The 67,700-nt window shown below is 44.5% G+C and overlaps 3 protein-coding genes across 4 annotated transcripts; 2 read left to right on the top strand and 1 right to left on the bottom strand.

Moving 5' to 3' along the window:
- Positions 1–7,271: 7,271 nt before the first annotated feature.
- On the top strand, positions 7,272–27,708 carry mast1b (microtubule associated serine/threonine kinase 1b). Its single transcript, XM_066673736.1, has 22 exons — positions 7,272–7,427; positions 7,530–7,605; positions 7,711–7,920; positions 8,475–8,576; positions 9,162–9,294; positions 10,233–10,300; positions 11,539–11,615; positions 11,883–12,091; positions 14,624–14,762; positions 15,482–15,614; positions 15,758–15,923; positions 16,092–16,193; positions 17,007–17,129; positions 17,232–17,341; positions 19,297–19,451; positions 19,594–19,841; positions 19,940–20,152; positions 20,253–20,482; positions 20,625–20,747; positions 21,802–21,938; positions 22,032–22,219; positions 22,520–27,708. The coding sequence occupies exons 1-22, from the start codon at positions 7,318–7,320 to the stop codon at positions 24,109–24,111; spliced, it is 4,644 nt and encodes a 1,547-aa protein (XP_066529833.1). The 5' UTR covers positions 7,272–7,317; the 3' UTR covers positions 24,112–27,708.
- Positions 27,709–30,087: 2,379 nt separating this feature from the next.
- Positions 30,088–43,668, top strand: LOC136699550 (cysteine protease atg4da-like). Of its 2 annotated transcripts, none has more exons than XM_066674344.1 (12): positions 30,088–30,224; positions 32,368–32,580; positions 34,751–34,834; positions 35,184–35,357; positions 36,588–36,858; positions 37,604–37,665; positions 38,259–38,386; positions 38,548–38,626; positions 39,553–39,629; positions 40,778–40,897; positions 41,925–42,082; positions 42,862–43,668. In XM_066674344.1, exons 2-12 carry the CDS (start codon positions 32,403–32,405, stop codon positions 42,950–42,952), a joined length of 1,422 nt encoding a protein of 473 aa, XP_066530441.1. In that variant the 5' UTR covers positions 30,088–30,224; positions 32,368–32,402; the 3' UTR covers positions 42,953–43,668. The 2 variants fall into 2 exon arrangements, with proteins under 2 accessions (XP_066530441.1, XP_066530440.1); XM_066674343.1 differs by having other exon boundaries at positions 36,588–36,891.
- Positions 43,669–44,780: 1,112 nt separating this feature from the next.
- Positions 44,781–51,702, bottom strand: LOC136700442 (galactose-3-O-sulfotransferase 2). The gene is made up of 3 exons (XM_066675804.1): positions 51,584–51,702; positions 49,336–49,650; positions 44,781–45,834 (listed from the first exon to the last, which is right to left on the bottom strand). The coding sequence occupies exons 1-3, from the start codon at positions 51,700–51,702 to the stop codon at positions 44,919–44,921; spliced, it is 1,350 nt and encodes a 449-aa protein (XP_066531901.1). The 3' UTR covers positions 44,781–44,918.
- Positions 51,703–67,700: the final 15,998 nt, after the last annotated feature.

The following is a 67,700-nucleotide window of genomic DNA, read 5'->3' as shown; positions in this document are numbered from 1 at the left end:
ACACTCTATCAGATTCATGATCAGTGCCGCTGATTTGGTCTATATATGACCAGTTACTTAAACTGACAAAGACTGCTCCCATGCTTTAAAAGGTCTGTCTAATTCTGTTTTTCACATAGAACGCAATTCCAGAGATATTCACAATGCAGACTAGTTTTTCGCTCATATTCAATATTTCTTTTTGAGGGGGCGCCAGTCCTTCACAGGGCAACACACACACTCACACATTCACTCACACCTATGGACACACCAACGTGTGTTTTTTGGACTGTGGGAGGAAACTGGAGCACCCGGAGGAAACCCACGCAGACACAGGGAGAACACACCACACTCCTCACAGACAGTCACCCGGAGGAAACCCACGCAGACACAGGGAGAACACACCACACTCCTCACAGACAGTCACCCGGAGGAAACCCACCCAGACACAGAGAGAACACACCACACTCCTCACAGACAGTCACCCGGAGGAAACCCACGCAGACACAGGGAGAACACACCACACTCCTCACAGACAGTCACCGGAGGAAACCCACGCAGACATAGGAGAACACACCACACTCCTCACAGACAGTCACCCGGAGGAAACCCACACAGACACAGAGAGAACACACTACACTCCTCACAGACAGTCACCCGGAGGAAACCCACACAGACACAGAGAGAACACACCACACTCCTCACAGACAGTCACCCGGAGGAAACCCACACAGACACAGAGAGAACACACCACACTCCTCACAGACAGTCACCTGGAGGAAACCCACACAGACACAGAGAGAACACACCACACTCCTCACAGACAGTCACCCGGAGGAAACCCACGCAGACACAGAGAGAACACACAACACTCCTCACAGACAGTCACCCGGAGGAAACCCACGCAGACACAGAGAGAACACACCACACTCCTCACAGACAGTCACCCGGAGGAAACCCACACAGACACAGAGAGAACACACACACTCCTCACAGACAGTCACCTGGAGGAAACCCACACAGACACAGAGAGAACACACCACACTCCTCACAGACAGTCACCCGGAGGAAACCCACGCAGACACAGAGAGAACACACACACTCCTCACAGACAGTCACCTGGAGGAAACCCACACAGACACAGAGAGAACACACCACACTCCTCACAGACAGTCACCCGGAGGAAACCCACACAGACACAGAGAGAACACACCACACTCCTCACAGACAGTCACCCGGAGGAAACCCACACAGACACAGAGAGAACACACCACACTCCTCACAGACAGTCACCCGGAGGAAACCCACACAGACACAGGGAGAACACACCACACTCCTCACAGACAGTCACCCGGAGGAAACCCACACAGACACAGAGAGAACACACACACTCCTCACAGACAGTCACCCGGAGGAAACCCACACAGACACAGAGAGAACACACCACACTCCTCACAGACAGTCACCTGGAGGAAACCCACACAGACACAGAGAGAACACACCACACTCCTCACAGACAGTTACCCGGAGGAAACCTACGCAGACACTGTTATTTATTTTGCTCAGCATACTGTTGTTATACTTAACCTCCGTACTTAGATGTTTCTCTGTGCTGCTTGTGATGTCCATTACATTGTGTTTTAGTGCTCTTTCCCCTGTCTATCAACTCCATGAACCTTATTGTGTCTCACTGTCTGAGTACATTACATAAGTCATATCTCTCATGCATTCTCTCTCCATCTCCATCCCTCTCTGTGTCTGCCTAGGGTGAAACAAAGTAGAAAGGATGAACGAAAGAGAAAGAAACTAAGCGATAATGTTGGAAAAGGAAAGGTTAGGAAAGGGGAACATGAGTAGAAAGTGTACACTGCTCTTGCCCCTGGCTGTGTGAGATAGATTGTTCTATTAGTGTTAAACTAAGAATTACAAAGCTCCTTCATTTTGTCTCATCACCGTAGTCAGAGTTGCAGAATGGAGAAAAATGTCCCGTAACGTGGGCGCAGAGAAATGCAGTTTTCTTTCTTCTCACACATCTACAGTCTTTGTGTTAAAAGGGAGGATGATGCAATGTGGTGAAAGAAGTACAGTAGCAGAATGTATTTTAGTGTCCAAGCTACTGAATCTGATTATAGCCTCTAAGAGAACACGGCTGATCTCTGCTCAAAGATACAGATACGAACAGTGTTGAGACCACCTTTCTTTTTTTTTTTTTTTTTTTTTTTACCCATTTATTCATAGAAATTTTGATTATTACAAAAATACAAAAGTTGAAACCAAACATGTCTTCCAATGAAAAAATAAGAATATATCCTACACAGTAATTTGAACCAGATCGAATGAAAAATAACAAATAACAACCCCTCTCCCCAAATTCCCTTAGAAACGTGCGTGTAGTTAAGCCATTGATCTCCTAACCAATCTTCCACACAAAACAATATACATACTGACATACAGATATATGCACACATGCTTCCAAATAACGAATATATAATGACAAAAATCCAATATGTGAATTGAGTATACACAATAGATACAAATAAAATATTATCAAAATGAAAACAATATGCACACATCCCACAGGACATACAGACAGAAGACACTCACACACAAAATAACAATGTTAGGTAATAGTAATAATAATGAATAAATGCAAATACCGGCAATCTTGGAAATATAAAAATATGCATAAATGTTAGTAAATGAGGGATGCGTTCCAATGATTGCGTGATAAAAAATGTGGAAACAAAAACAAAAACGAAAAATAAATTAATAATAATAATAAAAAATAAATAAAGGTAAAAAAACAACCAAGGAATAACAAAATAATAATAAATAAATAATAAACAAAATGATTAAATAAGGCAATTAACCTCTCTTGTCTTACTCTGGTGCTATATTGCACCCCCTCAACATAATTAATGACAGGTAGCCAAGTTTTTTTAAATTGCTGTAGGGAACCTAATCTGTAAGAACGGAGCCTTTCTAATCTAATGTTGTTTAGGATCTCCTGGAGCCAACGGTTATGAGTAGGAGGGGAAGGGAGCCTCCACTTTAGGAGAACTTCCCGCCTAGCAAGCAAAGTGCCAAAAGCAATCACCCGTTGCTTCTCTGATGGAGTGTGAGGGTCGAGAGGGATCCCAAACAAAGCTGTAATAGGGTTGGGATCTAACGAAAGCTTAAGTGCAAGGCTAAGTGATCTAAAAACCTCCAACCAGAAATGAGTCAACCTATGGCAAGACCAAAACATATGACCATGATCAGCTGGTGATTGTCCGCATCTGGCACAGGCATCAGATCTACCCGAAAACATTCTCGACAATCTAGCATTAGTAAGATGAAGCCTATGTAGCACTTTAAACTGTATTAGACTATGTCTAGCACAAATAGAGGACGTATGTACCCTGCCTAGAATGAGAGCCCACTGCAGATCAGAGATGGATATTGCCAGATCACGCTCCCAGGTGAGTTTGAGGTTATTAGTAGGGTCCATATCTGAAGAACAGACAATGGTGTAAATGGTAGAAATTAACTTACCCTGAGATGGGTTAAGAGCCAGTACTTTATCTATTTTTGTTTCGGGTGGACGGTTGGGGAAGTAGGGAAATAGTCGGGATACGAAGTGCCTAATTTGAAAAAAACGAAATAGGTGAGTGCTGGGTAGATCAAACTTCTCCCTCAATGCTGTAAAGGACAAAAAAACTCCATCAGCATATAAATCGGCCACAGTCGTAATACCTTTCTCTGCCCATACACGAAAAACAAAGTCAGTCATAGAAGGGAGAAATTGAGGATTATGAAGAATAGGAGTGTAAATTGCATTACTGCGTAGGCCATAGCACTTCCTAAACTGAAACCAAATCTTAATGGAGTCTCGGACAACTGGGTTAGCTGGAAACCATTTAGCAGAGACAGGGAGCTGGGAACAAATTATGGAGCTAAGACAATATTGGGATGAGGACAGCTCTAGCTTTGTCCACAGTGGACAGTCAGAGGAGGAAGTGTCCTTATTCCAGTAAATTAATTTGTGAATATTACAAGCCCAGTAATAATGACGGAAATTAGGTAAAGCCAGACCCCCATCAGACTTCCGAAGCTGAAGCGATGCCCTTTTTAAACGCGCAGGTTTATTACACCAAATGAAGGGGGTTAATGCACTATCAAGTTTATTAAAGAATGCTTTGTTAATTATAATAGGAATATGTTGAAATAAGTATAAGAATTTAGGTAGCACATTCATTTTAATTAGATTAATACGGCCAATAAGTGATAATGGTAATGCTGACCATCTATCCAGATCAGATAGGGTTTTATCAAGCAGATGGATAAAATTTTCTCCCAATAAATCCTTAAATGACTGTGTTAATGTAATGCCCAAATATCTGAATTTCCCATGAGCAACTCTGAAAGGGAAGGAGGATACAGGAAGCGACTGGGCGGCTGAATTGACCAAGAAGATTTCACTTTTCTGAAGATTCACTTTATAACCAGAGATATTGCTGAATTGCTGAAAAATGTCCAATATCGAGGAGAGAGAAGAACTAGGATTAGAAACGTATATGAGAAGATCATCTGCGTATAAGGAAAGTTTGTGAACAGAGTTGAAACGTGAAATTCCTTCAAAGTCCTGATGTTCACGCAACCATATGGCCAAGGGTTCCAAAGCCAAATTGAACAACAAGGGTGAGAGAGGGCATCCCTGTCGTGTGCCCCGCCGGAGAGGGAAGGAAGGTGAGATGATACCATTTGTGAGAACCGAAGCAGATGGAGCTGCATATAGGAGATGGATCCAAGAGATAAATCTAGGGCAGAAGCCAAACTTTCCCAAAATAAAAAACAAATAGTTCCATTCCACTCTATCAAAGGCCTTTTCAGCATCAAGAGAGATGATAACCTCCGGGGAATCTGAAGGATGAGAATATAAAATATTAGCTAGCCTTCTAGTATTAAAGAATGAATGTCTACCCTGCATAAAACCAGTTTGGTCCTGAGCTATCAAATCTGGTAGAACCCGTTGTAGGCGAAGGGCAAGAACCTTAGCCAGAATCTTAAAGTCCACATTTAGAAGCGATATTGGTCTGTAACTCTCGCAGAGGGTGGGATCTTTGTCCTTTTTGAGTAGAAGTGAGATATTGGCATTAAACATGGACGTAGGTAGAAGACCACTACGAAATGAGTCGTTATATACTCTGGCCAAAACTGGAGCAAGAAAAGAAGAAAATTCTTTATAAAATTCTGTTGTAAAACCATCAGGGCCAGGAGATTTACCAGAGTTCAAGGACTTTATAGCTTGTTGTATTTCACAAACAGTAATGGGGGAGCCCATTTCGTTAAGCTGGGGTGGCAACACCTGAGGGAATGGCAATGAATTAAAGATGGAAAGATCCTTCTGAGTAAAAGATCGAGACTCTGAGGTGTAAAGGTTAGAATAATATTCTGCAAATATTTTATTGACTAACTCAGGGTCAGTAACCACATCACCGGAGGGGGATCTCATTCTAGGAATTAATCTGGAAGCCCCATAGGATCGAGCCTGGCGGGCGAGAAATTTCCCAGCTTTATCGCCCTGTTCATAGGAGAGTAGTCTAGCCTGTCTTAACTGTATTTCTACTTTATGCGTCATTAAGACCTCATATTCTGAATGAAGTTGAAGACGGCGTTTATAAAGCAAAGGAGACACATCTTTTGCATAGTTAACCTCGACTTTTTGCAACTCCTCCAGAATTTCAGACAATCTCAGCCTCTCAGTCCTCCTTAAATATGAAACAAATGAAATTATTTGACCACGAATGTATGCTTTGAAAGCCTCCCAGAGAGAATGGGTGTTCACTTCCGGGGAGTCGTTACATGCAAAATAAAATTCTATTTTGGAGATAATAAACTTTTTGAAGTCGTTATCTGATAACATGTGTGAGCTGAATGTCCAGTGCCTTTGGCCGGGTCTATTAATGGGAAAACTCAAGTCAATGTATGTGGGAGCATGGTCAGATATTATAATCGGGTGATAGGAGGATGAGGAGACATGTGAAATCAATTTATTATCCAACAGAAAGAAATCAATCCTGGAGACCACCTTTCAATTATTTAATTTTCAGTGATTAGCAGCAAGTAATTTCTCAAAGTAAGAATCAAGAACTAAGCTAGTTTTTACTATTCATTAATTATCTGTAAGCGCTTATCCAGTTCAGGGTCGCGGTGGGTCCAGAGTCTACCTGGAATCATTGGGCGATCACCAGGGGAATACACCCTGGAGGGGGCGCCAGTCCTTCACAGGGCAACACACAAACTCACACATTCACTCACACCTACGGACACTTTTGAGTAGCCAATCCACCTACCAACATGTGTTTTTGGACTGTGGGAGTAAACCGGAGCACCCAGAGGAAACCCACATAGACACAGGGAGAACACACCACAATCCTCACAGGCAGTCACCCGGAGGAAACCCACGCAGACACAGAGAGAACACACCGCACTCCTCACAGACAGTCACCCGGAGGAAACCCACGCAGACACCGAGAGAACACACCGCACTCCTCACAGACAGTCACCCGGAGGAAACCCACGCAGACACAGGGAGAACACACCACACTCCTCACAGACAGTCACCCAGAGGAAACCCACGCAGACACAGGGAGAACACACCACACTCCTCACAGATAGTCACCTGGAGGAAACCCACGCAGACACAGGGAGAACACACCACACTCCTCACAGACAGTCACCCGGAGGAAACCCACGCAGACACAGGGAGAACACACCACACTCCTTACAGACAGTCACCCGGAGGAAACCCACGCAGACACAGGGAGAACACACCACACTCCTCACAGACAGTCACCCGGAGGAAACCCACGCAGACACAGGGAGAACACACCACACTCCTCACAGACAGTCACCCGGAGCGGGAATCGAACCCACAACCTCCTGGACCCTGGAGCTGTATGACTGCGACACTACCTGCTGCACCACCTAGTTTTTACTATTGAAAAGCAATATTAGAAATAACATAAATGAGTTGTGTGTTTTGCTGTCTGGTTTCTGCATGCTGCACTGAAGACCCTGCATGATTAAGCAGTTCGCTTCAGACAGCTTATGAGCCCGTCTAGCACATCAAGTGGCTCATCTTCGGATTAAGTGGCTCATCTGCATCCGTTATGCCTTGTTATCAATCAAGTGGGAGTGAATTAATGAAGGGCTTGATGAGTGGAGTGCTTTCATTTATTTTTCTGTCGGAGCTCTGAATGAATACGTATAGTTTTTAATGCCTCATATATCTCTCTCTCTCAGTCTTCCAGTTCCTCTCAGGAGCGTCTACACCAGCTGCCCTTTCAGCCCACCATGGATGAGCTACATTTCCTGTCCAAACACTTTGGCAGCACAGAGAGTATCACGGATGATGACGGAGGGCGCTGCTCTCCACATGTACGCCCCCGCTCACGTAGCCTTAGGTGCGGATGCAGTATGTTTATGTACTTTTTGGGACAGGGGTGTAGGATATCTGTATTAGCTCTGTGTTTTCGTTGATCAATCTCCCCTTTCTTGCGTTGCAGTCCGGGCCGTTCTCCATCCTGCTATGACAACGAGATAGTGATGATGAACCATGTGTACAAAGAGCGCTTCCCAAAGGTAAGAAACACTGTAGTTGGACACGTGCACCCATTATTATCAGTATGTATAATATAAATACCTTTCCATCAGTGTTAATGTTAAATATGTATTCATGCCCATCAGGCCACTGCTCAGATGGAGGGGAGGTTGGCAGAGTTCATTCATTCCTACAATCCAGAGAGCGTGCTGCCACTGGCAGATGGGGTCCTAAGCTTCATTCATCACCAAATAATAGAACTGTCCCGGGACTGCCTGACCAAATCACAAGAGGGCCTCATTACCACGGTCTATTTCTATGAGCTTCAGGAGAATCTGGAGAAGTTGTTAAATGATGTAAGTGTGTGTGGACTACGTATGAGGAACCGCTGCGCTGATGTTGTGTACATTGTCTCCCAGCTCATTAATCAGCTTATCTTCTCTTCTTGGCAACCTTACGGTCATTGTAAGGAGCTATGGGTGATGATCTGATTACAGGAGTTGTAGTGCAGGATCATCTGGTAATCTGATTATGTGGGTTAGAGTGGGGGAATATATCCATCTTGGACTTCTTCTCTTCCTCTCTCTGTTAAACAAACAAAAAAGTTTGTTTTCTCTCTCTCTCTCTTTCTGTCTCTCTTTCTCTCTCTCTGTCTCTCTCTCTCCCTCTCTCTCTCTCTATCTCTCTCTGTCTCTCTCTCTCTCTCTCTCTCTCTCTCTCTCTCTCTCTCTTCTCGTTGTATCTCTGTGTTGGTGCTCTCTCTCCTAGACCCTTATGCTGTTTCTTACTATTCATGTTCTCATCCCCTCCCCTCCTTCAGCTTCTCTCTCTTTTTATTCATTTGCCGAAGATGTAAGCAATACGTCATCTGTTTTTAATTTGTTTTACTTTGCCTTACTTTCTCTCTCAGGCATACGAGCGGTCAGAGAGTTCAGAGCTAACCTTTGTCACAGAGCTGGTGAAGAAGCTCCTCATCATCATCTCACGCCCCGCACGTCTCTTAGAGTGTCTGGTGAGACTCTTGTTTTTCCTTCTTTTATCCCCCCCCCCCCCCCCCCGATCGTGCCATTGCCACAGCAGAAAGCTAAATCCTGTTACACCACAAACTTCATTTTCTCTCCTGTTCCAAACTTGTGAACAGCAGCTTTATGTACTTAGGTTGCTGTGTAAAAACCGCCACTGAGCCACTAGAGAAAGGAAGAGACAAACGGAGGGAACCAGACTGTGATTACATTTGCATTTATATTGAAAGTCTTATTTGCCTTGTGAGCGTGTTAACAGCTATCAGCTGCCCCCCTTGAAGCAGCACAGTCCTCTATGAGTCATGTTGGCGGTCGGGAACGGCGGGGCATGGTTTATAATTTTAAGCGCCTCTGTCCAACTATGGCATTAAGCCAAATGGGAAATCCATAATCCGCATTTGCAAATCGATGTTCCCCATACGCGCACTTACGCCTGTTGAAAACAAATTAGAATTAAAGTTGCGCTATCAAACATATCAAAACTCTTAGTAGTTCTCCAGTCTGGGCAGTAACTTGCAGCCTGTAGATCTCAGAGAGATGTGTGTTCATACATAACTGTCCTCCTCTCGTTTTAGGAGTTCAACCCAGAGGAGTTTTACCACTTGCTGGAGGCAGCGGAGGACCATGCCAAAGAGGGACACTTAATGAAAACAGACATTCCACGCTACATCATCAGCCAGCTTGGCTTGACCAAAGATCCTCTGGAGGGTGAGAGAGATATATTTAAAGAGAGAGAGAGAGAGAGAACAGAGGTGGAGATGGAGAAATCTGGTCTTTCAAGGAGGGGAAGCTCAATTTCGGCCTACATCATAAAATGTGTGGGTTTATTTATACGTAAATTCTACCCTCCGTTCCTTTTTAAGTAAATGGTCTGTGCCCCTGTCGTACCAACAAGGCGTCTTTTCCAGGGACTTGACTAGTGTCCTCTCAATGGCCAGCAGAGCTAGGCTGCTTAAACGGCCTTGGCCCATGTGAAGTGTGTCCGCCTGTGCTCCCACGGATCTTTACACCAAAGGATCGCTGATTCGCTCATTTCGCTGTCAATCAAAAAGGGATTCAGCCTCAGACAGATCATCCAATCATCATGCAGAAGCTGAGCGTCCGGGCCAGCCGAGGCCAGCCCACTGCCCCATAGACCCCCAGAGACGCTGAGCGTCCGATGGGCGGGACAAAGCCCAGCATTTATCCAGTGACTCGTCTCGTTTCGCTGCTTCGTTATTGAGCTCTGTGGACACTCAGCGTCCTCACTGTTTAAAGCACTGTGAAGCTGCAGGAATGATTGAGAGGAAAGCTGCGTCTTTACCAGTGATAAAAAACTGATTCTGAACAAAAGTTGAGTGCGTTGTAGTGCATATTTATTCAATGATATGTACACACCACAGTATATATTTGATCACTTATTTTTTTACATTTTAGGGGAAGCTGAGCTTCCCTTGTAGTCTTAAAGCAATCGCCTCTGCTTTCTAGGTATCAGCACTGGCCCTTGTTCTGGCAAGCGTCTGAGCTCAGAGGGAGTTTGGACTCTAACGTATTTGAACTAGCTAGGATACACATTCTGTCTGAACACTAAGCACTTTTGTGAGTCGCTCTGGATAAGAGCGTCTGCTAAATGCTTTAAATCTAACAGCTGGCCTATGTTCTTGTAGAAATGGTCAACCTGGACAGCTATGACAGCGAAGGTCCTCTTACACCTGAGACTGATGACTCTACAGAGGTAAGAACACAGACAGCGTGCATTGAGGCTGTATCAAAGATTTCAGTACCTCGAAAGCCAGGTATCTAGGTGCATCCGTTCGGAGTAAAGATGTTTTCTGTACCATGCCTGAAACTGAGTTTCATATCTGAGTACATATTGAGATATGCACAGTATATGAATATTTATGTAGTTTCTGTATGTCTGTTTATCTCAGGGTGACTATTTTGTGGCCTGACGGGTCTTGAATGATTGTTTGAAATTCTATTTACTCTGTATTCATTTATTTTAAAGAAATAGGAAAGAAATTTTCACAGCAGCATTAAGTGCATTTTTGTAGCTGCTTGTTTGAATGTTAGTGGTTCTTTGGTGAAAAGAAGTGTGTGACTTCTTTAGCAAAACGTTTGAGATTAAAACGTGAATACTTTGTATTTAAAGGTCTTTTAGGCTTGAAATCTGTAACATATTATACATATAAATACAGTAGGTCAATTAGGGCAGCACGGTGGCGCAGCAGGTAGTGTCGCAGTCACGCTCCGGGTGACTGTCTGTGAGAAATGTGGTGTGTTCTCCCTGTGTCTGCGTGGGTTTCCTCCGGGTGACTGTCTGTGAGAAGTGTGGTGTGTTCTCCCTGTGTCTGCGTGGGTTTCCTCCGGGTGACTGTCTGTGAGGAGTGTGGTGTAATATCACCCACACAGAGAGAACACACCACACTCCTCACAGACAGTCACCCGGAGGAAACCCACGCAGACACAGGGAGAACACACCACACTCCTCACAGACAGTCACCCTGAGGAAACCCACGCAGACACAGGGAGAACACACCACACTCCTCACAGATAGTCACCCGGAGGAAACCCACGCAGACACAGGGAGAACACACCACACTCCTCACAGATAGTCACCCGGAGGAAACCCACGCAGACACAGAGAGAACGCACCACACAGATAGTCACCCGGAGGAAACCCACGCAGACACAGGGAGAACACACCACGCTCCTCACAGACAGTCACCCGGAGGAAACCCACGCAGACACAGGGAGAACACACCATACTCCTCACAGACAGTCACCCGGAGGAAACCCACACAGACACAGGGAGAACACACCACACTCCTCACAGACAGTCACCCGGAGCGGGAATCCCTGGAGCTGTGTGACTGTGACACTACCTGCTGCACCACCTTGCCGCCCTATTCAGAAAGTGTGCAGGATTAAGCATTTACAGTTGGCCTGACTAGAATTGTCTCCTTATTTTAGGGAAAGATGAGGGCCATGAAGCCGCCCGGAGAAGCAGACTTCCAGACCATCAAACTGATCAGCAATGGCGCATACGGGTGAGAAACTAAAGGCTGTTATTTTACAACATAAATTTAAATTTGACAACTTGGTGTGAAATGGACAGCATATGGGTTCCCTATTAAACCACGTGTTTAAAAGTGTTTGTAATGTTTACATATCGTGTAATTCTTTATTTCAGTGTCATCCAAATATATATTTTAATGTGATCCAATTAAGTGAAAAGAAACAAAGAAAATATTTGTTGTGAAAAGTGAAAAACAACCTAAAGTGAAGAGTGAAAATGGATGTTTATTTGTATTCAGAGCTGTATATCTGGTGCGCCACCTGGAGACACGTCAGCGGTTTGCTATGAAGAAGATCAACAAACAGAACCTCATACTGAGAAACCAGATCCAACAAGCATTTGTGGAGAGAGACATCCTCACATTTGCAGAAAACCCTTTTGTGGTCAGCATGTTCTGCTCCTTCGAGACCCGCCGACACCTCTGCATGGTCATGGAATATGTGGAGGGTATGATACGCAAACATACACACGCACAAACACACACACTGTTTACAGCTTAAAAATTCCATGGGGCATGGAGTACAGAGTCACATGAAGTATGAGAAGTAGGCCGCTATTTTTTTTAATTGTACAGACTTCAAGTTATTGCTGTTTCTGACTAAGCATTATTTTTCTAATTTCTCATTCTCACCATAAAGTCAGTAATATTGGAAGGAGGGGTGGGCGATATGGCCCTAAAATAATATCACCGTATTTTAAGGTATTTTCATGTGACGAAACAATGAAAAATACTTTTATTAATTCCAAGAACACACTACTGCAACAAAATATGTTATATTGATATTAATGATATTAAATATAAGTAATATATATATTAAGTATTAAATAGTTTTATTTATTGAAAAGTTTTAGTTTATTACAAATATAATTTCAGTCATTCAGAGCCACTTTCCACCGTAATTCACTGTGCCAAAGCAACTCACGTAAAATACTTATGCCATTCATTCATTATCTGTAAGTTCTTCTCCAGTTCAGGGTCGCAGTGGGTCCAGAGCCTACCTGGAATCATTGGGCGCAAGGCGGGAACACACCCTGGAGGGCGCGCCAGTCCTTCACAGGGCAACACACACTCACACATTCACTCACACCTACGGACACTTTTGCGATCCAGTCAAATAACCCAGTCGAACATTAGCGCTTTAGCTCTTCTTCTATATGTATTCACTAAGCTGTGATGTATTGTTTGTGTGATAGTTACAGAGCAGCTCCTTAAGGTCTGTAGCAGATTCAGTCTTATGTTTTTGTGGCTTAAGAAAAGATAAAGCTTTCAAAAGCTACAGTTTTGCAATTAAACTTTCTTTGCTTTGCCTTTAGTGTGTTTATGTCTGTCCACGCAGACTTCTCCTAGTTTTAAAAGAGATTTAGTATTTTAAACAGATGTACTGCAGTCCCCATTTAGAATTTTATGCTACTGCAGAAGACAATAGAAAAGCTATTGAAGTGCACCTGCTAACCCCAACTTCTCGCCTCGGCCTCCTTTTCTTTTGAGGCGCCTCCGACAGAGTTTGAGGAGGTGGAAATAATGATAGCCCTCATTCTGTGAAAGTCTAAAAAGACAATGGATAGTCATAAATTGGGTGCCAGTGTATTATTTGCAAATACGGTTTTATGAATGTGGTACAGCGAGTGGCTGAAAGGCTGGTTTTTAAGAATTGAAAAGCTTAAAAACTTAAAGGCTAAGCACCACTTAATGGACCTCCATGAATATTCCACATTATTGTAGTTACTGACAGATATAAGTATGAATTAAAATGAAAATAGCAGCTTAATTTGCTTTAAAACTGACAATTTTATTAAATTGACGGAAAAACCCGAGCTCGCTACGGAAATTCTTGAACGCAGCCGTGACGTCACTGGTGGACAACAGCTGAACAACGCCGCAGTAAAACACCGTTATGACTGACTGTTATGACAGTATCTAGCTAAATAACCAACACTATTCATGACAATAGCCTAGCGATAAGCTAAACTCAAATGTAGAGGTACCGTTATTCTTGTAAATGTGATCGAAGTCGAACTCGAATTCATCCGACACTATAAACCTCCGTAATGCAGCTACGTAGCCGAGTATAATCTGAGACACCGAGTTTAGCGAGTCAAGCTAACGTTAACTAACACCAACTAAAACAGGCGAAGTGAGTGTCCTTACCCTGTTTACCTCCATGTTACAGAGGCTCTTGAACACCTTTCGTTGGTGTCCTTACATGCCCATATTGTTGGAAAAGCGCCAGTGAAATGAGCTACAGATAACGGAGTGAGCGGATGGTCCTTTCCAAAGTGCCCGTTTAAAGTGGACAAATTTAGTCCATTTTCTGGATATTTTGGGATCTTTGGGCCATTTGTTCACAGATGTCCCACTGTACATTGAATGATTGCAGCCAAAAACAACACACCTTTTCGTCATTTTGCATTAAATTAAGTGCAGCTTCTAGAGTTGTTGTCCACCATCTACGTCACAGGCAAGACGCCTATTAGAGTTTCCCAACACCGTTGTGGGGGGGAGGGGGGATTGGGGGGGTGGGCAACGGTCTTTTAAACCTTATTCCTTGAATTAGTAAGAAATAACATGTTTTCTGACGATCAATAAACACAAGTTAGGAACTCAAACTCCACTGTATTTATTTGTTTGACACTTTCATAGAGCTGCTGCTTAGCCTTTGCTAACCTTATGTTGCAAGGTTTTCATCGTATTACTATAAAAAGCTTTTATACAAAGACATACACACACAAAAATAATCCACAGCTGTCTTCCTGAGGATACAATAATATCATTATTTAATCCAAAAAGTGCCATTAAAATAATCCTTTACCCGTAAATGTTTATGTTGCCAATTAGAAATGGTCAATGTTTGTGGGACTTGGAGTGTGCTTTTGTTTGTAATGTAATGTTTAATATTTTGCTAACAGCATTTCTATTTTATGAAATGTAAATCACAAGCAGACTCAACTAATTCTAAGTACTTGTTTGTGGACCGTTAGGAGGAGACTGTGCCACGTTGCTGAAACACATTGGAGCGTTGCCTGTGGAGATGGCTCGCATGTACTTTGCGGAGACTGTTCTCGCTCTGGAATACATACACAACTATGGAGTGGTGCATCGGGATCTCAAACCTGACAAGTAAGAGAAATTCATGTCCAGGAGTGTTTATCCTAGGGTGATCGTTGTCATTTAAAGACCTTTAATGGTTTTTGTTTTTTTTTCCAGTTTAATTGTATATAATATCTGTAATTGATGAGATTGATGACAGTGCTGCAACGGTGGTTCTGAGACTATAGACAGCGAGTTTAGAAACAAGGAGGTGGTTATAATGTTATGGTTGATCTGTGGCTACAGTGGTTATTACACAACAGATTTTTACATTTCTGGAGCAAAAACTGACTGACCCAGTGAAGCTGAAACTGTGGCAATTACATAATTTACATGTTTCATCCTACTGTGACAGCTGACGTTTGGCTTCAGAAGGTCTGTAATATCCGTGATGGCTTGTCATTCGTTTGCAGTAAAGGTTAATTGGTTTTTAATCCCCATTGCCACTTATTCTGATTGCACAGTGACAAACAAAAATCCCAAAACACACCACTACCACAGATACATGTTGTAGACCAATGTGAAATGGATTACGTAAACTCTCAGAGACAGAGCCTGCTCAACTCCAAACAGGGCACAGTCTATAACCGTGATTAAATGAAAAGGGAAAGTGATTCAAAACTTTTAATCTCTCTCTGTCTGTCTCCCACTTTCCCCCTTTTTAATTTATACCTTTCACTACATCCACACTTTGTACTACTTTCTCTCTCTTCACACCTTTGTTCTCTCTCTCACTCTTTTCCCAATAGTCTTTTGATAACATCTATGGGCCACATTAAGCTGACAGATTTTGGGTTGTCTAAGATGGGTCTGATGAGTCTTACTACAAACTTGTACGAGGGCCACATTGAGAAGGACACCAGAGAGTTTCTTGACAAACAGGTACAAACACACACTTGCTGCACAAGAACTACTCGTGCAGGGCTTGGTCATGAGATGCTTTGACCATCTCATGACCACTGACTATTATTGTGCCTATCACTAGGGTAAATTGCAGAAACTCAGCATGTGACCTTTCCCCTCAGGTGTGTGGCACCCCTGAATACATTGCCCCAGAGGTCATTTTGAGACAGGGATATGGTAAACCTGTGGACTGGTGGGCAATGGGCATCATCCTTTATGAGTTCCTAGTGGGCTGTGTACCTTTCTTTGGCGACACGCCTGAGGAGCTGTTTGGACAAGTGATTTCTGGTGAGCAACTGATTCACTCCATTGTAAAAATTAGCTTAATTCATCAGAATCTCTGTGTTGAGAATCATTTGAAGACTATTGAGTATTAAAAGAACTGTTTAATGTGTTTTCTGAAGGAATAGCATTACAGCCGCACATGTTTATTGAATATAACCTTTGTGTGTGTAGATGACATTGTTTGGCCAGAAGGTGATGAAGCGCTCCCTGCCGATGCTCAGCACCTCATCTCTGCTCTATTGCAAACCAATCCACTTATCAGACTGGGTACAGGTATGCAGTGCTACGTTATACTAAGGTTATTAAAACTAATCTAAACCCTGAAAAGTACTACAAAATAATAAAAAAAATAGTTGCCTCTGGTGCAGCAGGTAGGTGTCGCAGTCACACAGCTCCAGGGACCTGGAGGTTGTGGATTCGATTCCCGCTCCAGGTGACTGACTGTGAGGAGTGTGGTGTGTTCTCCCTGTGTCTGCGTGGGTTTCCTCCGGGTGACTGTCTGTGAGGAGTTTGGTGTGTTCTCCCTGTGTCTGCGTGGGTTTCCTCCGGGTGACTGTCTGTGAGGAATTTGGTGTGTTCTCTCTGTGTCTGCGTGGGTTTCCTCCCACAGTCCAAAACCACACGTTGGTAGGTGGATTGGCGACTCAAAAGTGACCGTAGGTGTGAGTGTGTGAGTGTGTGTTGCCCTGTGAAGGACTGGCGCCCCCTCCAGGGTGTAGTCCCACCTTGCGCTCAATGATTCCAGGTAGGCTCTGGACCCACTGCGACTCTGAATTGGAAAAGCGGTTGCAGAAAATGAATGAATGAGTTACCTCTGGTTCTTTGACAGTCTAAGTGCCTGTTCTGGTGTTCTGGGGCAGTTAGAGACAGCAGTTGGGAGAGACGGTTGAATACGATGCAAGGGGTTCAGGGGTTTTCCTCTGTGCATGCTAGAGCCAACCAGAACACCCTCAACCAGAATCAGAATCCAATTGTAACACTGGCTTTAGGCATAGTTGGGGTTAATGTTTTCCCTGAAAAGCAACTCTGAGTTCTGTTTGTGATTGCGATTTTGTGTGTGTGTGTGTGTGTGTGTGTGTGGGTCAGGAGGTGCATTTGAAGTGAAGCAACATCCCTTCTTTTCTGAACTGGACTGGAACAGCTTGCTGAGGCAGAAAGCTGAGTTCATACCTCACCTGGAGTCAGAGGAGGACACCAGCTATTTTGACAGTGAGTGTGTGTGTGTGTGAGAGAGTGAGAGAAAGTGTGATGGTGTATAAGAGAAGGTGTGAGTGTGTGTCCATGTTCTAACTTCAGTCTGTCTGTTTTTAGCACGTTCAGAACGCTACCATCATGTTCATTCTTTTGACGAAGATGACACTAATGATGATGAGCCAGTAGAGATTCATCGCTTCTCCTCCTGCTCACCTCGGTTCAGCAAGGTTCCTACTCTGTCTTCTCTTTCTCTCTCTCTCTGCGTGCGCCTCACATTTAAAGCCCAATTTATACTTCCGTGTTGAACCTGTGGCTTAGGGAACGCACCGACACAGAGCCTGACGTGCACCACTCCAGAAATGTAACTGTGCGTCACATCAATATAGATCACAACGACTGTGATTTGTCAGAAGTCAGACGGACATTGTTTGTGGAATTACAGGAACATTAACTCCTCTTATACACTATAGAGACCACAGACAGCAGCAAATCCATAGCGAATGATTTCCTTAGACATGGTGTGGGCATTAGGGATGAATAAAAATGTTGAACAAAGGAAATATACGGACGTCTACAGGAAAAAAATAACAGAGGGAGACGCAGGCCCATGCACGAATAACATGCCATTTATGTATTTGTTTATTTAAAGGCACCTCATGTAAACTATACTCTGTCTTAAACAATGAAACCAATACCTAAATAGCACACTTTAAACATTTATAATTCTACTACAATATTTTTTAAATTAATATTATTAAAAATTTGTAATAATATTATTAATAATTGGGCGGCACGGTGGTGCAGCAGGTAGGTGTCGCAGTCATACAGCTCCAGGGGCCTGGAGGAGTGTGGGTTCGATTCCCGCTCCGGGTGACTGTCTGTGAGGAGTGTGGTGTGTTCTCTCTGTGTCTGCGTGGGTTTCCTCCGGGTGACTGTCTGTGAGGAGTGTGGTGTGTTCTCTCTGTGTCTGCGTGGGTTTCCTCCGGGTGACTGTGTGAGGAGTGTGGTGTGTTCTCTCTGTGTCTGCGTGGGTTTCCTCCGGGTGACTGTGTGAGGAGTTGGTGTGTTCTCTCTGTGTCTGCGTGGGTTTCCTCCGGGTGACTGTGTGTGAGGAGTTGGTGTGTTCTCTCTGTGTCTGCGTGGGTTTCCTCCGGGTGACTGTGTGTGAGGAGTTGGTGTGTTCTCTCTGTGTCTGCGTGGGTTTCCTCCGGGTGACTGTCTGTGAGGAGTGTGGTGTGTTCTCCCTGTGTCTGCGTGGGTTTCCTCCGGGTGACTGTCTGTGAGGAGTGTGGTGTGTTCTCCCTGTGTCTGCGTGGGTTTCCTACGGGTGACTGTCTGTGAGGAGTGTGGTGTGTTCTCTCTGTGTCGGTGTGGGTTTCCTCTGGGTGACTGTCTGTGAGGTGTGGTGTGTTCTCCCTGTGTCAGCGTGGGTTTCCTCCGGGTGACTGTCTGTGAGGAGTGTGGTGTGTTCTCCCTGTGTCTGCATGGGTTTCCTCCGGGTGACTGTCTGTGAGGAGTGTGGTGTGTTCTCCATGTGTCTGCATGGGTTTCCTCCGGGTGACTGTCTGTGAGGAGTGTGGTGTGTTCTCCATGTGTCTGCATGGGTTTCCTCCGGGTGACTGTCTGTGAGGAGTGTGGTGTGTTGTCCCTGTGTCTGCATGGGTTTCCTCCGGGTGACTGTCTGTGAGGAGTTGGTGTGTTGTCCCTGTGTCTGCGTGGGTTTCCTCCGGGTGCTCCGGTTTCCTCCCACAGTCCAAAAAAACACATTGGTAGGTGGATTGGCGACTCAAAAGTGTCCATAGGTGTGAGTGTGTGAGTGAATGTGTGTGTGTGAAGGACTGGCGCCCCCTCCAGGGTGTATGCCCGCATTGCGCCCAATGATCCCAGGTAGGCTCTGGACCCAGAACTGTGACCCTGAACTGGATAAGCGCTTACAGATGATGAATAAATCAATATTAATAATTCTAAGTATAATGGCATAGGACAACCGTAAGTATAAATTGGCCTTAACTGTACCTCACCTTTAATTGATTAATTGATTCTGACCTTTTCCACTCCAGGTCTGTAACTACATCAGCCTGTTGTAGGGGGGCAAATTTTGTCGAGTGGGACAGGTCTGATCTGATCTAAGGGACAGTAGATTTTAAAGGCTAATGTGTGTGTGTGTATGTCTGATCTTTAGGTGTATAGCAGTATGGAGCACTTGTCCCAGCTGGAGCACAAGCCGGTGGTGACCCGAAGAGAGCCTAAAGGTCATCGGGAGGACCGTGGGAAAAGAGAGAGTCTGGGCAGTTTCACAATGAGAGACAAAACATGGAGAACTGGCTCACCTGAGATGTGAGTTAACTACTAAAGCTGACTGATATATTCATGCAATAACCTGTACTAAGGTGTTTTATACGTAATATTTTTCTCTGGTGGTGGATAAGTTTTAGAAAAATAATTGTATAATTTATCCTCTGTTTTCTTGTTTTTATAGGAAGCGCCTCTCATGCTCTGAGTCCTCTTTCACCGAGTCTGACTCCAGTCCTCCATCTGGTGCCCGTCGCCGATTCTCAGCACTAATGGACACTCACCGCTTTGCTTCTCCGTTAGAGGGTGAAACAGAGACGCCTACACGGCAGCCGCCAGTCAAAGCCAGGGGAACCTCATTAGAGGGTGCTACCATGCCGACCAGCTCAGGCACAACAGAGTCCAGTTCCGTCGTAGCAGGGGCACTTGGGGGAGGTTTGTGAGGTTATATGTATAATATATATTTCCTATTTGCCTTGATAAGGTATGTAAAACAGTACATAACATGATATCTATATCTTGTTTTGTTTCAGATAAACTGCTGAAGCCTGCTGACGCTGCCATAGCATCTGCACCGCTCCTTGTTCCAGACCTGTTTGGGCCGAGAGCCACAAGCGACCTCGTACTCAGACGAGCACGGCATCACCAACTCTCCGCCGATGGGGAGAAACGCACTCAAACGCGGACTGGCACCAAGGTCATAAAGTCTGCATCTGCCACTGCCTTGTCCGTGATTATACCTGCAGGTGAGACATAACATATATAAGATATTGCATAGCACACTGTGACATTCTTCTTTGCTAAATATTTAACATTCGCTCTGCCGTTTACTTTTACGTTAACCAGTTGAGCCACACGGGACGTCCCCGTTGGCCAGCCCGATGTCTCCCCGCTCCATTTCCTCCAACCCGTCCTCCAGAGACTCCTCCCCCAGCCGAGACTACTCCCCTTCTGTCAGTGTCCTGCGTTCACCAATTACCATCCAGCGCTCTGGTAAACGGTATGGCTTTACCCTCCGTGCCATCCGTGTCTACATGGGAGACAGCAACATCTACAGCGTGCATCACATGGTCTGGGTAAGGGTCCTGATGCATGTTCCGGACAGTGTCAGTGTTCTCGGCCTTTTTTAGTGTGACGTTGGCCAGAGTTATTTGTTGCGTCTATTAATAAACGACATTATGGAAAGGAATAAATCATGTTGCTGTATTCCAATCACAGCATGTGGAGTGTGGTGGCCCTGCCCAGGAGGCAGGTTTATGTGCTGGCGATCTCATCACTCATGTGAATGGAGAGTCTGTCCATGGATTGGTTCATACTGAGGTGGTGGAACTCATTCTGAAGGTAAGAAACTGAAGAATTCTTTTTGACTTGCAGTGGCTGTTAGGACTGAATTATTTATCGTACTGTTATTGTTATTACAATATATACTTTTCTTCAATAAACACATCGCAGTGGGCTTCAGTAATAAAATGGTAAATCAAGTACAGTAGAACCTCTACTAACGAACCTTCCAAGATATGAACCGGGCGTTTGAATATTTTTTGCCTCCACCAACGAACCATGACTCTAGAAACGAACCCGAGCCTCCCCCGAGCCGGCGGCTGGAAATGGCCACTGACCCCAATAGGCGAGTCTCCCAGCGCGCTCAGACTTTTAAGATTAGCAAATTGTAGCTTTAGCAATTTAGCATTAGTGTAAATAGCAGACATCGAAATTCGTGCTAAGTTAAGCCGTATCTACTCTTCATATCCCCACATTCACCGCCTACTCTCCGTTATTCCACCCCACCCCCCACCTCCCGTCATACAGCCAGTGCCTGTGTTACTCCTCCAGCCAGTCGTCACGTCTTCAAGGTAGCGATGTGTAACCACTTAAAACTTTATTATTTCTTTTTTATTACTGTTACCACTGTATTTCTCTTTTATTTTTAGTAACGCTACATGTATTTTTTTACTAATTTGAGAGTGTTGTAAACATAGATCAGTGCAAAACGGGTGACTTTCGGGGTGGGGGCTGAAACACATTAATTGCTTTTCCATTATTTTAAATGGGGAAAATTGACTCGAGAAACGAACTTTTCCACTTACGAACCGGGTCACGGAACGGATCAAGTTCGTAGGTAGAGGTTCCACTGTACATTGCATGGTCATGGCACCAGCATGGACAGAATGTTGTAAACAGAGAACGTTGATGACATTATAGCAGTGATTTTCTCGTTTCAGCAGAGCATTGAAAAACTCTCTTTCACCCTGCTGTCAATTAATTTGAACATCTGCATTAAGGGCTCATGATTTACATCAAACCGCACACAGATTTACACACAGAACCTAAACAATGGTGGCTCTTTATTGTCATCACAATTGCAGTAAAAATGCTTTTTACGTTTGTTGCTCAGAGTGGTAACAAAGTAACGGTGACCACGACTCCATTCGAGAACACTTCCATAAAGATTGGACCTGCACGTAAGCTCAGCTACAAGGCCAAGATGGCCCGTCGCAACAAGAGATCCATCGCCAAGGAGGGGCAGGACAGGTGGGACATCCATATACATACACATTAGTAGTTGAAAATGTGAAGATTTATGTTGTTTTAATGTTAATGTATTTCTTCTTTCCTTCACTGCAGTAAGAAGCGGAGCTCCCTTTTCCGAAAGATCACTAAGCAGTCTAACTTACTGCACACCAGCCGCAGTCTGTCTTCTCTGAACCGCTCTCTGTCATCTGGAGACAGTCTCCCTGCTTCTCCGACTCACGGCCTGTCGGCCCGCTCCCCCACGCAGACTTACCGCTCTCCACCAGACTCTGCCTACCTCGGTTAGTTCCATTAACACAGCTCTCCATGGTACGTGATTTATGTGTGTCTACATAGCAGACTGAAGGGACATCCTCGTGAAATCGGAGGCACCGTGACTGATGAGAAAACTTGGCTTTTACTCCGACACACTTCCTTTGGACACACGTCTGCCGTGTTAACCCAGTATTGACCCATCAGTAATATTTACCTGACAGTAACATAACATTAACCTAATAGTTTCCAGCTGTTAATTTTTATTTAACATATTAACAAGGCATTAACCTAATATTAACAAAACCCTTCACTCCATCTCTCTTCAGGTACATCTTCCCAGAGCAGCTCTCCTGCATCCTCCACTCCAAATTCACCTGCTGCGTCACAGCATATGCGTCCAAGCTCTCTGCATGGTCTCTCTCCTAAACTGCATCGTCAGTACCGATCATCCCGCTGTAAGTCAGCCGGAAACATCCCCCTGTCTCCATTGGCACACACACCTTCCCCAACCACGTCCTCACCGCCCCCGATCACTGGACACTCTGTTGGCAGTTCCAACACCACACAGACCTTTCCTGCCAAGCTCCACTCCTCTCCCCCAATTACACGGCCACGGCCCAAGAGCGCAGAACCACCCCGCTCACCTCTCCTCCAGAGGGTGCAGTCGGCTGAGAAGCTGGGCCCACCCACTCCACCCTCGTTTCCGTCGGCTTCATCGCTATCAGGGTCTTTTGCATCGTCTGTCACTTGTCCAGAGAAGAAAGGAAGCCTCAATGTGGCCATGAGGAAGCACAGCCTGGATGTTGTACATGCCGAATACCGCCGGGAATCCTTCCACTGTGAGCATGCCCTGCAGAGCCTGTTAGAGATCGAAGGAGAAAACTCCCCAGTGCCGCCCACTCCTCCTGCTGCTGAATCGCCCACACACAAGATGGCGGATGTGTGCCGTGATGACACGCTCCAAATGGCAAGCAGGGCAGGGCGGCAGGGATCTCCCTCAAGTTGTGACTCATTGCTGACTGAAAAAGACAAAAAGGCTGAGGCAGTAGGATCAAAGATTAGCGGTAAAATAGAGGCAACCAAAGCAGCTGTTAGCATGAATGGTAATGCGGCCCAGACGTGTGAGCCGGCAAAGAAAGACAAAGCCACATCCAAATCCCAGGCAACACAGCCAGTTCCAAAAGCAGCAGAGAAGGAGTCAGCCTCCTCTTCGAGTAAAACAACCCCATTACTGAAACTTGAGACTGTTAGTGTAGGCTGTGATCCAAAAACACCTGAGTGGCCCTCCCCTGCCCAAAGTGCAGCAGTGCAGGCGCTAAAACATCAGGCAGTGCAGACAATCGTCGGAAAAGGGCAAGAAAGGGGAAAAGCAGGGTGGGACAAAGACACCGTGGCCGGGTCGGGAGCTGTGGAAGTGGGCAAATCTGGAAAGAGCACCCTGACCATGGATGCAGGTGGTGAAAAGGGAGGTCCAGACCTTAAAGCTAAGGGTCCAGTCACGGTGGTAGGTCCAGCCCAATCCAAGTCAAAGGAGGAGAAGCTTCAGGCTCGAAACCACAGGGATGAGAAATCTCTTCTGGAGGTTTTGGACGAGAATTCGGCTTCTCCTTCCCCATCCGCACCATCTCCTAGTCCTAGTGCAAGCAAATCACGTGCCATCTCCCCAGGTGACAGGTCGAGCTTCGTCACTCAACTCACCAGTGTGGCTAAAACAGTACTAGGCCCCATGAAGCTAGGATCTCAAGATGGTGGGAAAGGCAAAGACTCGGGACCCAAAACCGGTGATGATAAGCGTTCAGGGACACTAGGGAAGTCTGACTCATCGTCTGGGGGCCGGCGTGCGCCCACAGGGACGTGGCCTGGCCCTGGATCCTCCAAATCTGAAAAGACCTCCAAAAGCTCTTCGAAGCATTCTTGAACATTCCCGATCTTGGAGTGTCATGCAAGTATAACGGACCGGTCCTACCACACCCACCAAATCAACACGGTACATTTATCCAACAAAGAAAATTCAAGGAAAAGGTGCTTCAACACTGTTGTCGTCAAACCCGTGTACGTGTATAGATGGTGTTTTATGTAGCTGTGACACGATGTTTGTGTATAGGGCGAAGACGCTGTATGTCTATGTAGATGCATGTTAGAAATTGTGAATAAAAAAAAAACAAAGAATATGAAAAAGACAAAACTAAGCAAAGACCTAATGCTCGTGAACATCGTCCACATCCAAACGTCCACCGTATCTGTATCTGTACGGCACACAGCAAGGCGGCTGTCACCCACTGTCGGAGGCGGAACTCGTCAGTCATTTTAGTCATCTCTGTTGTAGCCAGGGAGGGGGGGGTAATGATGGATTTGGAGTTGAGCATTGACCCTTTAACACTGTCTGAAGTTGATCTTCAGCTAAGGTGACGCTAAGGTGGAAACATATACAAGAAAACTTCATCTTTGCCATTAGAACAACTTGAAACTGGTTATTCAGAAGCTTATCAGCAGGTTCTAAATGAAGGCATGCTTCGGTTATTTTACTAAACTGATAACTGAGTGGTAGACTGTGAGAGGGATTGTGTGTGTGTGTGTGTGTGTGTGTGTGTGTGTGTGTGTGTTTGTATTAAAGAGGAATTGCACTGATTTTTTTGTTTCAGAATTCTGCTAAATCCAGATAAGCCATGCACAGTGGTTTGATCTAAAATGCTTCATTAGAGAGACACTTAAACTTAGCAACTAATCTGTAAATATTCATTCATTCATTCATTCATTATCTGTAACCCTTATTCAGTTCAGGGTCGCGGTGGGTCCAGAGCCTACCTGGAATCATTGGGCGCAAGGCGGGAACACACCCTGGAGGGGGCGCCAGTCCTTCACAGGGCAACACACACACACTCACACATTCACTCACACCTACGGACACTTTTGAGTCGCCAATCCACCTACCAACGTGTGTTTTTGGACCGTGGGAGGAAACCGGAGCACCCGGAGGAAACCCACGCAGACACAGAGAGAACACACCACCCTCCTCACAGACAGTCACCCGGAGGAAACCCACGCAGACACAGGGAGAACACACCACACTCCTCACAGACAGTCACCCGGAGCGGGAATCGAACCCACAACCTCCAGACCCCTGGAGCTGTGTGACTGCGACACCTACCTGCTGCGCCACCGTGCCACCCATCTCTAAATTTAGTTTCCTTATTTTACAAAAGGACAATTGAAGCGACACGTGTGCACCTCCTCCTCTCTGAACCGATACTTTAGAGGCCAAAACCTTGTCTCAAACCATTAAAAACAATACTTCAGAGCATTAAACCAACACTCTAAAACGGTGCATTTTATAGTAAATAACGTTAAATCAATGTTTACATCTCTGTAGAATTTTACAACAACAAAAAAAAAGGTGGAATTCCTCTTTAAGAGTTTAGACTGAGCTGCGATTGGAAAATTGACTTGCACAAGAGCAGTACTGTGGAAAAGACTTCTCACGGACTACTGTCGTATCTGAATTTGCACTGGAGGCACAGAGAAAAGGGAAAGGTTAACAGTCCTCCCAATCGACAATGGCCTAACAGAAGATCTGACAGCTTAACAAAGAATATATATTATTTAAGCTGCAGGACTGGGTGAGAGTGTCTTAAAAATAATAATAAATAAAAAAGCCTCAAGGATAGAAAGCGAGTGTGAGTTTAGACGCTGTTTGTAGACTTAGTGCACATAGTGGATTAAAGAAGGGAAAGCTCTTAAGTGCACTGTACATCATCGAGGGGAAAACAATGCGTTGTTTGCGATGTGTCGCTGTTGAATGCACTGTTAATAAGAGTCAGTGAAACTTCTACATATGCAAAGTGTGATATCTCATGGTAAGAGTTGATGTGATGAATATTCTTGAGTCCTTTTGAGGGCTTTTCTTTTCAGACTTGTTACAATGTCATTTCTATTGTCTTTTTTATAGTTATACCACGTCTGTTTGTTGACATCACCTCCATCATTTAGCAAGTGGCAAACTGCATTTCATAATATTATTATTATTTTCTTTTCTAAATGATACATTGCCACTGTTTATTCGTTTACAAATTATTGTTGAGAGTCGACCAAATGTGAGTTGACATCAGGAGTGTCGTCGTGTAGTATCCCGGCACTGCACAGTTTAGTCTTTGTCCTACTCTAGCACGCTTTGATTGATCTCAGAGTCTGCTTCTCAAAGCCAAGGCTGCAGCCTAGGTAGGACAGCACTTTGCAAACTCGTCCGTAGTAGCCCACAGAGCGCATACGATTTAACAAAGCTGTGTGCTGACAACTGTGCAAGCTTAGAGCCTAACTCAAGCATCAGAAAAGGGTACATTTTTATCACAAACCCAAATCAGAGAGGTTTGCTTTTTCACCCTGATTTTTTAAAAAATTTATTCCCCCGTGTGTTAGAGCAGGAAGGATCCTAAAGGACCTTATTTTGTCACTTCCTGAAATTGATCCATTTGTAAAATGCCCCCCAATATTGCCATATTACAAACTAGAAACGTTTACTGCCAACTTTGGAATGCTAGTTAGCTAATGCTAATGCTAGGTTTTGCTTTGGCAGCGTCTGATAGAAACCTTTATGAACCATGATCTTCACTCGAGTCTGTGTCCCATTTTGGTCTGTGGTAGTGCGTTTGATGAACTCATGTCGTAGAATAGAGACTGTTGTCTGTGAACTGTCCTGTGGAGCAGATCCACTCTTGTTGCCGTCTCTGTGTCTAGATTCCGTAGGCATAGATTCCTTTGCCTGAGGCAGTTTCTCTCTAATATATAAAGGACAAAAGTCACTGTAAAAAAATGCACTTTATTTGTCCGTTTAATGGGGGGTCCAAGCACCAGAGGTTTTTCTCTGCTAATATGCATCTCTGTGAATCTCAAGCCGAATAAGGGCGGCTGAGCCATGATTTTGTGTGTGTGTGTGTCTGTGTTTACGACTTCTGAAATTGTAATTATTATTATTTTTTTTATATATTAGTTTGTTTTTTTGGCCACTTGGTTGCTTTAAACATTGGATTCACTCTTACTAAGTCTACCAGATATTACTGCAATGCTAATGTTCACCCATCCGTCTCTTCAATCAGTTTAAGTGTGAAAGAACTGACCTTATATAGTTGCAGTCACATTTGAAAAGATAAGACACTAAATTACCTTTAGTAACAGTGCCACCTGTTGGCCAAAGTGCTTGGACCCCAGTAATTGCTGCGTGCAATTATTATTATTATTTATATGTTTACCTGTTGCTGTATTTTTTTGTTATTTAATTTAATTTAATTTTTTACTTTAATGGAATGTTTTTAATTTGTAGCAGTCTGTGTACTATTGCTAAAAGCATGTTCATCAAGTCTTGGAAATTCATTCATAACACCACATTTTATCAGCGAATGTCTTTGTTTTTTACTCTGACCTTTACCTTTCTTATTTATTTTTTTGTTTATTTGTTTTCTTTCTCCTCAGGCAATGTTTGGAACCAATGCAAAAAGGCTAAAGTGCAGTAATAAAAGTAATAAAAATGGATTCAAATGATTACATTCTCATTGCTTGTCAACTGAATATTCTCTCCTTTTTATGCAAATTTAAATGTGGCATTTCCTGTGCATGGTATATTGGCCATTATTCAATTATTATATTTGCTGAAATTAACATGTTGGAAAGGATCAAATAACCAGGATTTTGTAGTGTCGGAGGGGGACAGTGGCGCAGCAGGTAGGTGTCGCAGTCACACAGCTCCAGGGGCCTGGAGGTTGTGGGTTTGATTCCCGCTCCGGGTGACTGTCTGTGAGGAGTGTGGTGTGTTCTCCCTGTGTCTGCGTGGGTTTCCTCCGGGTGACTGTCTGTGAGGAGTGTGGTGTGTTCTCCCTGTGTCTGCGTGGGTTTCCTCCGGGTGACTGTCTTAAGGAGTGTGGTGTGTTCTCCCTGTGTCTGCATGGGGTTCCTCCGGGTGACTGTCTGTGAGGAGTGTGGTGTGTTCTCCCTGTGTCTGCGTGGGTTTCCTCCGGGTGACTGTCTTAAGGAGTGTGGTGTGTTCTCCCTGTGTCTGCATGGGGTTCCTCCGGGTGACTGTCTGTGAGGAGTGTGGTGTGTTCTCCCTGTGTCTGTGTGGGTTTCCTCCGGGTGACTGTCTGTGAGGAGTGTGGTGTGTTCTCCCTGTGTCTGTGTGGGTTTCCTCCGGGTGACTGTCTGTGAGGAGTGTGGTGTGTTCTCCCTGTGTCTGCGTGGGTTTCCTCCGGGTGACTGTCTGTGAGGAGTGTGGTGTGTTCTCCCTGTGTCTGTGTGGGTTTCCTTCGGGTGACTGTCTGTGAGGAGTGTGGTGTGTTCTCCCTGTGTCTGCGTGGGTTTCCTCCGGGTGACTGTCTGTGAGGAGTGTGGTGTGTTCTCCCTGTGTCTGTGTGGGTTTCCTCCGGGTGACTGTCTGTGAGGAGTGTGGTGTGTTCTCCCTGTGTCTGCGTGGGTTTCCTCCGGGTGACTGTCTGTGAGGAGTGTGGTGTGTTCTCCCTGTGTCTGCGTGGGTTTCCTCCGGGTGACTGTCTGTGAGGAGTGTGGTGTGTTCTCCCTGTGTCTGTGTGGGTTTCCTTCGGGTGACTGTCTGTGAGGAGTGTGGTGTGTTCTCCCTGTGTCTGTGTGGGTTTCCTCCGGGTGACTGTCTGTGAGGAGTGTGGTGTGTTCTCCCTATGTCTTAAGCGCTTACAGATAATGAATGAATGAATGTGTAGTGTCACTTTAATGGCCCCTATCCAGAAGGATGCAAAGAGGATTCTTGGTGTGTACATATTGAAGAAAATAATCAGTAGAATCTTTTTTTTTTATATCTAAATGTGAGAGCTTATTCAGAGTGTAGGTTAAAGCCGTAAGTTCTTATCCCTTTTCTGTTTAATTAGAGTGGTGATAAACACAATATATACATCAATAATAATCCTATTCATTTAGTTTTTTCAGAATGAGTTTCTAACACCAGCAATATAGAAATCTAAAACTTGTTTGACCATGATTATTACTTATTAAATAAAGGCAGAATATTAGTGACACAAGGTTATTAATAAAAAACAGTAAATGAAACAGTCACTGCCGTCTTTTATATTACTTTATAATGTGTTATTACAAGTAGGGCATGACTTGAATCTCAGCCCTGGTCAATGTTAGCAGTTCACAAACTGCGTAAATAGGAAATTATTTTTATTAAAACATCCCTGAGGGCAAGGAGACGGCGGAACACTGTTGACCCACTGAGGGCAAAGTTGGAGGTCCACTAGTGCTTTGCACAGCGTTGTCTGGACGGACCACTGGTGATTAAACAGAATTTTAGACAAAGTGACACATTTTAGCACTTTTCCATTCACAGTCCAATTTACATTTTTTCCCTTCATTAGGTTTGTTTTGTTATTCTTTATAAATTAGATTAATAAATCATTTTAATCAGCACAGTGTCAATATTTTTAGCATTATCATACTCATATCTCTCATAGTTGGTAATATTTGTATTAGTGTGTTTTTCAAAATAAAAGTCTCTGTGAATGTAAAATCTGAGGAGATTATAAATGAGTCCTGTACAGGACAGTACAGCAGTGCTCTACAGTCAGTGGTGTGCCAGCCATTTTATGCCAGTGGACCGATATATTCTCGCTGTCTGGGATTTGAACAGGCCAGATTTAATTAATAAATTGTGAAAACCTCAACCATGACCCTCAAAAGTTACATAGTGCAGGTTCTGCCTTTCTGATCTGGAGTAGCGACGACAGAGGCTCTGTTCTCATCCTTACAGATCACTGGCGCATCACAATGACGTTGAAATTGCAATTATAAGATAAAACACTAGCTAAAGTTGCTTTAACATGACTTTAATTTTATAAAAATTGAAGTAGGGCTCGAGACCCTTAGCCAATCACCGCGCGGAGACGGTCGGCGTTGCCAAGGCAGGAGCTGGGTAAACAGGAAATGTAGTTTTAACAGCGTACACAACATGTTAATGAGTTAAAACGAGTTTCTTCGGTTCCTTCTCATGCTTTTATTCACACAGACGGCGGCTGGGTAAGCGCTTTAATAACACACCGACACAGGAAACCGAACACAGCACGAGCGCACGGACCGCAGCGCTGGCGTTAGCTTTAGCTTTAGCTTTGTAGTGAAGGCGAGTTTATGAGAAATAACCTTAAGATTAATGTGTACTGACAAGACGTTCGGTTAACGAACAAATTAAATTAACTGTGATGTTTTAGCAACAACAACTTACTAACAGACTTATGGGTTTTATTATGGTTGAGAGATATTATTATTGGACAGTCCTCCACAGTGGACACAGGTTCTCTATCACTGGCTAAAAAAGTATTCACAATAGCCCTCTTCTCAACCTGCTCCAGAGTGGTAAATGTTCTAAAAGAGTGGTGATATATTCATACTTTTGCAGCTTCACAAACACTAAAATACTTCTGGAAATATCACTGTACATTGGTCAAATTCATCAGACTACAATATGGTTTTATATTTTATATAAAAGACTCCTTGTCAGCTGCTACTGGTGGCAATGGTTTGAAATGGTGACAGTTCTGCTCTTGAACAAACACAAGCTTCAGTTGAGTCTGTTTTCACCTCATCCAGGAAGAGCTTTAGTTTCTGTCAGTTTGTGGTCATCAGAACGTTACATGCAGTACTTTCAGATGATGAGGTTTCTGCAGCATTAATAAGTACAGGGGTTGGGCAATGACACTGAAACACCTGGTTTTAGACCACAATAATTTATTAGTGTGGTGTAGGGCCTTCTTTTGCGGCCAATACAGCGTCAGTTCGTCTTGGGAATGACATATACACGTCCTGCACAGTGGTCAGAGGGATTTGAAGCCATTCTTCTTGCAGGATAGTGGCCAGGTCTCTACGTGATGCTGGTGGAGGAAAACGTTTCCTGACTCGCTCCTCCAAAACACCCCAAAGTGGCTCAATAATATTTAGATCTGGTGACTGTGCAGGCCATGGGAGATGTTCAACTTCACTTTCATGTTCATCAAACCAGTCTTTCACCAGTCTCGCTGTGTGTATTGGTGCATTGTCGTCCTGATACACGGCACCGCCTTCAGGACACAATGTTTGAACCATTGGATGCACATGGTCCTCCAGAATGGTTCGGTAGTCCTTGGCAGTGACACGCCCGTCTAGCACAAGTATTGGGCCAAGGGAACGCCATGATATGGCCGCCCAAACCATCACTGATCCATCACCATGCTTCACTCTGGGCATGCAACAGTCTGATGGTACGCTTCTTTGGGGCGTCTCCACACTGTAACTCTCCCGGATGTGGGGAAAACAGTAACTCGTCAGGGAACAAAACATGTTTCACATTGTCCACAGGCCAAGATTTGCGCTCCTTGCACCAGTGAAACCGACGTTTGGCGTTGGCATGAGTGACCATAGGTTTGGCTATAGCAGCCCGGCCGTGTGTATTGACCCTGTGGAGCTCCCGACGGACAGTTCTGGGGGAAACAGGAGAGCTGAGGTGCCGTGATTTGGGCAGCCGTGGTTTTATGTTTTTTGGATACAATCCGGGTCAGCACCCGAACATCCCTCTCAGACGGCGTCCTCTTGCGTCCACAGTGAATCCTGTTGGATGTGTTTGGTTCTTCTTGGTGGTACGCTGACGTTACCCTGGATACCGTGGCTCTTGTTACATCACAAAGACTTGCTGTCTTGGTCACAGATGCGCCAGCAAGACGTGCACCAACAATGTGTCCTCTTTTGAACTATGGTGTGTCACCCATAATGTTGTGTGCATTCCAATATTTTGAGCAAAACTGTGCTCTTACCCTCTGCTAATTAACCCTTCACACTCTGCTCTTACTGGTGCAATGTGCAGTTAATGAAGAGTGGCCACCAGGCTGGTCCAAGTTAGCCATGAAACCTCCCACACTCCCAAAATGACAGGTGTTTCAGTTCCATTGTCCAACCCCTGTATGTAATAATATAAAACTGTGGGACATTATTTAATTTATTTGTATGCATTCATAAGATCATCACTGACTTAAAGGTGGGGTTCCACTGCTCTACAGCCCAGTGCTGTTGGGTTTTATGTCCCTCTAGCTGTCACATGGCATCTCCAATGTTAAAAGTGAAAAAAAAGGTAAATGAAGGCATTGAGACATTATTATCTGATGCTGAGAGGTCAGGTTTGAACTCTGTATCTTAGGTTCGTGTGCTAGCGCTCAGCTGTGGGCCAACATCATGAGTGCTGGGTGTTCTGATGAAGCTGATCCACCAGATGATTTCGCATCATTCGAGGTTCTTTCAGACTCTGGATCATTTGAGATGAAAGAGTACACGCCAAACATGGAGGACACACAGGACAAAGCCAAGCTCAAACACAGGCTCATGTCTGCGTGGAATAACGTGAAATATGGAGGTATGTGAAATTTTGGGGGAGTTGTTGGTTTCACTAATTAGAAGGGGGTATCTGGATATTTTTGTGTGTATATTTTACATGGTTAAGAATGGCCCATGCCTTAATAACATTGCCAGCCCTGTCTCGTAGGGAGTACCAGTGTTTTTAGATAGCTCCTGTATGTTTTTAGCTCACTCTTCCACTAACTCTGTGCTTCTTGTTCACCAGGTTTGTGAAAGAGCTAAATTGATCAGAATCTTATGAGTGGTGTTATCCTTACCTGTCATAATTAAAGCAAGGGTACAAGTAATAGAGTTGGGTTAATCGTTTATTAGCTTAATACAGGGTGGGCCATTAATATGGATACAACTTAATAAAATGGGAATGGTTGGTGATAACCAAGTCGGCCATTTTGTATCCAACTTTTGTTGTTTCAATGGGCAGAGGGTCATGTGACACATCAAACCCATTGGGAATTTCACAAGAAAAACAATGGTGTGCTTGGTTTTAACGTAACTTTAATCATTCATGAGTTATTTACAAGTTTCTGTTCACTTATAAAATGTGTTCAAAGTGCTGCCCATTGTGTTGGATTGTCAATGCAACCCTCTTCTCCCACTCTCCACACACTGATAGCAACACCACAGGAGAAAGGCGAGCACAGGGTTCCAGTATCCGCAGTTTAAGGTGCTGCACATTGTGAAATTCCTAATAAGTTTGATGTGTCACATGACCCTGTTCCCATTGAAAAAACAAAAGTTGGATACAAAATGGCCATGGTCACCACCCATCTTGAAAAGTTTCCCCCCTCCTATACTAATGTGCCACAAACAGGAAGTTAATATCACCAACCATTCCCATTTTATTAAGGTGTATCCATATAAATGGCCCACCCTGTACATTTTATATATGTGATTGTTTTATTTTTTTTGTCAAGTGAGCTTATGAACTAATATGACACTGGTATTAGGAGTACAAATAAGTTTTAAAGCGTATTTCATTCATTCATTCATTATCTGTAAGCACTTATCCAGTTCAGGGTCGCAGTGGGTCCAGAGCCTACCCAGACTCACTTGGCACAAGGCAGGAACACACCCTGGAGTGGGCGCCAGTCCTTCACAGGACGACACACACCCACACATTTTTGAATCGTGGGAGGAAACCGGAGCACCCGGGGTAAACCCACAAAACTCCTCACAGACAGTCACCCGGAGGAAACCCACGCAGACACAGGGAGAACACACCACACTCCTCACAGACAGTCACCCGGAGGAAACCCATGCAGACATAGGGAGAACACACCACACTCCTCACAGACAGTCACCCGGAGGAAACCCACGCAGACACAGGGAGAACACACCACACTCCTCACAGACAGTCACCTGGAGGAAACCCACGCAGACACAGGGAGAACACACCACACTCCTCACAGACAGTCACCCGGAGGAAACCCACGCAGACACAGGGAGAACACACCACACTCCTCACAGACAGTCACCCGGAGGAAACCCACGCAGACACAGGGAGAACACACCACACTCCTCACAGACAGTCACCCGGAGGAAACCCACGCAGACACAGGGAGAACACACCACACTCCTCACAGACAGTCACCCGGAGGAAACCCACGCAGACACAGGGAGAACACACCACACTCCTCACAGACAGTCACCCGGAGCGGGACTTGAACCCACAACTTCCAGGCCCCTGGAGCTGTGTTAATGAAACACTACCGTGCCGCCCACTCTACTCACTTAATTTGGACAATATTTTGTTGAATAAAATAACAGTTGTCATTTATAATACCATGTAACATTTCCCATATCATGACAAAAGCATTTTGAATTACAGTTATATGTTACACAACAAAAACATTAAAACGTATTTGTACTCCAAATCCATACAAAAAAACGTATTTTATTGATTATAGTTGATCCAGATGGTCCCGTGCAATATTGTGATGCAATGTACATCTGTACTAAAAGATCGTAGTCATATTACGCTAGTTCCTTTTGACCCTATTTGTAAATCAGTGCAACAACAGTGACCTTTGAACACCAACGTGACAAGACAGCTCCGCTATGACTTCATACAGTGTTTTGCTGAGTTCTAACGGCACAAATGCTGTTATATCAGTTACTGAATCAAGACTTTCACATTTCTGAATTACACCTTCTGTGTTTGTCCGCAGGCTGGTCACTGAAATCTAAGCCTCGTCTCAGTAAAAGCTCTCCTGTTTGTCTGCTGGGGCACACACATCAGCTCGGCTCTGAAGGTATGATGTCAGTACAGTGTTTAGAGCCAGTGTTGGACCAGCAGTGTTACCATTGCTAATGTAGTCATGGTACACATTAAACTGTGGAGTAGACTGAATCAGGACCTGAAAATGAGGAAATAATAGCATTCTGGATATTATAATTTTAGCTAAATTAATATTGTTTATATTTGTTCACTCCCTTTTTTTCATTTGAGCATTTGACTCGTTTGTTTAGGCATAGGCCAATCTGTATTTAGCTGCAGGGGTTTATAGATCAGTGGAAAATTCTCATAATAATGGTATTGCAAATGTGTGTGTGTGTGTGTGTCTGTGCCTGTTCACACATGCATGAAATTTGGCGCACCAGACGAGCGAAAACAGTTTCGGCAGGCGTTCTCCTCTCTCCTGTGGCTGACATATAGAAAAGGTTTTGTTCCTCTGGGCAGCTCCTCCCTCACCTCGGACTGTGGCTGGGGCTGTATGCTGCGTACTGCACAGATGCTCCTCGCACAAGGGCTGTTTTTGCACCTGATACCAGAGGGTATATACACACACACACACATACACTCATACACATACGAGGCTGTGGAAAAAATCTTACATTTCCATTTTTTAATTTTTCAATATTATTTGAACCTAGACACTGTAGGAACAGTTGTCAATAAATGGACAAAAGATTGCTGCAAAAACTCCTTACATTAGCTTACAGTAAAATAATAATAATAATAATAATAATAATTACATTTACCCCATACAGCTCTAGGGTCTAGGGTGGTGGGTTTAAACCTCAGGTCCCTGGCTGTGAGGAGTTAGGTGTGTTTTCCCAGTGGGTGCAATGCAGGAACATACCCTGGAGGGGGCGCCAGTCCTTCACACGGCGACACACACTCACACCTTGGGACACTTTTGAGTCATCAATCCACCTATCAATGGGTGTTTTTGGACTGTGGGCGGAAACCGGAGCACCCGGAGGAAACCCACGCAGACACAGAGAGAACACACCACACTCCTCACAGACAGTCACCCGGAGGAAACCCACGCAGACACAGGGCGAACACACCACGCTCCTCACAGACAGTCACCCGGAGAAAACCCACGCAGACACAGAGAGAACACACCACGCTCCTCACAGACAGTCACCCGGAGGAAACCCACGCAGACACAGGGCGAACACACCACGCTCCTCACAGACAGTCACCCGGAGAAAACCCACGCAGACACAGAGAGAACACACCACGCTCCTCACAGACAGTCACCCGGAGGAAACACACGCAGACACAGGGAGAACACCACGCTCCTCACAGACAGTCACCCGGAGGAAACCCACGCAGACACAGAGAGAACACACCACACTCCTCACAGACAGTCACCCGGAGGAAACCCACGCAGACACAGAGAGAACACACCACACTCCTCACAGACAGTCACCCGGAGGAAACCCACGCAGACACAGAGAGAACACACCACGCTCCTCACAGACAGTCACCCGGAGGAAACCCACGCAGACACAGGGAGAACACACCACGCTCCTCACAGACAGTCACCCGGAGGAAACCCACGCAGACACAGGGAGAACACACCACACTCCTCACAGACAGTCACCCGGAGGAAACCCACACGGACACAGGGAGAACACACCACACTCCTCACAGACAGTCACCCGGAGCGGGACTTGAACCCACAACCTCCAGGTCCCTTTGACTGTGACACCAACATGCTGCCCTTGTTTATTCACTGTATGTGTAATATCCTCCACTCCTTCTCTCCTCAGGCTGGACCTGGCAGGGTGCTCATCATCAAACCAAAGATGACCTGGAGGTTAAGTCTCCACAGAATTTTAAGCTGGGGTCTGTATGGATGAGTAACGAGGGTAGACCGAGGAGACGCCGCAGTGAGGGCAATGTGCTGGACAATGGCGAGGACAGAAAGGAGAGTAAGCACAGAGAGCTGGTGGCATGGTTCGGGGACACACCCTCCGCACAATTCGGCATCCATCAGCTGGTAGAACTGGGGAGAGCCTTGGGGAAACAGGCAGGAGACTGGTATGGTCCATCCATCGCAGCACACATACTCCGGTACCAGAAATTCACATAATCTTTTCTTGTACTCTCTTATGAATGCAGTTACAGTACCATTGAAGTATTGAACTCTGCCATTGTACAACTGTGTGCAAATGTTGAGTGAATTACATCTGCTTTAAAGAAAACATAATACCCCTTTCCCACAAGGTAACACATCTCCCTGGGGCCTAAACGAAATGTCTGGAACATGTTTTGGTCAAAATCCCACAAGGATCAAACACCACAGCACTGTCTATACAGCCCTGTTTTCAGCTCCTGTTTCTGAGAATGAGCCTCATGTAGTTCACACAAACCTCAGCGCAGTAAGAAGCGAGATGCTGAAGCTCTGGTTTTGAGCCATTTCACTTGTTCTCCATTCTTGTTTCTGTGGTTTTGCTTGGTACCTTTATTTAGACACGATTGTTGTGTTTGTTTTGCTCCGTTATCCTCGTCTATGTGCTTTTACCTAAACGTGCGTCCAGTCCTGTGATTTGAGATTCCATGTTTTCTGACTTAAACCACAAATATAGGAGTGGGGGGTCTTCTTTTACAGCCCATCATTACTGGGCTGTGGAACTGTGTTCTCTGGAGTGATGGAACTCTACCCAGTACTCATCCCATATCACTGCTTAACCATTAATGTCCTCATGACTGAATGCTATTTAATCCTCACAGAAATGTTCCAGCAACTAATGTACATTCTTATTTATCTTTGTGTGTTTTGCAGTAAAGCTGTAGAAGCATCAAAAGTTGATAATCTGTCTGTGTATGTAGCTCAGGACTGCACAGGTGAGTGATTCTGCCATTGTTTTATTTTACACTTTTACTGTGGCCTCTGTTCTTTCATGTACATTGTTATCTTTACCTTCTGATCTAACAACAAACATTTTATGATGCCTCACAGCTCTCTCTCTCTCTTTCTGTCTCTGTGTCTCTCTTTCTCTCTTTCTGTCTCTGTTTCTCTCTTTCTCTCTTTCTGTCTCTGTTTCTCTCTTTCTGTCTCTGTTTCTCTCTTTCTCTCTCTCTGTCTCTGTTTCTCTCTCTCTCTCTCTCTGTCTCTGTTTCTCTTTCTCTTTCTGTCTCTGTTTCTCTCTCTTTCTCTCTTTCTGTCTCTGTTTCTCTCTCTCTTTCTGTCTCTGTTTCTCTCTCTCTTTCTCTCTTTCTGTCTCTGTTTCTCTCTCTTTCTGTCTCTCTTTCTGTCTCTGTTTCTCTCTCTCTCTCTCTCTCTCTCTCTCTCTCTCTTTCTCTCTCTCTCTCTCTCTGTTTCTCTCTCTCTCTGTTTCTCTCTCTCTCTCTCTCTCTCTGTTTCTGTCTCTCTCTCTCTCTCTCTCTCTCTCTCTGTTTCTGTCTCTCTCTCTCTGTTTCTCTCTCTCTCTCTGTAGTGTATGTAGGAGATGTATTGAAGCTGTTTGAGGATTCTCAGTCTGAGTGTAATAAGTCTGTTATTATCCTGGTGCCAGTGAGACTCGGTGGACATGCACTCAATCCCGCTTATGTGGAATGTGTGAAGGTATGACCTGATAAACTCACACAAGGGCTCAAATCTGTCTGACTCTTACATATCGTTTGGTGATTGAAGGAGCAGTGCTTCCCCTCAGTTACATTATGTCCTACTTTGTAAGGCTTATTACAATCCGACATTTTTACTTTTTGCTCTGCTCTAATTTTTAGAAACTACTTCAGCTGAATTGCTGCATTGGAATCATGGGAGGAAAGCCAAAGCATTCGTTGTATTTTGTTGGGTTCCAAGGTGAGGGTGAGCTGCCATAGTTCATATATTTTATGTATTTTTTTTTTTACACATATATTCAGTCATTCATTCATTGTCTGTAAGCGCTTATCCAGTTCAGGGTCGCGGTGGGTCCGGAGTCTACCCAGATTTACTGTGCGTAAGGCAGGAACATCTCTGGAGGGGGCGCCAGTCCTTCACAGGGCGACACACACTCTCACACTTATGGACACTAGGTCGCCAGTCAACCTACCAACGTGTGTTTTTGGACCGTAGGAACAAAAAACCGGAGCACCCGGAGGAAACCCACGCGGACACGGGGAGAACACACCACACCCCTCACAGTCAGTCACCCGGAGGAAACCCACGCAAACACAGGGAGAACACACCACACTCCTCACAGACAGTCACCCGGAGGAAACCCATGCAGACACAGGGAGAACACACCACACTCCTCACAGACAGTCACCCGGAGGAAACCCATGCAGACACAGGGAGAACACACCACACTCCTCACAGACAGTCACCCGGAGGAAACCCATGCAGACACAGGGAGAACACACCACACTCCTCACAGACAGTCACCCGGAGGAAACCCATGCAGACACAGGGAGAACACACCACACTCCTCACAGACATTCACCCGGAGGAAACCCACGCAGACACAGGGAGAACACACCACACTCCTCACAGACATTCACCCGGAGGAAACCCACGCAGACACAGGGAGAACACACCACACTCCTCACAGACATTCACCCGGAGGAAACCCACGCAAACACAGGGAGAACACACCACACTCCTCACAGACAGTCACCCGGAGGAAACCCATGCGGACACAGGGAGAACACACCACACTCCTCACAGACAGTCACCCGAATGGCACTGTTTAAAGATTAGAGTTGATCATCTTGATTAATATGTGCAATCATTCTCTTATTTTGTAGATGACAAGCTGCTGTATCTAGATCCACATTTATCTCAGTCTGCTGTAGATGTCAGTCAGGACAACTTCCCTTTGGAGGTATGGAGAAACAACACTTTACAAAAGCAGAAGGGTTGAACATAATTGCTTAGTCATCCTAATATTTTAAAAGCCTTTATTGCATTATATATAATGTGTTATAATGCTTTTAGATGGCATATGTGATCTAAGCGATGATTTATCTGATCTGTCCTATATTCACCTGAATAACAATAGATAATGAATAAAATATATAACAATGGATCTCCATCATACACATACTTTATTGGTCAGAGATTTCCCCCACATTTATAATGCTGTGCCGAAGGCAGAAACCATCTTTCCTACGATTTCCAGTCAGAACAGGTGTAATGTACAAGTTCTTCATGTTCAGGACATTTTTCTGAGAAGATTAGACAAAATTTACAGGGTGGGCCGTTTATATGGATACACCTTAATAAAATGGGAATGGTTGGTGATATTAACTTCCTGTTTGTGGCACATTAGTATATGGGAGGGGGGAAACTTTTCAAGATGGGTGGTGACCATGGTGGCCATTTTGAAGTCGGCCATTTTGGATCCAACTTTTGTTTTTTCAATGGGCAGAGGGTCATGTGACACATCAAACACATTTGGAATTTCACAAGAAAAACAACGGTGTGCTTGGTTTTAACGTAACTTTATTCTTTTATGAGTTATTTACAAGTTTCTGACCACTTATAAAATGTATTCAAAGTGCTGTAGTTCACTTGCATAAGGATAGACGGAAAGCCACAGGAAAGTAAATGAAGTAGCAGGAGTTTCCAAAAGTGGAGTTTCAACAGTTGTTAATGTAATTGAGAACATATAAAACTCTACTTTTACTTTAAATCTGAAAAAACTCCAAGTTTCTGTTTATCCTTCATTTGTGAGAAGACAATCCCACACTATGGGTCAGGAGAGAGATGCAGCTGTCAAGATGCTGTTACAAAAAAAGGGGTTAATTAGAAAATTAGACAAAGAACACCTGATATAGAACACAAAATCTGGGATATAGTTTTATGGATTGTAATTAGTGAAAGAAAGATTAGCAGTAAAATTTTAGGTTTTTAGAGAGTAAAACTCAATAAACGCTAAATAAATCTATGACTACTTCTTTATCAGTGTTTCTGTATCATTTTCGGTGTCTTAATTTAAGTGTTATCAGTGTCTTCCTTCTGTGTCTGCAGTCGTTCCATTGCAAGGCCACAAGGAAGATGTCCTTCCAGCGTATGGACCCCAGCTGCACTCTGGGATTCTACACTAAGAACAGGAAGGGCTTTGACACCCTTCGTGCTAACATCACTATGGTAGGAGAACCAGAGTGCACAGCAAGGGGAGTGTATTATGAGTTTAATGCTGGCTTGGTTTACGAATTAATGCCATTGAAAGTTTAAGGTCATTGAATATCATTTATTCATTATCTGTAACCCTTATCCAGTTCAGGGTCACGGTGGGTCCAGAGCCTACCTGGAATCATTGGGCACAAGGCAGGAATACACCCTGGAGGGGCCGCCAGTCCTTCACAGGGCAACACAGACACACACACACTTACACCTACGGACACTACTGAGTCGCCAATCCGCCTACCCACGTGTGTTTTTGGACTGTGGGAGAAAACCAGAGCACCCGGAGGAAACCCACGCAGAAACAGGGAGAACACAACACACTCCTCACAGACAGTCACCCGGAGGAAACCCACGCAGACACAGGGAGAACACACCACACTCCTCACAGACAGTCACCCGGAGGAAACCCACACAGACACAGGGAGAACACACCACACTCCTCACAGACAGTCACCCGGAGCGGGAATCGAACCCACAACCTCCAGGTCCCTGGAGCTGTGTGACTGCGACACTAACCTGCTGCACCACCGTGCCGCCCTTCATTGAATATCAATGCATTATAAACTTAAGAATATCATCATGTTCTAATGAATGTAGCACTACGGCCTACAACGCTTTCACTGTCACATTCTCCAGCACATAACAGCTCTTTCCAATTAAGGGTTGAGAATGAGACACCTGTAAATGCTAGCAGTGTTTCTGAATGCACTGAACTGGTGCATGTGTCTTATCAGTTCTTTTTCTGAAGCCAGTTACCAGTTTTAAAATGGGTCTGTAAGAGGAATGTTTAATGGCTGTTCCTTTGTTTGAGACCTGTCATGCTGGTAGTGCTAGAATTACCTGTCTTACTGTTGACAAACTAATATTATATGATGAACACAGACTTAAACACATCTTATGTTTTAATTAAAAGAAACCATATTTATATTAGACTTAGTTTAAACAATTATCTGCAACTAAACTACACCATTCCTTCTCTCTGCCCCAGGCTTTGACCTCATCTGTCGACATGTACCCAATCTTCACCTTTGTGGAAGGCAGTGGTCTGGAAGAGCAGGAGGACTGGGGATTGACCTCTGACCCAGTAGCGTGCGACACCGCCAAAGCTAAAGCAAGACGGAGAACTAAACCCAGCAGCACAGATGAGTTTGTGCTTCTCTGACGACTAAAGTCAATATTTATTTTATGAACAAGTTGATAGCTTCGGGTTGATCATCTACACTTCACCAGTTTTATGCTAGTATTTATTTGATAGCTAATATTTCAGGGTATTATATTAGTCATAAACATTTTTCCAACTGCTCTAAATGCTTTAGAAAGCTCTCTCCTATCTCCCGGGTCCAGACTGGTCTCCTAATCCCTCACCTCTTTACCTAGAGGACTTTTAGAAATGTTTTATTTATTATTATTATTAATTTTATTTTGTGAGGGGAGAAGGTTGGTGTTCTGTCCTTTGGACTTTAGCTCCCTAGCGTTCCTTTTAAGCTCAGGCTTTGCAAGCCTTTGTGTTATCTTCGGAATTTCACATAGTTTGTTCCCACCAAATTTCTCAAGGTTGTGGCTGTGAGACGTCACACACTGGGAACTGTAAGAAAGAGCCGTAGCACTGTGCACAAGGGTTATAAATGGCTACTGGGCTTTTGACTGGCTGTTGAACACATATTTTATATGATAAAATATTTTTGAATATTTTAGATTAGCACTTAGACCTCAGTCATGTTCATTATCACAAATATTTACTATAGTTACTGTACTGACACGGACAAAATGGACAATTTTCTGTGAGCAATACTGTGTTGATTTAGGTTTAAGTTGTTAGCGCTACCTCTTGCAAGTCATAATTTCCCCTTTCACTTTCCCTAGGTGTAGTCAGTTAGCCACGGTTATTTTGGTGTCCAAATTTGGCTTTTGCTTTTTTTTAATAGACGTTTCACGCAGCTCCTTCCAGCGGCATGGCGGTTGTTTTCCCGTACTCTTCAGGTCATTGGCTTGTTCAGCCTTCGTGTCCAAACATGAGGTTTTATCTTCTCCAGAGTCTTAACAGTGTTCGTCCTCGCAGCTTAAAGCGAAGCAACAGCAGGCTGCTCTGTGACCTCAGGAAAGGTCACAATGGCTGTACAACCCCCAGCCAGCATTCATCCCGCTGCAGTTTGGAAGGCATTTAAATGTTGAGATTAATTGCTACGTGATGGATTCAAGCTCCACTCACCGAAGTAAAATGAAAATAAAATCACTCATAAAATGCTAATGTCACCATTGCCCATACTACGTATAAATAACTATGTATTTGGAAAATAATTTCATATTTAAAAATGGAGCGCTCAGACAGATGTGCACTATTGTTTTTCTTTGGTTGAATGGGCCAGTGTTGTCTAAGGTTTATCGAGTTTCACAACAGTTGCTATGAGAGTAAGGGCAGTGAGGAAGGCTATTAGTAAAGCATTAATTTGTCTTAATGTAGTGCAGGATGTACACATTTTAATAGTAAACTATGGCCTGATTTTGGATGACCCCACATTACTTTAGTTAATTTTATTGCTCTTATGAGTCCGATTCTCCTCACCAGCTCACACGGTCCAGTCGAGTGTGATGGAGCAGAACCAACGCTGCACTGTAGAATTGGAGGAATCCTGATGCAGTTTTGCACTATAACTGAAACATAACGACCATTGATTGTTTTCCTGGAGAAAGTGGGTCGTAGATGGTGTATATGCTCAGTGTTTTTTTTGTTTTTTTTAAATAAATACTTCTTATTTTTTATGGTTCTGACTTTTTGCTTGCCATTTTAATGAGGTTCATAGTTGTGGATCATTTATATCAAGACTGAACATATTGTATGTACTTTATTTTTTGTAAATAAATTTAAACCAATAATTTTAAAATTAAATAAAAACGAATATAACTTTTTAAAATACAGTATCGTGTGTATCGTTCTTGACTGGCTGAAAGGGCAGAACAGGATTTTTTCTCATCTGAAAAACTGATTTATACACTGTAAAACATTTCTTGTAAATTTTACAGTAAAATACTGGCAGCAGAGTTCCCAGGCATTTACCGTATTTTTACAGGAACACTACTGTATTTCAAATTTACAGCGTATTACTGTAATTGAATAATACAATAAATTACTGTAAATACTGCGATTTACAGGAAAACACTGGCAGCAGAGTTCCCAGACCTTTACCGTATTTTTACAGGAACACTACTGTATTTCAAATTTACAGCGTATTACTGTAATTGAATAATACAATAATTTACTGTAAATACTGCGATTTACAGGAAAACACTGGCAGCAGAGTTCCCAGCCATTTATCGTATTTTTACAGGAACACTACTGTATTTCAAATTTACAGCGTATTACTGTAATTGAATAATACAATATTTTACTGTAAATACTGCGATTTACAGGAAAACACTGGCAGCAGAGTTCCCAGCCATTTACCGTATTTTTACAGGAACACTACTGTATTTCAAATTTACAGCGTATTACTGTAATTGAATAATACAATAATTTACTGTAAATACTGTGATTTACAGTAAAATACTGTAGCAGACTTGCTGTAAATTTAAAGCAATTTTTTACAGTGTAGTTGCATTATTTATTTGAAGATGTGCTGTGCTTTTGCTGAAGGACTTGTGTAAAATTGACTTTTCTGATCTCGGTGAGATGTGGGCAAAACTACTTATTATTATACAAAAAAAGGAAAAAATGCCCTTTCAAACGCTTAGACATTTAATTAAAATACTTAATTACACTAAGTAATTAAAAAAGTACAATAGTATATTTCTGGGTTTTGCTGTTTTTTATTTATTTTTGCTTACAGTTGCAGAGTGTAAATCACGTTCACAGTGCTGTCCTGAAATCAAGAGGGAGGGAGGGATATTCCTACCCTACTCCAAAAGTTACATAGTGCAGTTTCTGCAGTGCTGACACCAGAGTAGCCACAACATTGCAGTGAATATTTGAAGCTGTAATTTTAAGTTAGTCTGCAGGCACAGTCCTCATGTCTCTGCCATATTGCTGGAAGTACAGATGAGAGTGATATTGCAGTTCAGGCAGAACTAGCCGCACACAGAAACTCTGGTCCTCCAAGCTGAGGTTCCTCTGCATTTTATATCCCATTATAGTGGCTGTATCTGTCTGCCAGGGCCGCACCAAGTCCTCCAGGTCATTAGGGTGCACTGCAGCCTTGGAAACACACTTGCGGCGTATCTCCTCCATTGAGGCCCTGAGCTCAGCAACCCCTGCTTTGAGCCTTTCCAGGCCAAAATGCTCAGCCTTCACCCAGAACTCCTGCAGGAAGAAGTCATAGAGAAGGGAGTCTAATGCATTCCAAGTACGCAGCTTGGCTTTAGCATCCTCATCCAGCAGAGTGACATCGCTGCTGTGCAGAGCGTTCATCCGGACATAGGCCAAGTCTTGTAGCTCCAGCCCTAGTAGCGACCCCAGGAGGACCAGTGACTCATCAAAATATTCTGTGATCATCACCAGGTCAAAGGCCTCCTCCAGATGATACAAGTCTTCTGGCCAGGTAGCATTCCACTCCTCATTGTTTAAGCCCATGTCAAAGCACATGGGGTTCCTAGCCAGGCCATTCCTGGGCTCTTTTGGGTCCCAAAAGCTTTCCGGATCCTCCAGGAAGACGGAGAGCCCGGTGGTGTGCATGTTTCCAGACCTAGCGGCAGTTTGTTTTGCCTTGGAGAAAGCGGGAACTGTGGAGGTATAATAGCTGAAGACAGACTCAAAGGTGGTGATGGGCTCTCGGAGGATGGTTATGAAGACAGTGTTTGGAGGCATCACCTGTCTCAGCTGGTTCAAGTCCAGTCGCATATGACTGCACAGCAGATCGAACTGAGAAGAACCTTCTGGAAGTTCATCCACAAATTCTGCTCTGAACCTGAATCCACACAAAAAAGGTACAAGAACTAAATATGGAACACTAAATAAAATGTACATTTAACTTTAATATGTGCGAGACAACTGCTAAAGCAACACATAATTCACAGTAAACCCAACACAGTTCTGTAAAACTATTTTGAAATTTAAGTTTAAAAGTCACATTGTATGTGGAAAATTATATTTTATAAAGTACTCTGCATTATTCATTCATTGACTAACCACTCCAGTTCAGGGCTGTAGTGGGTCCAGAATAACCCGGAATCACTGCACAAGGCAGCAATACACTCTGGAGGGGGCACCAGTCCTTCACAGGGCAACACACACACTCACATACACCTATGAACACTTTTGAGTCACCAATCCACCTGCCAACGTGTGTTTTTGGACATGGGAGGGAACCGGAGCGCCTGGAGGTAAGGGCAGAACACACCAAACTCCTCACAGAGACCCTCCTCTGCATTATATTAAACATTTTGTTGCATTTTTATAATTTAAGTAGAGACATAAGCTTAAAAATAGTTTTACGTAAAAATAATGCTTCATCTGTGAAGCCACAGCTGTTACATTTCATTAGTGTGACCAGACGTCTTCTTTTACCCGGACAGGTCAACTTTTTTAGACTTAAAAAATGTCCGGGATTTTGTTTTTCTAGAGCTTACATAGAACTTCGAGAAGTTTCCTTCACAAACTAGTCCCGCCCTCTCCTACTCCGATTGGTTCGCTTGAGTGAGAAGGGGGCGTGGTGAAGTAGCCCTAAAATCTTCTGATTGGACGGTCTGACTGTAGAGCTACCGTTATTGGTCGATAACCTCTGTAAACATTTAATTGGTCAGTCTGCACGTCAGTAGTCCTTGTTTACGTCAGGAAAAGCTCGTGTACCAAACCTCATCTCGAGCAGCTATGGCGAAACGTAAATGTAAGTTCTCGGATGAAGTAAAAAAGAAATTCCCATGTTTTGTGTAGCAAATAAAGGTGTTAAGGACCTAAAAGCACACGTGACCTCATCACCCCCGCCCCCCAAACACATAAACATGTCTTCCTCTGGTCTGTTTTGATTATTTAACTCATTTTTTATGATTGTGATATCCCTGATAGCAAGGAGATGGCAGACCACAGTTGGTCCGTTGAAGGCAAAGCCGGAGGGTCACTGGCATTTTGTACAGCGTTTTCTGGGCGGACTACGGAAATATTACCACCTTTGAATTTATAGCACTGAGATTATGCAACTGAATTTTGTTACTTTTGAATTTAAGTCTTGAGATTTCCACCTCCGAATATTTTGCTTCACAATTATGCATCGGAATATAATTGTTCTTGAATAGAACTCGTGAATTTTCACTGTTATTATTCAAGGTTAATAAATTCATATTTAAAAAATCAAGCTTAAAAACCTTCAAACAATATATTTGGAAGTTGCTCAAATTCTGTAGACGAACTACAGACGCCAAAATACGAGTGAAAAAGAGTCAGAGTTCACATCCGGGTCACCAAGGATGAGCAATCGATTCATTTGGATTTTCTCTTTCACCTTAAATGGTGCAGTAGTTGCACTCTGTCGCCGCTAGATGACGAAATACGAACACAACTTCCACACCGTGGAAAGACTACACGTTTAGCTTCCTTCCGCGGATATTATCTCTTTATTTTCAAAGTGTCTCAGAGATCTGAAAGTCTCACTGAAGACACAATATAACAGACTATTAATATCCTGAAGATGAAGAGTGTGGAGATTGTGGAGATTGTTTTGTAATGGCCCTGTGAACAGAGCATGTGATGTGACAGAAATGTGGGGATACAGTCGTGAAAATTAGACCACCCCCTGAAAGCCTTTGTCTTTTTGAACATATTTAAACAAATGTATATTTGACTTTTATTTGAACAGCACAAAGAAATGGAGCTTATTCAAATAAAACTGAAGAAATTATTTATAATCACATTTCGCTGTAAATAAGGAAACGTGTGCTTAGTACAACATCCTTCACTTACTTTAGATTTTTCATATTAAAATTATTATGAGTTTGTCACAAATGTAATGACGATGATGTATTCAGCATTATACTGAAGTATACAAAAATATACTCCTCAATTTATTTATATATTAATATATTTATATGTTGTTAGAGCCCTAACGATGAAACAGAACTTAGCAAATGTTTACATGATTAAACTGGGTTTAATTTAATTGTTTAACTTCTTTACCTTGTTCATCATGTCCTTCAAGCATGCAGCCTTTAACACAACCTTTTCACAGGTGAAATGAAGTGAATAAACAAATAGCAATACCTTCAAATGGTGACAAAAACAAAGCTTTTGTTGATTTTACGTCATCTGTCAGTCATCATTGGGTCATGTTACAAATATTTAAAATTATTATTTTTGCATTGGAACTAGGATTTTGGGTGGAACAGTGGTGCAGCAGGTTAGTGTCGCAGTCACACAGCTCCAGGGACCTAGAGGTTGTGGGTTCGATTCCGGCTCTGGGTGACTGTCTGTGAGGAGTGTGGTGTGTTCTCCCTGTGTCTGCGTGGGTTTCCTCCGGGTGACTGTGAGGAGTGTGGTGTGTTCTCCCTGTGTCTGCGTGGGTTTCCTCCGGGTGACTGTCTGTGAGGAGTGTGGTGTGTTCTCCCTGTGTTCGCGTGGGTTTCCTCCGGGTGACTGTCTGTGAGGAGTGTGGTGTGTTCTCTCTGTGTCTGCGTGGGTTTCCTCCGGGTGACTGTCTGTGAGAAGTGTGGTGTGTTCTCCCTGTGTCTGCGTGGGTTTCCTCCGGGTGACTGTCTGTGAGAAGTGTGGTGTGTTCTCTCTGTGTCTGCGTGGGTTTCCTCCGGGTGCTCCGGTTTCCTCCCACGGTCCAAAAACACACGTTGGTAGGTGGATTGGTGACTCAAAAGTGTCCGTAGGTGCGAGTGAATGTGTGTGTGTGTGTGTCTGTGTTGCCCTGTAAAGGACTGGCGCCCCCTCCAGGGTGTATTCCTGCCTTGTGCCCAATGATTCCGGGTAGGCTCTGGACCCACCGCGACCCTGAACTGGATAAATGTTACAGATAATGAATGAATTCTTTTCAGTCTTGTGTAGAACTAATTTCAGCTTAAGACCTCCTTGAGTCAATATCAAGCTTTTATCTTGTTCACGTGTGTGTGGGATGTTTTATTCATATGTTTCACATGTGAAATATGCAGTCAAAGATATGGCTGAGCACTTTCACTCTGAAAATTCTGTTCCAAATATTGTCTGAAACAGGCAGAATCAGAGAGACAGCTTTTCTTACGTCATAAACCTGAGGAACCAACCCTGTGAACTTGGGGCTTTTGAGCTGGAGGCAAGCGGCAAAGGTGCATTTGGTGAAAGAGGAGATAACAGTGGGTTAATTGCATATTCATAGATCTGTGAATGCTGATTGAAAGCAGATCTCTAATGCACTTTTAAGGCATTAGGGTATTTTCTCTTGGACATTTTTTATGGGTTAAATGAATTGTTAATTAGGTATTTTGCTTTTGCCTACCTCTCTGGGTAGTTGAACTGGTAGGTGTAGTATGGGAAGGCAAAAGTGGCTTTGTTTTTTTCTCCAATCCGAAACAGAAGATTCTGGACTGTGCTGCTGCCGGTCTTGTGTGTTTTGAGGAAGGCCACAGGTAGACGGCTGCTTCTCTTCTTCATGGCCTGGTTTACTGAGTCAGCAGTGGGAATCAGCCTGCCCTTTATTCCCTTTCCACTGCTCAACATATGTCCTGGTGCAGATCTTGAGTGATCTGGTATGTGCTTGTAATTATAACCTTTTTGGTGTTTCCTCTCACCTGATGGCCTCACACTGTTGCTCCTGTCGAGAAATTAAATCAAGCTTAATCAGCATTGACATATTTTGTGACTGGAATTTATTCTCTTTTCTGCTATGCTTTGGAGCTATGAGGTTTTTGTGGCTATTTTAAGTGTATACTCCACAAAACAGACGCCCCATCATGTAATTTTCTCAGACAATGTTGTGTTTAAAATAATATTTTGCTTGTTAAGTTAAAACTTGCTCTTATGATTTTTGGTGTTTTTTGAGACACAAATCATAAATTTGATTGATTCATTAATTTAATCATTATCTGTAAGAGCTTATCCAGTTCAGGGTCGCGGTCGGCCCAGAGCCTACCTGGAATCATTGGGCGCAAGGCAGGAATACACCCTGGAGGGGGCGCCAGTCATTCACAGGGCAACACACACTCACACACTCACACACTCACACCTACGGACACTTTTGAGTCACCAATCCACCTACCAACCTGTGTTTTTGGACTGTGAGAACACACCACACTCCCCACAGACAGTCACCCGAAGGAAACCCACACAGACACAGGGAGAACACACCACACTCCCCACAGACAGTCACCCGAAGGAAACCCACGCAGACACAGGGAGAACACACCACACTCCTCACAGACAGTCACCTGGAGGAAACCCACGCAGACACAGGGAGAACACACCACACTCCCCACAGACAGTCACCCAAAGGAAACCCACGCAGACACATGGAGAACACACCACACTCCTCACAGACAGTCACCCGGAGGAAACCCACGCAGACACAGAGAGAACACACCACACTCCTCACAGACAGTCACCCGGAGGAAACCCACGCAGACACAGAGAGAACACACCACACTCCTCACAGACAGTCACCCGGAGGAAACCCACGTAGACACAGAGAGAACACACCACACTCCTCACAGACAGTCACCCGGAGAAAACCCACGCAGACACAGGGAGAACACACCACACTTCTCACAGACAGTCACCCGGAGGAAATCCACGCAGACACAGGGAGAACACACCACACTCCTCACAGACAGTCACCCGGAGGAAACCCACGCAGACACAGAGAGAACACACCACACTCCTCACAGACAGTCACCCGAAGGAAACCCACGCAGACACAGAGAGAACACACCACACTCCTCACAGACAGTCACCCGGAGGAAACCCACGTAGACACAGAGAGAACACACCACACTCCTCACAGACAGTCACCCGGAGAAAACCCACGCAGACACAGGGAGAACACACCACACTTCTCACAGACAGTCACCCGGAGGAAATCCACGCAGAAACAGGGAGAACACACCACACTCCTCACAGACAGTCACCCGGAGGAAACCCACGCAGACACAGGGAGAACACACCACACTCCTCACAGACATTCACCCGGAGGAAACCCACGCAGACACAGAGAGAACACACCACACTCCTCACAGACAGTCACCCGGAGGAAACCCACGCAGACACAGGGAGAACACACCACACTCCTCACAGACAGTCACCCGGAGGAAACCCACGCAGACACAGGGAGAACACACCACACTCCTCACAGACAGTCACCCGGAGGAAACCCACGCAGACACAGGGAGAACACACCACACTCCTCACAGACAGTCACCCGGAGGAAACCCACGCAGACACAGGGAGAACACACCACACTCCTCACAGACAGTCACCCGGAGCGGGACTAGAACCCACAACCTCCAGGTCCCTGGAGCTGTGTGACTGCGACACTAACCTGCTGCGCCACCGTGCCGCCAGAGTTTTAAGTTTAGCAGCATTAATTATGTTTTATGTATCTGACGTCAATTAAAACGCCACACAACATGAATAATCTGGGAAAGATCTTCCCTAAAGCACCTTAAGGTTAAGGTTCCACAGTCTGTTCCTGTTCTTAGAGTTTACACAGCCGCGTCCTGTTATTAATCTTGAGATTTCTGCCGGTCCCTCACCTGTTGTTCTGCAGGGACTGCGTCGCCAGAATGATGAGGACCACAGTCACTGCGAGGGTCACCAAAAGCCCCATCACTCGATATCTCCAAAGATGAGTCGACAGCCATCGCAGCGTCATCTCCTTGACTCCGATTCCAAACTCTCTTATTTTAAGTCGATCTAGTGTCTTGTCCTGCTCTTCATCTGGTACATTTTATCTGTCCTTTATTTCCTGTGTTTGTAATTCCCTCTGTTTTTCTTTCCAAGCGCCCTCCACCCTTAGATGTCTTTATGAATCATTTTTTTGGGAAAGCAGATGGTTTGCTTCCTGTTCTATTTGTTTTCTCATCTGCTGTCTCTGCGTAAAATGCGATCAGAAGGGGGTTAGGACACAAGCCTAAAGGCCTTACCTCACCTCTCTAAGCCTCTCAGTTACTTCAACAAATGGAAGCCACCTACATCGTATACAGGCTGACGTTTTGTGTGTGTGCTCATTAAATCTTCTTAAAGGATATATGTTTGTAGGCCATTTCTGTTTTTTCTTTAAATTGTATTTCACCATCTTTTAAATTTAATACATAAGTCAGGTGTAAAACGCTTAAGCATTTGAGCATTACATACAGCTCCACAGATAATGTTGTACCTACCAGTAAATGTGTATTGTAGTTCATGTGAGAGAAATAGCGTAAACTAGATACTCATATCATTACTGCCTTGTGAAGCTGAGCAGTCGTGTGAGTAACCATTGGAGAAAAACCCAGTGGAATAAGATATGCTAGGTTTTAAAACGCCTTTTACTGTTTTCTTAGATTATTTCAGTAACCCCTGTGTTTATTTGAATATGCAGTACTTTGCAAAACTTTTAATTTAAATTATTAAAATAATCAGAACTATTTCATTTATCCATCCATTATCTGTAAGCGTTAATCCAGTTCAGGGTCATTGGAATCATTGGGCGCAAGGTGGGATTACACCCTGGAGGGGGCGCCAGTCCTTCACAAGGCAACGCACACACACACACACACACATTCACTCACACACACACCTACGGACACTTTTGAGTCGCCAATCCACCTACCTACGTGTGTTTTTGGACTGTGGGAGGAAACCGGAGCACCCGGAGGAAACCCACGCAGACACAGGGAGAACACACCACACTCCTCACAGACAGTCACCCGGAGGAAACCCACGCAGACACAGGGAGAACACACCACACTCCTCACAGACAGTCACCCGGAGGAAACCCACACAGACACAGGGAGAACACACCACACTCCTCACAGACAGTCACCCGGAGGAAATCCGCGCGGACACAGGGAGAACACACCACACTCCTCACAGACAGTCACCCGGAGGAAACCCACGCAGACACAGGGAGAACACACCACACTCCTCACAGACAGTCACCCGGAGGAAACCCACGCAGACACAGGGAGAACACACCACACTTCTCACAGACAGTCACCCGGAGGAAATCCACGCAGAAACAGGGAGAACACACCACACTCCTCACAGACAGTCACCCGGAGGAAACCCACGCAGACACAGGGAAAACACACCACACTCCTCACAGACATTCACCCGGAGGAAACCCACGCAGACACAGAGAGAACACACCACACTCCTCACAGACAGTCACCCGGAGGAAACCCACGCAGACACAGGGAGAACACACCACACTCCTCACAGACAGTCACCCGGAGGAAACCCACGCAGACACAGAGAGAACACACCACACTCCTCACAGACAGTCACCCGGAGCGGGAATCGAACCCACAACCTCCAGGTCCCTGGAGTTGTGTGACTGCAACACCTACCTGCTGAATCCCTTGATTCTCTGCCATCTAAATTTAATTGTATGACTGAATTAATCTTAAGTTGTTTTGATAGAAGTGTCACATTATATTTCTAAAAACACTTTGTTCTTAATCATTTTTCAGCTTTCCTTACACTTGCAGAGATACAGCAGTTGCAGTAGATCACCTGAGATGATGTGAGATGTTTATCACATGACATCAAGGTAGTAATGTAGTTATTAGTTAGTGAATGTTATGCCTTAATGGTGGTCTCCCAGCACATATATATTCATTAAACATCACTATGTCTCAAAACTAGACAGCAATAGTTTTTACTCAACACCACATCGTGGGTAACACAACCTTACACTTTTTCGTCATAAACTACGCTGGATACCTCTTCTTCTTCAGGTTCAATGCAAGTTTCTACTCGTAACCTTCAAAGCTGTACATGGACTTGCCCAATCATGCATTGCTGAACTCTCTGTTCCACAGGCCTCATACTTTAGTTTTCATCCTCAGTGGTTTGCAGGGCTTTCATTGTAACAGCTATGAAACTTAGGGGCTTCCACAGAGTCTTTGTGATCTAATCTAAGTTCCACCTTTGAAACACAAATCTGAACCCACCTCTTTACTTAGTGCTATCTTTATGCAGTCGTTTTATCTTTATGATTATAATTTGTTCCATGTTTGTGTACAACGTCCACTCTGTTACCTCGTCTAATTTTACTAAAGCAAGCTTCACCTTCAGAAAGGCACTGAGGCACTGAGGAAAGGACTGTTAATATAATTCATATAACTATTAGTGATCATGCAAAGAAACGTATGTCTTCAGATGTTTTTGAGAGTTCATGCTTCAGAGAATGGTTTAAGAAAGACCCACCGTGACAGATCATTTTTAAGCATTAAATAATTGTTTATTTCATTAGAACAAGGTCCAAGTGACAAATGAAAATCGTCACAGCAAACTTAGTGTTGAGGTGTATGGTTCTTGTTTATGTTTATAATTAATCTGTTACTGAAATGAATTTGGGGGCGGCACGGTGGCGCAGAAGGTAGTGTCGCAGTCACACAGCTCCAGGAGCCTCGAGGTTGTGGGTTTGATTCCCGCTCCAGGTGACTGTCTGTGAGGAGTGTGGTGTGTTCTCCCTGTGTCTGTGTGGGTTTCCTCCGGGTGACTGTCTGTGAGGAGTGTGGTGTGTTCTCCCTGTGTCTGTGTGGGTTTCCTCCGGGTGACTGTCTGTGAGGAGTGTGGTGTGTTCTCTCTGTGTCTGCGCGGGTTTCCTCCAGGTGACTGTCTGTGAGGAGTGTGGTGTGTTCTCCCTGTGTCTGTGTGGGTTTCCTCCGGGTGACTGTCTGTGAGGAGTGTGGTGTGTTCTCTCTGTGTCTGCGCGGGTTTCCTCCAGGTGACTGTCTGTGAGGAGTGTGGTGTGTTCTCCCTGTGTCTGTGTGAGTTTCCTCCGGGTGACTGTCTGTGAGGAGTGTGGTGTGTTCTCTCTGTGTCTGCGTGGGTTTCCTTCGGGTGACTGTCTGTGGGGAGTGTGGTGTGTTCTCCCTGTGTCCGCGCGGGTTTCCTCCGGGTGACTGTCTGTGAGGAGTGTGGTGTGTTCTCCCTGTGTCTGCGTGGTTTCCTCCAGGTGACTGTCTGTGAGGAGTGTGGTGTGTTCTCCCTGTGTCTGTGTGGGTTTCCTCCGGGTGACTGTCTATGAGGAGTGTGGTGTGTTCTCTCTGTGTCTGCGTGGGTTTCCTCCAGGTGACTGTCTGTGAGGAGTGTGGTGTGTTCTCCATGTGTCTGCGTGGGTTTCCTTCGGGTGACTGTTTGTGGGGAGTGTGGTGTGTTCTCCCTGTGTCTGCGCGGGTTTCCTCCGGGTGACTGTCTGTGAGGAGTGTGGTGTGTTCTCCCTGTGTCTGCGTGGGTTTCCTCCGGGTGACTCTCTGTGAGGAGTGTGGTGTGTTCTCCCTGTGTCTGTGTGGGTTTCCTCCAGGTGACTGTCTGTGAGGAGTGTGGTGTGTTCTCCCTGTGTCTGCGTGGGTTTCCTCCGGGTGACTGTCTGTAAGGAGTGTGGTGTGTTCTCCCTGTGTCTGCGTGGGTTTCCTCCGGGTGACTGTCTGTGAGGAGTGTGGCGTGTTCTCCCTGTGTCTGTGTGGGTTTCCTCCAGGTGACTGTCTGTGAGGAGTGTGGTGTGTTCTCCCTGTGTCTGCGTGGGTTTCCTCTGGGTGACTGTCTGTGAGGAGTGTGGTGTGTTCTCCCTGTGTCTGCGTGGGTTTCCTCCGGGTGAATGTCTGTGAGGAGTGTGGTGTGTTCTCCCTGTGTCTGTGTGGGTTTCCTCCGGGTGACTGTCTGTGAGGAGTGTGGTGTGTTCTCCCTGTGTCTGCGTGGGTTTCCTCCAGGTGACTGTCTGCGAGGAGTGTGGTGTGTTCTCCCTGTGTCTGAGTGGGTTTCCTCCGGGTTATTGTCTGTGAGGAGTGTGGTGTGTTCTCCCTGTGTCTGAGTGGGTTTCCTCCGGGTTATTGTCTGTGAGGAGTGTGGTGTGTTCTCCCTGTGTCTGTTTGGGTTTCCTCCGGGTGACTGTCTGTGAGGAGTGTGGTGTGTTCTCCCTGTGTCTGCGTGGGTTTCCTCCGGGTGACTGTCTGTGAGGAGTGTGGGTGGGTTTCCTCCGGGTGACTGTCTGTGAGGAGTGTGGTGTGTTCTCCCTGTGTCTGCGTGGGTTTCCTCCGGGTGACTGTCTGTGAGGAGTGTGGTGTGTTCTCCCTGTGTCTGAGTGGGTTTCCTCCGGGTGACTGTCTGTAAGGAGTGTGGTGTGTTCTCCCTGTGTCTGCGTGGGTTTCCTCTGGGTGACTGTCTGTGAGGAGTGTGGTGTGTTCTCCCTGTGTCTGCGTGGGTTTCCTCCGGGTGAATGTCTGTGAGGAGTGTGGTGTGTTCTCCCTGTGTCTGTGTGGGTTTCCTCCGGGTGACTGTCTGTGAGGAGTGTGGTGTGTTCTCCCTGTGTCTGCGTGGGTTTCCTCCGGGTGACTGTCTGCGAGGAGTGTGGTGTGTTCTCCCTGTGTCTGAGTGGGTTTCCTCCGGGTTATTGTCTGTGAGGAGTGTGGTGTGTTCTCCCTGTGTCTGAGTGGGTTTCCTCCGGGTTATTGTCTGTGAGGAGTGTGGTGTGTTCTCCCTGTGTCTGTTTGGGTTTCCTCCGGGTGACTGTCTGTGAGGAGTGTGGTGTGTTCTTCCTGTGTCTGCGTGGGTTTCCTCCGGGTGACTGTCTGTGAGGAGTGTGGGTGGGTTTCCTCCGGGTGACTGTCTGTGAGGAGTGTGGTGTGTTCTCCCTGTGTCTGCGTGGGTTTCCTCCGGGTGACTGTCTGTGAGGAGTGTGGTGTGTTCTCCCTGTGTCCGCTCCGGTTTCCTCCCACAGTCCAAAAACACACATTGGTAGGTGGCTTGGCGACTCAAAAGTGTCCGTAGGTGTGAGTGTGTGTGTGTGTGTGTGTGTGTGTCTGCGTTGCCCTGTGAAGGACTGGCGCCCCCTCCAGGGTGTATTCCCGCATTGCGCCCAATGATTCCAGTTAGACTCTGGACCACCGTGACCCTGAACTGGATAAGCGCTTACAGATAATGAATGAATGAATTAAATGAATTTTGATTATGTTTTTCAAAGTCTCCCAGAGGGTAAATCTACTTTACTCCCTTCCTAATGTATCATGCACATGTAGCTTAACATTTAATGGCTGTCTTTTAGGGGGAATGTGTGTGGTTTAGGAGCAGAAACTAGCATTTTATTGTTAATTAGTGCAGAACATTAACATTATAGAGCCATTGGAGATAAATAAAAATAGAGAAAAAACTCTGAACATTTAATTCACACTCACAATGTAATCAGTAAACACAGAGTTTTAGAAGTTAATTAGAAATTAATGACCGTATTTTAATGAAACATTGTATGTTGTATGAACATTATTTCATCAGAATTAGAAACCAGAAGTTCTCAAACCGATCAGGGATATGACAATGAACCTCAGTCAGCTGTGGAAATGCACTTAATACACTTATTGTTTGATCTGAAATAAAATCACAGTGTAAAATAACTGCTGTCAAAAAAAAGGATTGTAGTCGATGCAAACAATCATGCAATTATGTCAGAATTGTGACACGCCTACATCAAAGGAGGCCACTTTAGTTATGTAGCCTGGAAAAGGCTGGAACAAAGAGTGGAGCTGCCTCAAGTTTCAAGCTATTTGTAAACCATTCTGTCAGCTGAGAGTGGACTGAATTAGTCGCTCAAATCATTTTTTCACACATTCAGTTTAAGGCCTAAACTTTAGTCATTGTGCTTTGTTCAGTTTTAAAGATGCAGTTTCCTGTGTTTGGGTAGGGTAACTGGTTATCCCTGTCTTACTCTCTCTCTCTCTCTCTCTCTCTCTCTCTCTCTCTCTCTCTCTCTCTCTCTCTCTCTCTCTCTCATGTGTGAATGTGTGTTTTCTTTTTTTGTAAATGTATGCATACTATTTGTCGCGTGTGTGATGGCAGACTTTCATCCTGTTTATAATTGGGTAACAATAGAGCTGCTAATAATCCTGACCCTGTATTACAGTTTACAGTTTCCTCACGCGGACACAGGGAGAACACACCAACTCCTCACAGACTGTCACCCGGAGGAAACCCACGCAGACACAGGGAGAACACACCACACTCCTCACAGACAGTCACCCGGAGGAAACCCACACAGACACAGGGAGAACACACCTCACTCCTCACAGACAGTCACCCGGAGGAAACCCATGCGGACACAGGGAGAACACACCAACTCCTCACAGACTGTCACCCGGAGGAAACCCACGCAGACACAGGGAGAACACACCACACTCCTCACAGACTGTCACCCGGAGGAAACCCACACAGACACAGGGAGAACACACCACACTCCTCACAGACAGTCACCCGGAGGAAACCCACGCAGACACAGGGAGAACACACCACACTCCTCACAGACAGTCACCCGGAGGAAACCCACGCAGACACAGGGAGAACACACCACACTCCTCACAGACAGTCACCCGGAGGAAACCCACGCAGACACAGGGAGAACACACCACACTCCTCACAGACAGTCACCTGGAGGAAACCCACGCAGACACAGGGAGAACACACCACACTCCTCACAGACTGTCACCCGGAGGAAACCCACGCAGACACAGGGAGAACACACCACACTCCTCACAGACAGTCACCCGGAGGAAACCCACACAGACACAGGGAGAATACACCACACTCCTCACAGACAGTCACCCTTAGGAAACCCACGCAGACACAGGGAGAACACACCACACTCCTCACAGACAGTCACCCGGAGGAAACCCACGCAGACACAGCGAGAACACACCACACACCTCACAGACAGTCACCCGGAGGAAACCCACACCGACACAGGGAGAATACACCACACTCCTCACAGACAGTCACCCGGAGGAAACCCAAACAGACACAGGAAGAACCCACAACCTCCATGTCCCTGGAGCTGTGTGACTGCGACACTACCTGCTGCACCACCGTGCATGAATGAATAGACACCAAACAGTCAACCAGATACTCAGTCACAGCATGGGATTTGGACGGCGGAAGGAATCTGGAGCCCCCAGGGGGAAACCCACACAGATACAAGTGAGGACTGAACCCAGGACACCGCTGCTGCGTGATTCAGTTCATTGATGATGTAAACAGCCCTGTGAAGCCCGCATGGTTAAGTTTACTAAAAACAACTAGTGAGAGTCAGGTAATGTCAACAGATGCATACCACTGAGTGGGAGAGGCCGTGTGTGTTAATGAACATGAACAGTGCAAATCATTTAGAGTTTACTCTGCTGTGACCTTTCTAACTAAAATATCTGAAGAATGTGAGGTGTATTCTGTTGTTGATGGATGCAGTCTGATTGTGATGACAGAAATGGTTTTGAATTGTGGCCAAATGTTCATATGTTCGTTTGTCGTCAAACTACACAAGCATAAGCTTTTCAGTTAGTGACATTCAGTAAGAATATTGTTAGAGAAGTAAAAGTATTAATGAAGAAAATGACCAGAGATGGACAGAAATGTAAAACAGTTGAAAGCACAACATATTGTTCAATAGTGAAGGAAAAAGTCCCTGCTCACACACTTTATACTGGGTTTAACAGATAACTGACTGTTGTCATGCACATTTTTTTTGGTGGCACGTAATGTAGCACAAAAATCTCTTGATTCTAGAACCTTTATGTGTTCATTTTTTGACAGCTTTTTATTTTTGGTGTGTGTGTGTTTAATTATTGATATCCTGCATTTTGGCCAAGAATTTACATTTTACTTAAAGCTTTGACTAACAAATTGTATTCAGCTTACACATTTGACTTTAAAAGTCCTTTTGCTTTAAAGTCCACTTATTTGCGAATGTTCTCCATATTTACACTGTTTTAATTGCATTTTAGTAACTGGTTATAAACTAAAAAGTGTGCATTGGTGAGAAACTTTCTCTGAGTGTTGACTTCTGAGTATTAATATGTAAAGCTAAGAATGTTAAAATTGTGAAGCTTTTCTTACAGTGCCCTTTTGTACCTCTCAGCCGTACTGTATATGTATGTATATAGTAATATATATATTTTATGCTAGAAACAGGTCTCAAACATCATATTTTTAAATTCTTAACCATTATATATAAAAACTTACTGTACATACTTTTCAGATGTATTTAAGTCTGTTTCCACATCATTACTGCACTGTAATTTTACATTATAATATCAGTATCTCTCAGTAGTGTTTTCTATCACTATATATATATATATATGATCAGAGATATATTACTTCTTCTTCATATATATGTATTTACTTCATGATCATGTCTTGTTTGATTTTCATTATTATTATTATTACTTTTTTTATTGGTAAGTCACATTTTCTTTTGGGAAATCCTGCATGTTGTTTGTAAATGTTTTGGAATTTAAAAAAATGCTTTTAGTTTTTCTCAGTTTACTTCTTTTTTGCAAGGGAACTTGCTATAAGTTCTAAGTGTTAAGATCCAGTGTGAGCTTCCAAAATCCACAGCAAAATACCTGATTCATTCATTATCTGTAAGCGCTTATCCAGTTCAGGGTCACGGTGGGTCCAGAGCCTACCTGGAATCACTGGGTGCAAGGCGGGAATACACCCTGGAGGGGGCGCCAGTCCTTCACAGGGCAACACAGACACATACACACATTCACTCACACACTCACACGTACGGACACTTTTTGAGTCGCCAATCCACCTACCAATGTGTGTTTTTGGACTGTGGGAGGAAACCGGAGCACCCGGAGGAAACCCACGCAGACACAGAGAGAACACACCACACTCCTCACAGACAATCACCCGGAGGAAACCCATGCAGACACAGAGAGAACACACCACACTCCTCACAGACAGTCACCCGGAGCGGGAATCGAACCCACAACCTCCATGTCCCCGGAGCTGTGTGACTGCGACATCTACCTGCTGCACCACCGTGCCGCCCATAATACCAAATTATTATGATTAATTATTAATAAGTTTACAGTACTTTACCGTGAATTTCTTTTGTCAGGAAATGTAATGAAGTCTCACTGAATCAAAGCACAGTAGCACTCACTCGTGGAGCAGTCCCTGTACGTGAGAGTATGAGTAAATGAGAAATATCTCCCCTTGAGGTACATTTCCTAAAAAACCGCATGTGCTCAGATAACCTGCCTGTCCTGTGAATGTAGGCCTAATTGTGGCTCCTCAGTATTAATCAATCCTACCATGAGACCATGAGATTAACCTTTATGCTGAGTTTGTGTGGGAATTGCTATGAGCAGCTAAAATAAAAGCCTTCATATTTTCAGAGTCATATTGTCTATGAAAATATGTCAGGAATTCACCGCAATTCAAACACACAAACTAAGAGAGAAAGTGAACTATGCGATCCTACCTGTCAGCAACCTCAACCAGTCAGACAGCCATGTGTGTGTATGGTGTGGCTGTGTGTTGATACGCACGCTAGACCCTCCTTTCAAACTGTAAAGGACAAGTACAGAAAAATTATTTTTTTTCCATGCCAAATATAAGCATCACACATAATTACAATGCGCACACAGATAACACAGACAAGAGAGCCCCACACCCCAGCCCTCCTCCTGTTTTTACAGCCAACACAAATTTTTCAATTCAAAAGACCGGCATTTCATACATGCTCTCAGACACACAAGTGAGGTCATACAGTCGTAGACATCCCAGTTCAAATTTCAAGTTTTGCTGATGTTATTTGTGAAAAAATCACACATACTCCACAGAAAAAAAAAAAAAAAAGCCATTTCTGCTCATTTTAAAGTGAGGTTCTGTTACACTTCTGTAATTCAATGAAACGCCTTGCTATAGACATTTGGTCCAACCTTTGGTTTTCAATAAGCTATGGATGTATTTTCCTACTTCAAAAGTTATGTCTTAGATTCTGGTTGCATTTCTTTGCTTTTCACAATCCAGTATTTCCAAACACATCATCATCTCTTAGGGCACGGTGGTGCAGCAGGTAGGTGTCGCAGTCACACAGCTCCAGGGGCCTGGAGATTGTGGGTTCGATTCCCGCTCCGGGTGACTGTCTGTGAGGAGTTGGTGTGTTCTCCCTGTGTCTGCGTGGGTTTCCTCCGGGTGACTGTCTGTGAGGAGTGTGGTGTGTTCTCCCTGTGTCTGCGTGGGTTTCCTAAGGGTGACTGTCTGTGAGGAGTGTGGTGTGTTCTCCCTGTGTCTTTGTGGGTTTCCTCCGGGTGACTGTCTGTGAGGAGTGTGGTGTGTTTTCCCTGTGTCTGTGTAGGTTTCCTCCGGGTGACTGTCTGTGAGGAGTGTGGTGTGTTCTCCCTGTGTCTGCGTGGGTTTCCTCCGGGTGACTGTCTGTGAGGAGGGTGGTGTGTTCTCTCTGTGTCTGCGTGGGTTTTCTCCGGGTGACTATCCGTGAGGAGTGTGGTGTGTTTTCCCTGTGTCTGTGTAGGTTTCCTCCGGGTGACTGTCTGTGAGGAGTGTGGTGTGTTCTCCCTGTGTCTGCGTGGGTTTCCTCCGGGTGACTGTCTGTGAGGAGTGTGGTGTGTTCTCCCTGTGTCTGCATGGGTTTCCTCCGGGTGACTGTCTGTGAGGAGTGTGGTGTGTTCTCCCTGTGTCTGCCTGGGTTTCCTCCGGGTGACTGTCTGTGAGGAGTGTGGTGTGTTCTCCTTGTGCCCGCATGGGTTTCCTCCGGGTGCTCTGGTTTCCTCCCACAGTCCAAAAACACACGTTGGTAGGTGGATTGGTGACTCAAAAGTGTCCGTAGGTGTGTGTGTGTGTGAGTGAATGTGTGTGTCTGTGTTGCCCTGTGAAGGACTGGCGCCCCCTCCAGGGTGTGTTCCCACCTTGCGCCCAATGATTCCAGGTAGGCTCTGGACCCACAGCGACCCTGAACTGGATTAGTGCTTACAGATAATGAATGAATGAATGAATTATTTTGATATGTATGAACTTTCCAGTAACATAAAAGTTACTGTTGTCTTAAATGCAAGCGTAGCATACCATAACGATGATGTAATATGGCTTTACAGTCACTGTGTGGCATTTACCATATTATCAGAGCAATTAGGGCACATTTCCAGCATTCCTGGTCTCCTCACATGAAGGCAGTCACAGTGAGAAAAATACACAGCATGAGTTTCTACATCTACTTTCAATGGCAAAGCATTAGCAATAACACTGTCACAAACTAAAGTTGTTAACAAAAGTGGCCTGACCTCACATGTCTCAAAGGCAACACACACAAATATGGACACTTTTGAGTCGCCAATCCACCTTCCAATGTGTGTTTGGACCATGGGAGGAAACCGGAGCACCTCGACACAGGACATCAAGCTCCTCACAGACAGTCACTCAGAATGGGGCGTAGTGGCTGGAAATGATGGAAGCAAATAACTCTGGAAAAAAGTGTAAAAGAGGAAAGTCTCAACCAGCAAATTTCTGTGCAGCCTGCACAGGACAGGGATCTGTATATAACATGCAATGAAGTATACACATGCTTTTTGCTGAATATTTTATCAGCTCATATAGGGCAGCCACCACCCTAGCCTTCACCTCAAGCTCAGAAACATCCACACCTCGGTCTAAACTGCATGTCATGATATTCCAATAAAGCCGAGAGACAAAGTCAACATAGGGAACATGTAGTGACTGAAGCCAGGCAGCAGTTTTACATTTAAGCTGGTTCCTATATTGTCATTTTACATAGTAGTTTTAACCAGATATCAGGTTTTAGAGCACTGCTTACTGCTTATAATAAATAGCTTCCAAGACAGAGAGACAAATCAGCCAGACAATCGGTCTCAACAGGAACAAATTAGTGCTGTTCCAACTTAACAATGTTGCTCTGAAAGGAAGAGATGATTCATTCATTCATTCATTATCTGTAACCCTTATCCAGTTCAGGGTCGCAAGGTGGGAATACACCCTGGAGGGGGCGCCAGTCCTTCACAGGGCAACACACATTCACTCACACCTATGGACACTTTTGAGTCGCCAATCCACCTACCAACGTGTGTTTTTGGACTGTGGGAGGAAACCGGAGCACCCAGAGGAAACCCACGCAGACACAGAGAGAACACACCAACTCCTCACAGACAGTCACCCGGAGGAAACCCACGCAGACACAGGGAAAACACACCACACTCCTCACAGACAGTCACCCGGAGAAAACCCACGCAGACACAGGGAAAACACACCACACTCCTCACGGACAGTCACCCGGAGAAAACCCACACAGACACAGGGAAAACACACCACACTCCTCACAGACAGTCACCCGGAGAAAACCCATGCAGACACAGGGAGAACACACCAACTCCTCACAGACAGTCACCCGGAGGAAACCCGCGTAGACACATGGAGAACACACCACACTCCTCACAGACAGTCACCCGGAGGAAACCCACACAGACACAGGGAGAACACACCAACTCCTCAAAGACAGTCACCCGGAGGACACCCACGCAGACACAGGGAGAACACACCACACAGACAGTCACCCGGAGCGGGAATCAAACCCACAACCTCCAGGACCCTGGAGCTGTGTGACTGCGACACTAACCTGCTGCACCACTGTGCCGCCCTCATATCAAATTCATACACATCAAAAATACAATCTGCTTTTGTAAAACCTGTTGGCTCACCTATAATTAGATACAAGTTTTCCCTAGTTTAACCCCAGCTGGTGTTATTGCTTCTAATATTGCAGTTCTAATAGTAATCTCATAATCCTTTGTAGACTCTTCCTATAACTATTCCTGAGTTATTTTTAGCAGCTGCACATGACCCTAAATCACAAGTGTTAGGTTGTGGAGCAGTGGATCTATGAGACATGTGGCATAGGGGGTGATCCACTTGTGGCTGAATGCCATCAAATCATTGCAGAACTGTTGCGACATCTAGCCTAAAGCCCTAAAGGTGCAGAAACCATCTAATTATTTCTGAGGAAATGAGGAAACACCTACTTTTAACTATATAGATTAGCCTTTTCTACAATGTAAACACAATGCTGTTTTGATGCAGCGATTGAATACAATCAGTGATGCAAACAAAACAGGGTGTCTAGCAAAACCCTGCCATAAGCTAAAACACTGTTATCCCCCCCCCAGAGGTAAAGTTTATTCATTTTTAAGTTCTGATGTTTGCATATCACTCTGCCACAGTCTGCACTGCCCAAATAGAAGTCTTGCAATCAGAATGTGCATGCGGTTCGCCTTTATTATGGACAAGGAATATTCTTCTGCCACCCTCATTTTCAGACTTCTGACTGCCCTTACCTTTGGTATCTGTGAACATGTAAGTGTGGGAGTGTGTTTAAGTGTGTACTACGTTCCAGGGTAAGGTGTGGTGAAGACACACCTGTGTCAAGTATTAGTGTGAGCAGAATGCTTGTAGACACCCTCTAGTGACAATCTTAACTCCACTCATAGAGATGTGAGTCACAGTAGCGACACACGTTGTAAATCTGGAGGTGCTTGTTTCGGTCTCCGTGGTGGGCTGTGAATGCACTTGGTACACACTGAGCATTTTCTGTTTATTTAACAGTTTTGTTTTGTTTTTGGTGCATGGTGTACATTTTTCTGTCCACCTGAGTACATACACCCACTGTGTACATTGTTCTGTCCTGAGACCTTAATTCTCAATTCTCTCTCCTTTGCTCCACCGGCAATGTCCATCTCCACCATCACTGCCTTTGTTATGTACAGTGAAGTGGTAAACAGTCAGGTTTAATAAGCTGCTTCATATACACAGGTGTGTAGTACTGTCCTTATATATTACTGAGCAGTAGTCAGAGGCCATCCTTGATTTTATTTAAACTCAAAATGGGTAGATAGATAGATAGATAGATAGATAGATAGATAGATAGATAGATACATACACACACATACTTACTTACTTACTAACTTATTTACTTTATTTATCCCCAGGGGAAATTCAAGATTAATACATATTATTCATCTTTAGCATTAGCAAAATAGCAACAAAAATTAATGTCACTGAGAGGTGACAAGACAAACACAGAAACAATCTTGAATCAGGAACAATGGACAAGCATTAGGATCTGAGTGACTTTGAGAAAGGCCAAAGTTTGTTGGTGATAAAGTTATGGTCCAAGCATCAGAGAAAGTCTTTTGGGCCATACCTTGTACATAGTGGTTACTAACTACCAAAAGTGGTACAAGGAAGGGCAATCAATGAACTGGCGACAGGTCTGGTGTGCCTAGGCTCACTGATACACAAAGGATCTAAGGGATACAATGTTGAGACACGTTGTTACGTCTTATCACAACTGGCAGAAGTGGTTTTTGTTGCAGTAGCTCTTTTGCTGGATTTGCAAAGACTGGCTTGCATTCACTCCACTTGTACATCACTTTGCCTTGGGTTCTCAAGCCCCTTGTTCACCGGTTGAACCTTGAACCACTTTGGTAGGTACTAACCAATGCATACCATTTAATACTCAACATTCGCTGCATTTTTGGATGCTCTGACCAAGTCATTACAACCATCACAATTTGGCCCAGGTAAAAATCTCTTGGATTCTTGTGCTTGCAGCAAATCAACTTCAAAAACAGTCTGTTCATTTGCTGTGTAATATATCTCACCCATTGACAGGTGCTGTTGTAATGAGATAGTGTTAACTCTGTCATGTGTTAGTGGCTTTAATCTTGTGGCTGTTTGGAGTATCCTTTGCTGCTTTGGTCTGATGCTGAGGGCTGAGGTCTCGTCTCTATTGCGTCCTGTATATTCTTCTGAGAATTTCAGATATATCTTTAATTTCTTTCTCTCCGTAACAGCTTCTTGGATTTATTTATATACTGATTGTGACTTTCCATTTAAAATTGATTTCCGTTTCATTCCTTATTAAAATGAGTTACTTCATATCCCTCAGAATAACTTCTGAAAAAGAAACAACCCTTTGCCCTTCAATTTTACTCTCACTTTAACCACAACATCCTCATGCTCCACAGTGTCAGTTCGTACACTTGAGGATATGGTGTGATGTGATGGAACAACTAGCATCGCTCATTTACCCAGTTATTCACTCACTTACTCACTCACTCACTCTCAATATATCATTGACTCAGGCATAATTTTCTCTTATTTACTCTCTCTCTCTCTCTCTCTCATTCACGCTCTCGCAAGATATGATTGTCTTCTTGTCGTCTGAAATCAGTTCTTTTTTCCAGTGGCTGCTCCCAGCAAACATTTAGCACAGTTTCAGTGTCATGAAGAAGAAATATATATATTCTTTTTTCTTCATCACATTTCATTACATTCTTGTCTGATGATTATCTGCTCTCTCTCTCTCTCTCTCTCTCTCTCTCTCTCTCTTTTAATCTGCATTCATCTTGTGAGTTTATTTGTTTACTGGGTGTGCCTGCCTTCTGCTGGAAATGAACCACAAGGAGAACCACAGGTCTTATACTACTGCTTTGATTATACCACTTCAACTTGTAAATACTGTTAAAACCCTTTATTGAACATGGCTATCATTCAGCAGGTGCATCCTGCTCAGCTCAGCTTGGGGATTTTAACATTCGAATGTGACAGATTAAGATTAAGTGTGTTAGAAAATCAGCAGATTGTGCTGGACTCTAGTCCTAGGCACAAATGCTTTGAAATGTTTATTTCTTTGAGATAAAATGCTAGAGACTGGTGTCCTGAGCTGTATGTTTGACACCATGCGCCCCTTAAGGATAAGGAGTGTACTCCAAATTTTGCAGTGTGCATGTTTTGTCATATATCAAAATATCATGCATATTCATGTATTTTGACTTATAAAAGCTGTCTGAGGTCATGGAA

This window comes from Hoplias malabaricus, chromosome 6 (genome assembly GCF_029633855.1).
Source record: "Hoplias malabaricus isolate fHopMal1 chromosome 6, fHopMal1.hap1, whole genome shotgun sequence".
Taxonomy (NCBI): Eukaryota; Metazoa; Chordata; class Actinopteri; order Characiformes; family Erythrinidae; genus Hoplias; species Hoplias malabaricus.
This window is presented reverse-complemented; position numbering and strand designations above follow the sequence as displayed.

Excerpts from the sequence above, each read along its gene's own strand:
- mast1b (XM_066673736.1), top strand. The coding sequence starts at position 7,318 with ATGGATGAGCTACATTTCCTGTCCAAACACTTTGGCAGCACAGAGAGT. Across the intron at positions 11,616-11,882 it reads ATCAGCAATGGCGCATACGG|AGCTGTATATCTGGTGCGCC; the intron begins GTGAGAAACTAA and ends ATTTGTATTCAG. Across the intron at positions 20,748-21,801 it reads TGGTGGAACTCATTCTGAAG|AGTGGTAACAAAGTAACGGT; the intron begins GTAAGAAACTGA and ends TTTGTTGCTCAG.
- LOC136699550 (XM_066674343.1), top strand. The coding sequence starts at position 32,403 with ATGAGTGCTGGGTGTTCTGATGAAGCTGATCCACCAGATGATTTCGCA. Across the intron at positions 37,666-38,258 it reads TGTAGCTCAGGACTGCACAG|TGTATGTAGGAGATGTATTG; the intron begins GTGAGTGATTCT and ends CTCTCTCTGTAG. Across the intron at positions 38,387-38,547 it reads CTTATGTGGAATGTGTGAAG|AAACTACTTCAGCTGAATTG; the intron begins GTATGACCTGAT and ends TCTAATTTTTAG.
- LOC136700442 (XM_066675804.1), bottom strand. The coding sequence starts at position 51,702 with ATGACGCTGCGATGGCTGTCGACTCATCTTTGGAGATATCGAGTGATG. Across the intron at positions 49,651-51,583 it reads CAGTCCCTGCAGAACAACAG|GAGCAACAGTGTGAGGCCAT; the intron begins GTGAGGGACCGG and ends ATTTCTCGACAG. Across the intron at positions 45,835-49,335 it reads CAGTTCAACTACCCAGAGAG|GTTCAGAGCAGAATTTGTGG; the intron begins GTAGGCAAAAGC and ends GTGTGGATTCAG.